This window comes from Notolabrus celidotus, chromosome 1 (assembly GCF_009762535.1).
Source record: "Notolabrus celidotus isolate fNotCel1 chromosome 1, fNotCel1.pri, whole genome shotgun sequence".
Taxonomy (NCBI): Eukaryota; Metazoa; Chordata; class Actinopteri; order Labriformes; family Labridae; genus Notolabrus; species Notolabrus celidotus.
In genome coordinates, this window is record NC_048272.1 from 35,344,384 (window position 1) to 35,416,472 (window position 72,089).

The following is a 72,089-nucleotide window of genomic DNA, read 5'->3' on the forward strand; positions in this document are numbered from 1 at the left end:
GCTTTATAAGTGCTGGTGCATGTGCATTTTCCTTCGTACTCATCTGCAGCATCTCTCCATCAGAGGAATGAGCGAGCAGCACAGAGACGCAGTTCAGAGTCCTGATAGTTAGGGGGTAGATGGCTACTGCTCAGTCTGGCAGGCCTGCATGGATGCTCTGGAGCCTCCGTCCTGATGAGTGCAGAGAGGGAGTCATTATGTTGGAAGCTTCCCTGATACATCTGCCTCTATATAACTCAACTCATTTTTATATATATATTACCTTCCATACATTCAAGCATGCGGCCCAAAGTGCTTCACTAAAGAACAGAGGGACAGAAAACAACAGCAACAAGACTAAAACAAGATAGAGGAATGTGATATGAAATATTTAAAGACTTTTAAATTGACTTTTTAATGGTTCTCTACCTGAAATATGTGTCCTTGGCATGTCTACAAACCCCCCGAGAATGAAAAAAATCCATTCTGCCCGTTTTGATTTCTCCACCTTTCTATAAATGTGTGTGAAACGAGCCGTTTCAGACTTCCGTGTTTTTGTTACAACAATATCCGGTCTGTCCCGGAGTCAGAGCTCGGAGCTTGTTCAGCCCATAGACTGTATAAAATAATACTGAATCCCTCCTCCGTTTTTCATTACCTGCACAAATGTGTGGTAACAAGGAGCTTAGGAGGGAGGCATGCTAGTTGTAGGCTGTCTTAATAAACACAAAGGTCGGTTTTACTCCCCACGTCTGCAGATTTGAAGATCTAGTGGATGATTTTTATTTATCATGGATAAGTGCTAGCGCTAGTTAGCATAGCTACATAGCTACATGTCGTAGCTGTAGCTGTGTACCAAGACACACGTCTACATACTGACAAATAAAACAACAAGAAACACAGAATCTGTGACCAATCCTTCAGAAAAGGTCCCGCTGCCTTTCTGGCAGAGGTCGGTTTTACTCCCCAGGCCTGCAGATTTGAAGATCTAGTGAATTATTTTTATTTGTCATGGATAAGTGCTAGCGCTAGTTAGCATAGCCACATAGCTACATTTTCGTAGCTGTGTACCAAGACACACGTCTACATACTGATAAATAAAACAACAAGAAACACTAAATCTGTGACCAATCCTTCAGAAAGGTCCTGCTACAGGCGCCTCTCCGTCAGGATCAGATTCTGGATCAGATTCAGAGGGTTGAAGTAATGTGATCTCTGAGCAGCCGTGTATATTCAGCCAACATGTAAACATTAGATCAACGTGCTGGACAGCCGAGGCACATCCACTTCCGGAGGGGGCGTGGTCAGAGAGAAAACAGAGTGTTCTGAGGAGGACTGAAGAAGAGGGCTTTGCAGGCATGCCAAAATCTGATTTCAAAGTGTTTTTTTGAGCATAAACTTTAAAGACATGTTTTGGGGACCTCTTAGACCAATATATATTGATGAAAAAAGCGTGATATGTCCCCTTTAAAAATAAAAATAAAATCATTATCAGAAAATAAAAAAATAAAATCAGATAAATACCAGAAAAGATAGATTAAACATAAAATAAAGTTAAATTAAATTGAATTAATTAAAATAAAATAGAATAAAAATTAAATAGAATAAGATAGAATAAAATAAAGCATTAGAATAATACTTAAACAACAGTAATAATGTTAATGTTGCAGTCCACGGCTTAAAAGAACTAGATTAAAAAGGTGAGACTTAAGTCTACTTTTAAAAACACCCAGAGAGCTCACTGCTTTGTTCCACAGTTTTTGTCAAATATTTGAGGAATTTTACAAAATATTTGGTATATTTTAATAACATGCACATTTCCCATTTTAACCTTAAATATGTTTCAATCTAACAAACCTTTACTTTAAAGGGGAAATGCATGTTTTTTTGTTTGTGATAAGACATAAAGAGAGCTGGTTATATTTTGCATTTTCCTTTCACCATTTGTAATAGTTTAGAACAAAGTTGTTTCTAATTTATTAAATGAGGATATTATTAGAAAGGGTTATTTTGACATCTTTAAAAAACAAAAGTAATCTGGAGGAATCTGCATAACGGGACCTCACACATACTTTCATGTAGCACTGATGTCTGAATTTGGACAATTTTTAATAAAGCTCCTTTACTGACTTTTGTACAAACATGTTACCAATTACATTTTTTTCTGGTCTTGAGCTCCTTCCCCAATATGCCGTCTTCACTGTAGAGGAAGAAGAGCACTATCACTAAAGGATGAGCCTTCAGCTTTCAGGCTCCTCTTCTTTAGAATCATCTACCAGTCAGGGTCCAGGAGGCAGACACCCTCTCCACTTTTAAGAGTAGGCTTCAAACTTTCCTTTTTGATAAAGCTTATAGTTAGAGCTGGCTTAGGCCTGGACCAGCTCTTAGTTATGCTTCTATAGGCATAGACTGCCGGGGGAAGGGAGTCCCTGAGCTCCCTTGTCCCGTAGGTTCCTCTGGATCTCTGCTGTAGACGGCCTGCTGCTGTGGACGTGCCAGACTCCAGCTGCTACAGCTACTACTATCCGTCTCTCCACTATCATCTCTCTCTTTCTTCATCTCCCTCCTCCCTCTCTCCAACACAGTCTCAGCTGATGTGTGTCTAACATGAGTCTGGTCCTGCTTGAGGTTTCTGTCTGTAAGATGGGACTGTATCTTATCCTGTCTTGATGTTGGGTTTTTGTTAATAATTGAACATAGAGTACGGTCTAGACCTGCTCTGTTTGGAAAGAGTCTGAGGAGAACATTTGTTCTGATTTGGCGCTATATAAATAAAGATTGATTGATTGACTTCACTGAAGTCCCAAACGCTGAGAAAATAATATGCCTCTTTGTGCAGTACTGTTTCCATCCAGCAGGTGGTGTCCTAGTCCTGTAAGAGTTTCTCCATTCCTTGCAGTCAACTCAAAACATGTTATGTAAGCACACACTTGCAGATATTATTTGTCACTGATGACTTTTATTTCATGGCCGGTATCATTCAGAGCTTTTGACCCCATTAGATGCACTTGGGTATATTGATAACAACAATACTAAACAAGAGATGCACACCCACGCTCCGACACAGGCTTATCATTAACTGCTGCTGGATTAGAATGTGTTGTTGGACCTGGATGGTGCTTAAATCTGATTGAAGATCAGCATCAAGGCATGATTCGGACCTAAAGATCAGAAAAACAAGCGAAAGAAGGAGATCAGCTGAGAGGGAGAGCAGTATAAAACAGACAAATTATCGTGTGCCTTACTGTCTTTATTATACCCATTACATTCACATCAGTGTATGACACACATTCATTATATCCATGGTTTCACACACACACTGCAGTGTTCACATTTACAACGTTCATTATTTTACAACACATCCTGATATCTGTACTCACATGATGTGTGATGCTTCTGCTTTGTTTCATGTATTGAGTAACTTCTATTATGTTATTCCAGATTTATTGACCAAGCAGCAGCAACGTTTCAACATAACAAAAAAACTGGGGTAATCGTTTCTCTTTTCTTTTTTCTTTCTTTTTTGCTCTCTGTGCAAATTTCTGTCCTAGTTTTCTGGAGATGGAGGCCACTTTGCAGACACAGCGGTATATTCTGATGCAGACATTGTTTTATTTTCCTAGCTGATCGCCACAGAACATAAAGATAAATATGCGTATATTATAATATGTTGTATAATTTCTTTCTTTCTTTCTTTCTTTCTTTCTTTCTTTCTTTCTTTCTTTCTTTCTTGGTGGTTCCAAACTCTACACACTGTAATTTTCTGCCGACCTTGTTTCTATGAAATACGACAGCTGATTTTGCTGCAACCTGCACCGAACATCATCTTTTGAAAACCCTTGATTCAAATGCTTCTTTTTTTCTGGGCTGCATAAACATTACGCAGAAGTGACAATGTGGACAAAGGAGACACCAGAGAGAGTGATGAAGCAGCAGAGGAACTTATAGTGAGTTGAAAATATGTGAATATGTTGATACTATTTCCCTGTAATGCATGCAATGAAAGTATCTAGAAGTGTTACCTGTTTACTGAGATACACTTACAGAAAGAAGACTATATGAAAGTTATGGATAACTGAAGCTGTGGGAGGAGGTTACACTACCTTAGTCTAAAACTGCAGCTAATCTTAAACTGATAGCCAACAGACAAATGGGATTTAGAAAAAGAAAAAAACTAAACTCAATATTAATCGCAGACTCTCCATCTGGAAAGTTAATTTATATATGTAATAATCAAAGGTCTGCATTAGTATGGCAGACAGACCTAGACAGACAGACTGCACCCATCATATTAAGTGGCAAAGTTATGTAACAGTGAGAACATCTGTGTATGATGCTGCACTACTGAAAGCAACTATAGACTGTGGTTTGAAAACAAAAACACTCACAAGCACAAAGAGGAAAAAATACTGCTAATATAAAAAAGAAAAAGAAAATCCATATAGTTTTATGCAAAGAATGATAATCAGTGATGGAATAGCTGAAAACACAGGGCATTATTATTTGTTACATCTAGATTTTAATTGAATAAGTAAATGAGACGGAGAAAGTAGTTCATTCAATAAATCTGACTTTATTTGTAGAGCACTTTTCATACAATGATAGTTCTGCACGTAAAATAATAATAGGATTAAAAGAAATAAAACACATTTTTAATACAAAAAAGAAGACCTCCGATCCCAATCCAAACCCATCCCACAACAACAAAAATAATAATAAAAAATAATAATAATAAAAAAATAATAAAATAATAATAATAATAATAATAATAATAATAATAATAATAATAATAATAATTATAGTTATAATTATAATTATAATAATATACAAATAAAGTATACAATTTTAAAAAGGAGTTGCTGAAGAACTGAGGAAATATTGTCATTATGTATTAATGAGGAAACACTGGAGGAAAAATAAGATGTTAAAACTAAACGCAGGAAATTAAACTCACCAAAATAAAAATAAAGTAATAAGATAATAAAACACTCAAATATTAAACCAGTAAAATACACTAAGATGCTACACTAAAAGTAAATACAGCAACAGTAAAACAAAATAAGATATTAAAATGCTGACATCTGTAAAAATCACTGGAATAAAATTATAATATCTTATGAATAACTAAATAAATAATGACAGAATCAACAATGAATTAAAAAATAAATAGAGATTTAAAAAAAAACAGCTGAGTAAATAATATATATGTAAATACAGCATATGACTTAAAAATTGCCTAAGATTTGATCTAGATAGTAAACAAATAATAGTAAGATGGAATTAGACTCAGTTAAGTTAGACTAATTCATTGTAATTCCATCATTGTAATGATGGAAATAATGGAGTGAGACTGAAATGAAATGTGATCCAACATGTGGAAGAGAACAGATAGAGCCGTGTGGCAAAAAAAAGGTTTAGAGTAGTTCTGTATGTTTAATTTTTCACCCTCGGGAGAGATTCACGACCATTAGACAATTTTGAAGGTTTTCTCATGCTGTTTGGGAAAAGTCGCTTGGAAACAAATCCACGCAGGCCTTTCCACGGCTCAGTTTCTGAACAATCATATGAAACATGAGGGAAAACCACATATAGTATAGCCACATCTATCAGCATATCTTCCACAGAAGCAGAGGAAGCACAGGTGCTGTAATGATCACTGCATAACATTCAGGTTTTTCAGTCCAAGGATTTTGCTCATACAGGCTCACTGACATAATTTACAACCTTCATTTGTCTCCTCTAATGCTGCAAAGACACAAATCCCTTTATTCATCTGGTCAGAGACGAGTCTTTGACCTATGACATATCCAGTGTTTGCTGTTTTAGATCAGTGGATTACATCACACTGTATATTGCATTACTATTTACAAAAACCAGACTGTAACTCACAGCTGCGTTGAGTAATCCATGACTTTTATTCACCTCAGTTGGTGGCCAACAGGAGTTGCAGCAATCGTTAAAAGTCTGTGTAAGAGCTTAAAGAGGCCAGATTTTTACGCAACAGTCAGAGTTTGACATTACAGATCACTAGTTTGGAGCGTGTTTCATTAATCATAACTCAGTTTTACACTGAAGCAGCGTTTTAGTCAGGTGCATGGTCTATTTTTGCACACGCACCTGTGAGCTGCTATGAAGTGAGAGTACAGTTGATTGGGTGTTTGAGGGATACTTCAGAAGTGCAGAGCAATTTGTTACACGTCATTAACTCACCACACTCGGCTTCACTCAACAATAATGAGCACATGGCCGCACTCTGAGGATTGTTTTTAGGACAAGGTCTCAGTTTACATCTGTTAGCAGCATCATACAGGCTGACATCATTGTAACACTACACAACACACACGTTGTTCGCATCAATCACAGAGAGACAGTGAAAGCTGTTCATTAGGACAAAAACCTCATATTTAGAGCTTGTGACTTTACAGGTGAAGTTTTTTTTTAGATAAAGATGTAAGTTAAAATGGTTCAGAGTGGAATGAGAAATTAAACATTCAATCCTTTCAGCATGTCATATATGTGTGTTTATCCTCTATACCAGGGGTTCCCAAACTTTTCAGCCTGCGACCCCCAAAATATAGATGTCCCCACTGTCCCTCAAAGTGATCTAATGTGGCTTCATTTAGATAGTCTGCAGAGAATTTGCCTACCTATATGAGCGTGTGGCTGTGTTTCCTGTGCGGTTATGAATAAACCTACAGCTACTGATGCTTTTGATAATTAACTGTTCTCTAACCCTAAACTTAGGAGTCATCTGGCAAAAAGAAAGGCAGAAAACTCATTACATTTTCTATTTTCAAGGTTTTATTTCAAGTCTAGCTACTATTTTGTCGATATTTTTTACTATAATGGGTAAAATGTACTGTTTTTAGATAACTTCGAAAAAAAAAAAAAAATTCTGGATGACATCTCACGACCTCCCTTTTGTGTCTTGCAACCCCCAGGGGGTCCTGAACCACACTTTGGGAAACCCTACTCTTTACATAACGAAGCTCTTACTCATACATGTTTGACTCATTATATTGTGTTATAGAAGATATAGAATTCAAACATTCACTGTGATATAACCATTGGCTTGCAGACTCTTTAGAAAGCCAAACAATTTTTTATTTTACAACCACCATCTTGAATTGTTGGAGCCAGAAGTGACCCTAATTGGAGGATAACTCTTGAGATAAGTGCGTGATTAGAAGATATTAATTTATTAGCTAATACACAAGCTCGCCTGGTTAACTAGCTGCATGCATAATTCATGATAATTGTATTTTTTTTTAATGCTAATGAGCAAAACACACCTGAGGCAGAGTGTGATGTAAAAACAGAGGAGGCAAGGCAAGGCAGATTTATTGGTATAGCGCGTTTCATGCAACTCAATGTGCTTTACATTAAAACATTAAAAGCCTTGTAAACATTCAGACAAGCATAAAAGAACACAATTAAAATGACAAATATAATAAAAGGATAATTAGAAATATATTAATAGTAAATTTAAAATTTGCATTTGAAGTAAGTTAAAATAAGCTAAGATAGGAAGGCAGTGACAAATAAAAAGGTCTTAGTCTTTGATTTAAAAGAGGTGAGAGTTGGAGCGGACCTGCAGCTTTCAGGGAGTTTGTTCCAGATATGTGGTGCATAATGACTAAACGCTGCTTCACCATGTTTCCTCCTGACTATAGGGACTGAAAGCAGACCAGTACCTGCTTTATGGAGGTAGTTGTTATATTTTCTTAACACTAGAAAGGCTATGAGGTCATTTTGACTGTTCTCACATTTATGTTGTGTAACTTTGTTAAACTAAAGATTACAGTGCTAACAGTTCCTGACTTTCCTAAAGTTGTCTCTTTACATATTTAGAATGTCATTTATACAACTTTCACAAAAGGCAACAATTATATGTCTATTTTTACCTACTTCGGTCACAGGCGGTCATAATGACTGCCATGATTAGATCAATACATTTTCACGCTCGGCATATGCCTCTTGGGTCTTGGAAACTATCATTCTAGTGTACAAACCAATTTGAAAGGCTTTGAATTAAATCTGAGAAAAATTGACAACTCTATTTTGGTAATTATTGCAAAGAGAAGCTCAAAGAGAGAGATGACTGCTGAAGAAGCCTGACAGTTGTTCCAGGACTTTGACAGCGCAGACCGGCAATCTATCTGAATAAGAAGTGGATAAAGTGACTCACAGAGGAAAGTTTCATATAAATGTATGCATATTTTTTCCGAAATATACAATATATCCTTCAACATTAAACACATCATTCTCTATACTGGGTATTTATCATAACAGTTAATACAATTTGGAATCTGGCAGTCAAAATGACCTCTCGTGGCCTTTCTTGTAGAAACACAACTCTGGCCCCTCTAGTGTTAAAGCCCCTGTAAGGAGTTTTTAAATAGTTATGAAACAGACTGCTTGAACAGTTATGATAATACAGACAAAGACAAACAAGACCATTAGCAACAAGAATGACAATTCCTTTACTGTAGTGCTTTGAGTGGAAAAAAATCAGGGCTGGAATTGCCCTTATTGACTTGTTGGCGTGTGCTAAGTGCAGCCAGTATCAGTAAATTAATGTTTTAAGATCTACATTTCTACAGTTAGTCAAAGATACAAGAAGATAATGATGATTTTCACCAAAAACATTCATTGAAATGCGGATGATAATCAGATTTGCATAATCTCCGGACAATTTTAATCCCATTCATTCTTTTTTTCAGTGCCTTGATGAAATGGACCTGTGGCTGAAAAATAACGTTTTACAACTAAACAAAGACAAAACAGAAATTCTCATTTTTGGCCCAAAGACTCAAAGACAAACAGTTGCAACACATCTCAGTTCTCCTTCTTTAGCCAGCTCAAATGAGCAAGCAATCTGGGTTTCATCATGGACAGTGATCTCAACTTCAAATGCCATATCAATTCAATCACACGTTCAATCTGTCTTATTATTTAAAAATATTAAAAAACTCAGGGGCTTTCTTTTGCAATCAGACACTGAAAAACTAATGCATGCATTCATATCAAGTATGCTAGACTACTGTGATGGTCTTTTCTGCGCAAGTTCTCACAGGAACAAAAACATTTGAGCACATCACACCTGTCCTTAGATCCCTTCACTGGCTCCAAGTCCAAGCTAGGATTGATTTTATAACTATTTTACTTGTGTACAGAGCTGTAAATGGCTTAGCAGCTCCTTTATATATACAAAACATGTTAATCACTTACAACCCAGCAAGAACTCTCAGGTCCACAGGCAGACTCTAAAGCAGGTGAGGTTGCTTTCAGTATTTATGCCCAAGGAGATAGAGGAGAAATGTTATATGCATGAATGCATGCAAAATATATGTATGCTTTGTATTTTGTTAACTTGATTTTCTTTGTAATTTTTACGTGTTGTAATTGTGAAGCACATTGTGTTGCCATGTGTATGAAATGTGCTGTACAAATAAAGTTTGACTTGACTTGAAATATTACTTCAGTGTCAAGGCCAAGTTTGCTGTTGTCTTCCCTTTACTCATCGTTATCCCACGATAGAGACTTTTGAGTTTGTGTTAGTTTGAAAATAATTTCACAAAAACTGACAAGTGAGTGTCAGCTGGGCATGGTTCAAGTATTTTATAATAATAATAATCTTTATTTATGAAGCACTTTTCTAAAGTTACGAAGTGCTTCACCAAGAACAAGAAATATATAATATAGAAATGAAAATGTGGAAACAAAAAGAAAAGGAACTTTAAAATACTAGAATGCATAACAAGTCATCAAGACTAAAACAACATATTTACACAGTTATAAAAGCCTTTTTATAAAAGAATGTTTCAAAAGCGATTTAAAATTAGAGACAGATGTAGCACATCGAATTTCAGCAGGTAGGTCCTTCCAGAGTTTAGGAGCCAGGACTGAAAAAGTCTGGAAGCTTTTAGACTTATACCGGGCTCTGGGAACAACCAACAAGCCCATATCAGCTGATCTGAGAGGGCAGCAGGCTTATACCGAGTGAGAAGGTCAATGACGTACTGAGGAGCCTGATCGTGTAGAAATACGAAAGTTAGTAATAAAATAATAATAATAATTTAAGGTGCTATTATGAATTGCCAAGAGAAACTGTAATCTGGAGAGGATGCTGTGAGGTGTAGGTATCTGAAGAAACTGCCTTTTTACTTTTTCTAAAGAAAACCTTCAAAGTGAGAGATATATTTGACAGATAAAAAAAAGCAGGATGAGATTTTTCATCACAAAACCCTTCCCACACATGTGCAAGACAAGATCAGCAAAGAGATATGAGGTGTCACTTTGTCCACAGGGAGGTGCCAAAAGTGACACAAAAAGAGTTCCTCACAGAAGCTTTAATAAAAGCAAAAGGATAAAGAAACCATGGAGTTAAAGGGCTAGTTCAGATTGTATGTATTAGGATTTTATGAGGTTTATAGATAGCTAAAGTTTATTTTTTGATAGATACAGGTCATCTTGTGCTTTACACTGATGTGGGCCGGGTTTGAACCAATGCACACTGAGAGCCATAAAAGGAGTCCCACATCAAATGTTTCACTATGAGTTTGATTAATAGACAATGTTTGAATGTTTGAAACACTTTACCTTTATATATGACAGCCCTTTCCTTGAGCTCTGTGCTCCACCCACACACATGTCCTCTGTGTCCCAATGCTGTGAAGGCAAAGAGTGTGAGTCATGTCAAATCAGCGGTTATAATGAAGGCGAAGTACACAAGTTCAACCGTTTAGTTTCATACTTGAAATAAAAAAGGAGGACAGAGGTTGACTTCAGTGAAATATGACTCAAATGTTGACACATCTTCTGATGAAATCTGATATACAACATCTAGCCAGAATAATTCATTTAGAAATCTCCTCCATCAGCACTGTGAACTGCTCAGACTTGTAGCATCCTGCGATGGAGGAAAAACAGATTTCCACATCCACCATGCGATCATTTGAGCCTGTACACATCCCTGAGGAGATGGGGACAGAGATGTAGAAGTGGGACAAAGGGCATGGGACTAATCCTCAATGCAGCATCACTCTCATCCCTCCAGACCGAGCCTGTAATCTGTGGGCCGGGTTGAGCCACCCTGCGGGGACAGTCTCTGGCTTTTGGCTCCAGCTGTTTGATGGCTGGATTAAGAGGTCAAGTGGGATCAAACGTGCTGCTCTGTCTGTGGTACAACACGGTAAGCCTAATAATGATGCAGTTACAGTAATGCATTCTGTAAAGGTCTCCTGCAGAGCCCGGTCAAGCCCTACACTATATACTTCAGTAGAGATAATGTGGGTTAAAAGAGAGAGGACAGGAGGTTACAGTGAGGGAGTCGGGCCTCTATCTATCTATCTATCTATCTATCTATCTATCTATCTATCTATCTATCTATCTATCTATCTATCTATCTATCTATCTATCTATCTATCTATCTATCTATCCATCTATCTTTCAGAGCTACAGCTCTGACTGAAGGACAAAACATTATGTGTTATTAATATTTCACTTTCACTAGTTGTTTTATATACTCTCCATGTGTAAAAATACTAACAGTCAGTAACACATCTGTTTTTACAGTGAGTAGTTACTTAACCTTTGTATCAGTCATCAGGCTCCCTTTCTCATATGCAGGAAAAGAAGAACAAAGACCCGATGGACCAGATGGACTTTCAACGTAATCAGGAACATAATCATAACAAGGCAGAGAGAAGCAGTACACAGTCTGTTTTTAGCTCTCCCTCTGGGTCTAAAATTTGGCAAAGCTGGTTAAAAAAATAAAGTGTGCCACCTTGTAGCTCACACAGATCCATCTAATTGCAGCTCCAACTCCTAGAATAACAAACAGTCTCTGTCCCTCTGTGATCGTGTGTCTCTCAGCAAGTTAAAGAACAACTTCATGCTTTTGAAATGCTTCCTGTCATGGTCAACTGCTTTGCCCACATTGTTCCTGAGAGAGTGAGTTCCTCTGAGTGTAAGGAAGTGTTGATGAGGCTGTGAGGCCCATTTCTTACAGCCTCAGAGTGCCTCTGACCCTGACTTAGCTCTGATAGCAGCTGTAACTGACCTGATGTTCTGTGTAGAGCATGCCGTCATGGTGGCTGTAAGAGGTACAGAGGAGACATGGAGGATTAAATCTGAGGAAGAGATTTAAAGTTAATTTTTTACCCTGGACCGTCAGCTCCCCTGAGAAAATATTTTCACACACGGTCCAGTTAGCTGGAGCGTTTCATTCTCCTCTTTAACAGAGCGTGTTCAGTTGTTGTGGATTAATGATTGATTTATTTTATAGAACTACCATAGTCAATAGTAATCAACAGAATCATAAATAACACTGAACAAAACAACCCTCTAGATACATGACCATCGGGAAAGCTGGATCCATGCTGCAAAAATCTACTGATGCATAGAGAAGAAAAATGAATTGATTCATGCCATGTGACTTCTGAGAAAGCTTTGTAGAGTCTGATGAATGTCCAGTCATGAGTTTTTCTGTCATGAATACATAATAATAATATTGTACTGTATCATCTAGAACAGGGGTTCCTAAAGTGTGGGTCAAGACCCCCTTGGGGGTCGCGAGACACAAATGGGGGGTCGTGAGATGTCTTCCAGAATGTGTTTTTTTAAAGTGATCTACAAATATTACACATTACCCATTATAGTGAAAAATATCGACAAAATAGTTGCTAAACTTGAAATAAAACCTTGAAAATAGAAAATGTAATGAGTTTTCTGCCTTTCTTTGTTGCCAGATGACTCCTAAGTTTAGGGTTAGTGAACAGTTAATTATCAAAAGCATCAGTAGCAGTAGGTCAATTCATAATGGCACAGAAAACACAGCCGCATGCTCATATAGGTAGGCTAATTTTCTGCATACTACCTAAATGAAGCCACATTAAATCACTTTGATGGACATTGGGGGTCGCAAGTCTTTGGCATCTATATTTTGGGGGTCGTGGGCTGAAAGGTTTAGGAACCCCTGATCTAGAACATGGGATTAGCAGCATCAGGCAGAGCTGGCTTATTTATTACAAAAATCTATTTATCAGTCTGTTTATAAAATGATTCATAGAAGAGTATAACATATGAATCTGTTTAAATGCACAGAGCTTTCAGTAATTAAAAATATGTAAAACCAACAACACACCTCTGACTCAGAAAACATGTCAAGTGTTTTCCTCCTCCTCCACTCTGAATCCGAACGACCCACTTCTGTGCCGTCCTCTGTGATTATTTTTCATGATAACACGTTACAACTCTGCCTGCTTCCTTCCCTCAGGCTTCCCACATGTTTTTCCACGCAGCACAGCCTCTGAGTGACAGGACGGACGACCCGCCTCCATCCCACCGCAGAACAGCCAATGAGGCTGCAGAGCGGGGACGAGCCTTCAGAGGCAGCCTCTTATTTCCCACTACAGTAACCCTGTAACACACACACTGGCAGTCATGTGACAGTCATATAGTACAACTCAGGCAGAGCTCAGTCAGTCCAGTGTGAACGCTGCTGTTGCTGCATGGCGAGCCCCAAGGGCAAAACCTGCGCTGGCAAAAAACTGCCCCATCGGATTTAACGGATAAAACACAAACCTCCTCGCGTCCTTTGCTCTGGGATTGTAATTGCTGTGACTGGAGGTAAGATTGGAGGTTAATTTGATGTATTGGTGTGTTTGGGGCTGCAGGGCGCGCGTGTTTCCTCGATGCCATATGCTGCAGCAGACTGGACGAAAACATGTTTACGTTGAGAGCGGAGACGCGCGTGTACTCATGCGTTATGCAGCGCGGTGAGGACTGGCAGAAAAACACAGCACACTGTCCGATATTATAGAATATGATGTGATTATAAAATGTTCATTACATTTATGTATAATGCTGATGTTTAAAAGCGGGGGCCAAATGAATGAGTTTGGTCTCGTGATTGCTGCAGCATGTGTGACGGGATTTTTAAGTTCTCTGAGCCATGCTGCCCGCAAACCCCCATAGTTATGAACGATTTATGAGCATTATTGATCATTTTACAAACACAATTATGCATATTTATAGTTATTTCACACTGTCTACTGCTCTACTGCCTACCGAAGTGTGAGAATCAAAGAGATGATGTTTTTCTCTTCATGATTACGCAAAATAAATAAAACTGCTCTTAAAGGCATGCTGAGCAAATCATTGCGGTGCATCGGCCTGCATGTTGTAAATACAAAAGTGGTGACTCATATTCAAATTCTTCGTCCTCCCAACTTCAGAAGCTTTGCTCTGACTGATTTATTGCGTTTTAATTGTCCTGTAAACAAGCAGCAGGGCAGGTGATTTACGCATGCAGCGCAGGAGCGCTCGCTGCTCCAGGCTGCCCCATGCGGTGCCTTCTGATAATAATGTTGACAGTTTTATTTTTTCCTCGCTCTGCACGGGTTTACTCCCGGTCACTCCAACCATGCAGGGGCTCCTGGAAAGGGAGGGCGGATACGGGGTTAATGACGCTCCCTGTTCCAGGAAAATAACCTATTTATGAAGTATATAGTGGTACATTATGAAAACAAAGGTGATAAAGTGGAACCTGAGCCCTGTACTACATGAAAAGAAAACCATCGTGGGTCACAATAAAAGGCAGCCATAAAATGTGATACAGATATTTAAAGATATAGTACAAACCTGTAGTAGATTAATTAGGCAATAGATAATACCATGTTTTTAAAACAATAGTTGGAAAACCTTGACCTAACCATAACTGCAGAAGAACGATAGAGGATGTATTTGTTTAATGACAAAGAGCAAACAAAAGTTATTATGTAATACTGGTGATTCAGAGTGCAAAAGAAAAAATACAATTGGGAATGTTTTTAATCTGCTCTCTTGAAGAAAAGAAAGACTTCTAAATATTTAATCGATAATACGTTTCTGCTGCTGCACCACATGCACAGTGTTGTCTGTACATATTCTTTAATTGTGATAAAGTGATAACACACAATAAGACATTTTCCAGAGGGTAAGAGCAGTGAGAATGAAAAGATGTATGACAGTTATTTTATGATTAATGTGAAAGAGGGTGAGGAACAGGACGAGAGGGGTTGGCATAATTCTGTGGTGTTCAGCACAAAAAAGTAACACTGACAAAATATTCTCGATTAAGGTCTTAAATTTAAGAACATTAAGCTGCGTCTTTTTGACATTTTAAGCAGATACATGACATCTTTGTCCAACTATTTAAAAGGTCAAAACAGAACTGAAAGATGGGGAGACTTTTTTTAGCAGATGTATTATGTTTTTAAATAAATATGCAATTTTCAGAACATTTTAGAGGGAATAACCTTGTTGTTGGCTGCATGGGCCATGAATATACACTCTGAAGTACATTAGCTTTACTGTTTAAGTATGATCCATTTCTTCCTGTGCTATGTCACAAAATATACTTATCCCTGTGCTGTGTCACTTGGATTGCGACATGACAGCTGCATGCAACTATCAACTTTCAAAACAAGGCTGTGGTATTGATGAATTTGCACAAACCTCTGTGTTGGATATCAAAAATGCTGAGTGAAGAATAAGAGAGTATGGCATCCTAGACGTCTTTTAATAGACATTTAATCTCATTCACTTTCTGTCCTTTTGAATGTGACTTGAATATTTGGGATTAAGATTAAGAAAACTCTCTCTGTCTGTGTTTATTTCTCTTTAGACAAACGGTGTCCTGGCTGGAGACCTTGGATTGTAAGAGTGTTTTCCTGACGCTCATTTTTTCCACCCTGAGAGAACACAGCAGGTGTTACTCTATCTTAACCACATGGGAAGTTTGGCCCCATTGACCTTGGTTTGTTTGGCCTAACTTTCCCAGCAGCACAAGGAAAAGTTCTCTAACAAATCATTCTAAACACAGACTGCGAGTCCAACAAGAGACAGCAGTTTGGCACTCTCCAGGGATGGTGGATAACTCCCCGGTTAGTGAGGAGATCTTTCTTCCTTACGGTGGCTCTCCACAGGCCTATCTATTGTCAGACATGGTGACCGATCTGGGCTCCTACCAGGTGATGCCATCACCTTTCTCCGAGGACGATCTGAGCGAGTCATCAAGCCCTCGTTCCTGTTCCAGCCCGGACTCCCAGGTGCTCAGCTCCAGCTATGAAAGCAACTCTAGTGTTGAGAGCCAGGACAGCATCCTGGATCACCTGTTGTCCCAGGCTTCATTAGGAGGTGCCAACAATCTGCCCGCAGGATCTGGGGCACCTATTCAGCTATCCACTTTCCTTTGGGACTCACGGAGAGACGAGCCTCCAAAACGTGAGCCCATAAAGGTGGAAAATTTTGACTTCCTCACCTGGTCCAATGTGGAGCCAGAGGAACAACTTGGAGGGTCTTTCCAGCCCACACTGGAGGAAATTGAAGAATTCTTGGAGGAGAATATGGAGGTGGTAACAATGAAGCAAGAGATCAGAGAAAGTTGCCCAGGTTTAGGAATGGGACTGGAGGAAGCTCTTGGTCTAGAGGTGGGCCTAGAGTGGTGCAGGGAGCCTTCTCCTGAGCCTAAACTGGAGGAAGAGGCCAAGTATTCAGACCAGACTGTCCCCACTGCTGCTGGCTTGGCCACTGCTGACTCCTCTGAGACCAAAACTGTACCAGTTAACCCTGTCAATGAATCCAGCACGGGAGCCAAGAAGGCATCAGGGAACAAATCTTCATCAGCAGAAAGTGGCAGTAGTGAGATACCTGTAGTCCTACAGGTGCAGCCTCTTCAGATCAAGCAGGAGCCCACAGCGGCACCTCTTACTCCAGCAGCCCAGACCCCACAGCCTTCCCCGGCCTCAGACATCAAAATCGCACAGCTACTGGTCAACATCCAGGGTCAGACCTTTGCACTGGTGCCCCACATCGTACCCTCCACCAACCTTAACATTTCCACCAAGTTTGTACGCATTGCTCCCGTCCCGATCGCAGCCAAGCCTCTGGGGCTTGGAGACGGTTCAGCTGGCCAAGGAACAGGTATTCTTGTTGGAGGTCAAAAGTTCCCGAAGAACCCAGTGGCGGATCTTATAAAAATGCACAAATGTAGTTTTCCCGGCTGCACCAAGATGTACACCAAGAGCAGCCACCTGAAGGCCCACCTGAGGAGGCACACGGGGGAGAAGCCATTCGCCTGCAACTGGCAGGGCTGTGGATGGAGGTGGGTACTGATGATTTAAGAACAGAAATGAATGTATTTCTGCAAACATTTAAAAACACAGGACACAAATAGACTTACCATTATTAATCATTCAGCTTTTATCTTTATGTGTGTGTAATCTAATGAAATGTGACTCAAAGACAGACTTACACTGATGGTTCTGTGAGGCCTGTTTAAAGACCATCAGACTCTAGTTTGTCTGCATGATCTTAAAGGGTTTAACCCCCATCTGTCCACATGGCTCGCTTGGATGCAGCAGTAATTATATGTCAGTGGGGCATGTCTGTGTGCTGATCATGGTGTCACATGGGAACCAATGTGGTGCAGATGTTAAGCGACACGTTGTGACCTGTCGCCCTGGGGGTCAGGTATTAGCACAGGCAAAGAGACTTAGAGGGTCTTTAGAGCCAGACACCAACCCGCATCTCTCCCCCCAAACTACAGAGCATGAGAGAAGCAGCTCAATAACATGGATCTGATTATTTGTGATATAATTCATCACTATGGACGTTAGACTTTGCTGTGTAGGGAGTCTGGGGCTCCTGGCGGCAAAGAGATACTTATAGTTATTTTAAGTCTGGTAATAGAAAAGCATAGGAAAAACAATCACAGTGTTTCTTTTCACTAAGCCCTGAAGCTGAGGAGCTCTTAATAGCTGTCGTGCAGCCTCCCAGGTGTTAATTGGAGGCAGTGGTGATATAGATGGATTTGTTTGCACAGTCTCACCCCTTGTCAGGCAGTGAGATATCTTGGCTGTACAAGAATAGTCGGGGTGTCTATTTTGCAGATGCAAAGTAAATCTGGGACGGTGCATGTGGGCTGCAGTCACATGGCCACAACATGGGCACCTCCTGTTGACACCCGACAGCTGTGTGGTTGCTGGGGTAGTGTGAGTGTGTGAGTGTGTGTATAAAGCTAAGTATAAAGCAGCACGATCTAATTCAGAACCTGCTGTGTGTAATGGAGAAAGGCAGTGAGAGAACTCAGATGTCTTCATCAGTGAAGCAATAGTCGTGCACATTAAAGTAAAGAGTCATTAGTGGATTTGGGTGAGTGTGTGTGTGTGTGTGTGTGTGTGTGTGTGTGTGTGTGTGTGTGTGTGTGTGCCAGTTGCTGGGGTTGAGCTGGCTGTTTTCCTGAGCACATCAGGTCAGCCAGTGAGACTCAAACTGATATAAAGACTTCAGCGATTAACTTCCTCAGCCGTGTTTTCTTGAACTCGTGGTTCTAGACATGGTGGGTCTGAAGTAAGCTCTTCAGTAGTCTTGATTACTTTTCCAATATTGTATTCCTGTCAGTCTTTTAGTCCTGATAGCTCAGTATTTAGCCCAGTATTTAGTGCAAGAGTTGAAGTGTGTGAAGTTGATCGGCTCTCCAGGGAATTAGAAGAATCAGAAGAGGTTGTTTGTTTTTTTGAAAAGAAACGTTCCTCATTTAATTGTCAATATGAATAAACCTGGTACATTGTTTATCAGTTTGTACAGATAGAAGGTCTGGTCTATGTACGAATAAACTTCAAATGTAGCTCCTTGCACTTCTCATAGAGCAGGGGTTCCCAAAGTGGTGGTCAGGCCCCCCTGGGGGGTCGCCAGACAGTAATTGGGGGTAACAAGATTTTTCTTTTTTTAAGTAATCTAAAATTTTGTATTTTGCCATTACTGTAAATCTGTTTTTTTAAAAGCAATTCATTTAGAAATAATGCATTTTTTGCCCTTCTTTAATGACTCTTGGTTAGAGTTAGTTTACAGTTAATAAACAAAAGCATCAGTAGCAGCAGTTCATTCATAACAGCACAGGAAACACAGCCACATGTAGCTAGCTAATTTTATGCAGACCAGCTAAACGAAGTATAAAGCTACATTTAATAACATTCAGATACAGTGGGGGTCGTGAGTCTTACAGTGGGGGTCGTGAGTCTTTAGCACCTATATTTTGGGGGTCACGGCCTGATAAGTTTGGGAACCCATGTTTTAGAGGACAGAGAATAACACGCAGAGAATACACATTTGTATCTTTTGCAATCATGCTGAATTTTAGACAGATTCAGCAGCTATGGAGGCTGAGCTGTGATCATGATCGAAGAGACACTCAATATTTGACATCAAGACTTTGTAAATTCTGTGATTTTTAACCTGAGCTGATGTGATTTCTCTACAACAGTTGCAATATTTAACCATTTGCTGCAAAATAAAAAACGGAAAATATTGTTTCCCTGCAAAAAACAACAAATTTGAAATATAAATCTTTAAAGATTCAGGAAGGCTTGTACTTTTTGAGTTTAGGATTACTTCATTGCAGCTGTAAGGAGGATGTTCAGTTTGCCTCCCAGTTACGAGGAGAGATTTATGTTTTTCTGAACCTTTGGGGATCCTTTCCTTCAACTCTTCGTATAAATTCAGGACCAAATTTTCAGGTTTCGTCGTGGTATGTGTCTTTGATGTGCCGAGTTTCTGCACTTTGATTTCTGACTATGTTACACTTGTATTTACATGTGCATAGCAGCAGGTTTGTCAAAAACTGACCCAGCCAGGGAGCTGTTATGTAATGTGGTTTCTACTTGCCACAACTTGCAGAGATTAGTCTTTGAGGAGCCTCCTCTTTCAAACACTTAATCATTCATAAACCGTTTTTTGGTTCAAGTAATAAGTAATCCACAATATCCCTTAAAAACGTTGTGTGGGTACATTGGACTACATTACTAACCTGGCAACCCATCATCAATCATACTGTACTTGTAATAATGTGTGTCCCCTAATATATGAGGGGTTGTGCAGTAGTAACTCAGACTGTGTGTTCCAGCTAACAAAGGGCTCTTGTCTGTTCACAAAAGGCAGGATGTAGTTTGTGTCTGTGAGAACCAATGAGTGTGTAACCCACTGTACAAAAATGGGGCCCTCAAGAGGAGAAAAGTTGTGAAAACGTGAGAGAATCAAGCGGACTGAGTGAGAAGCAGAGTATCTGATATTTCTTCTTTTAGGAAAAGACAGGAGATAAAGTGCTGCTGGTTTTGGTGGCTGAGGGGGGAGACGAGAGAGGGAGATAGAGGAGGAGAAAAGGCCTGTTTCAGTTTTGCACACAATCATTTGAAGGGAGCGACAGTGAGGAAGTAGAGCGAACAAAGACAAAGTGTTGAATAGTTACCATGACTGTGGGCCAGGAACGTCCAGGCTGCCACGCTGCATGAAAGAGAAGAGATGGATCAGTCAAGGTTTCTCATAGACCAGGAGGAACGGGGAGGGAACAGTGAGACGGAAAGACGCGATGAGTGTTTTACTGTACTTCAGATATATAAAAGTTCATGAATGTGCAAAGAGTCTCTTCAAGGTTTATGCATCAACACAAGGTACACATATTTAAGTAGATTGCTGAGCTCTAAATATTGTCGGATCGTGGACCTCAGGAACACTTGTACCAAACACTGCACTCTAGTTCTTCCATGCTTAGTCAAATCTTACCAGGGAAAGCTCATGGCAAGAGGTATTCAGGGACTATATGAAAAAACTAAATGTATTAAAAGACAAAAATGTTTGCAATGACTTGGCAAATGGCAAAAAGGACAGAGCACTGAACAAAACCAATTATTGCTTTAGTGGCACCAAACATCGATATTACTACTGACTCAAATTTGATTCACTGCGTCATTATTTCATGACTCACCAATCCTACAGATACCGTTAGGAGGAATTTGTGTTAATCGGATACTATGATTTACTGTTAAGTGATAATCTTGTTATTTAAAACTTAAAGATTTGTTGTGTTATGATATTTTTGTTATGGGGTAAACCTTTAAGCACTGTCTTGTCTTGTCTCCTTTGTGCCTTGCTGGGCTGTGTGGTGCAATGCAGTATCCACAAGTGACGTAACGTACCGTACCATATCATATCGTATCGTAACGTATCGAATCAAATCGTATTGTATTGTGTCGTATCCAATTGAATCACATTGTATGGTATTGTATCCAATCAAATTGTATATCATATCATATCGTATGGTATCATATCGTATCGTATTGTATCGTATCAAATTGAATCATATTGTATCGTATTGTATCCAATCTAATCGGATCGTATCCAATCAGATTGTATATCGTTTCATATCCAATCGGATTATATCATATGGTGTCATATCGTATCGTAACGTATCGTATCCATTCGTATCGTATCATATCCAATAGTAACGTAACGTAATATAATATAACGGAACGGAACGTAATGTAACTTAACGTAACTTAATGTAACATAACTTAACGTAAGAAACCCTGTGATTCACTATCCTATTCACTATGTCGATCTCCTTTGTTCTCAACTGTTAAACAGATCTCCCCTTCATGCATGAGACAAACAAGCTCAAGTCAGAAACAGCTGTTCTTGCAGTATTACTGAGGCTGTGATTAATACTGCAATGACTGCTTTTCATAATTATGCCTGTTTGCCTTTGAAACTCAGCTCAAATCCTGTGAGTCAACTAAAGATCGTTGTTATGTTCTATTTATATTCTTCATCACTGTATTCACCATGCTGCTCTGTTGAAAAGATGAAGAGCCTTGTATCTGCTCAGAGGGGTGACTCTGCTGCATATTTTGCATCACAGAGTGCGTGATATTGTCAAGCGTAGGCTGTGTAACTAAACTCTTTCAGGCTGACTCACTGGAGGAATGAAGCTGGGGACTCCCTGGGGGGGGTGGATTCTAGGAGTAATGTGCCCCCACACATGAGGGGAATGCTTAAATGGGAGAGATGTAATGTGTCCCCTCTCTCTCAAGGTCAGAAAAAGTGCTCTGCCTGCTGCTTTTTAGTCTTGCGTGTTTCTACAGATGTGCCAACCAAACCCAGCACTCTTTCCTCCTGCAGTCAGTTTGCATTTCAGCCTTTTTCAGTGTTTGTTTAATGTGAAGGATTAAATTCAACAGATGGTTAAACAAAAAAAATACATCTTGAGAAGAAAGGAAATAACAACAAGTCCCTTTTTAAGATAGAAACAGCTCCAACTTGATCAATTTGGGAGTAAAATAATAAATCCTGTCTGTTTCTCTGGTACTTTGTCATTTTGCGTAGCAACAGATCTGAAACAGATGTAGGAATGTCAGACTTCAGAGTGGCAGTGATGCTCTTTTTTTACACAATGATATCTTCCCCACAAACTTTGTCAAAGAACATGAAGAGCAGATTTAGATGCAGAGTTTACCGGCACTGTGCATTTTATGAAGCACTTGGTGAAGACATTAGCTTTCTTATTTCCATGTATGTAATTTCATCCCACATCCATTCTGTGGTGATGACACTGACTGCCTGCTCCAAATTACAGTAAATATATCCTGCACATGCTGCGTATGTGTTCGTTCCCATGGTATCCAATAACCCTACAAGTACTCCAGTTAGAAGGTGTAACGTTAAGGTTTTGTTTATGATTTAAATGAGAGAGGACAGTGGAGAGAGTGTGAGAGAGAGAGAGAGAGAGAGAGAGAGAGAGAGAGAGAGAGAGAGAGAGAGAGAGAGAGAGAGAGAGAGAGAGAGAGAGAGAATGGGGTGTGACGTGCAGCAAAAGGGTTGGAATCCAACCTGGACCTCCTGCTTTGGGGGCCAGAGCCTCTGCACATGGGGTGCACAATTTGACTTCTAAGCCAAACCAGACCCTGTTATAGTGTACTACTTAATCTGCTGTGATCTTTTTTACATGGGAAGGTGTTTTAGGTGATATGATAAGGATTTTTTTTCAGAGGCTGCCTGTGCAAATGCTCTCAGTGTGAGCAGAATCACTGTAGTCCATTCTTTACTCTATCTACATAGTGAGTACAACAGGTTTTCACTGCAGCTTCTTTTGTATTGCTGCTTAATCACAGGGTGCGACTGTACCAATTCATCATCTTGTCAAGTCAGCCGGCAGAGCAACATCTGGGATACAGAGGCCGGTCAGTCTGTTTCACAGAACTGGGCTGCTCGGAAGAAGCCCTGGAGCTGTCATTCTCGTGGCTCCAGCCAAGCAGCATATGCCTCGCATGCTAACCCTGCTGTGATGTTTCGCTTGTCCAAATGACTTGCAGGCAAATAAGTTGTATTTTCAACATGTGAAGCATTCTTGCTCATGACACATAATTACACTGGGAAGCTCAGAGAGAAGGTTTCTGGTCTTGGAAGCTGTGTTTAACTTGGGAATACAGGGAGTTGCAAAATTTAGATTAAAAGTAACAAGATGTACTGATGGGATTTGGCAAGTTTGGCGCTGTGAAACATTCATAGAACATATTTTCTCTAGAAATATTTGTTGCATAGTTCAGTTCCTTCATTAAAGAAGATCAAGAGTTTGTAACTGGTTTCAAGACAAAGGGAATATGATTGTTCCTGCATAAAAACTAACATCTGAGACAGACAGCTGCTTGAAACTATCCCCTAACTTCTCATTACTTCTATGTAAGTCTTATAATGTCTAGTCTTGGCTATGAAATCCTTAATTGAGACTCAAAACTAGACCAATGAGTCCTGAGTACAGGACCTGAACTTAGTATTTTAGGCACTAAACTTAATTTCATCGCCAAGTGAACCCTTTTACTTTTGGAGTTGAAAACGTGCTGTTAATTATATAATTTGGAGGCTTGTGTGAGTGTGAAAGCATTTCATTAAATGTGAATCTGGTTTTTAATCCCTCATTGAATCCATGTGGCCTCAACATTTGTAACACAAGTTGAAATGACTTCTCCATGAAGAAGGCAGAAAGATGACAGCTCCTAGTCTCAGCATAACTTCTGGCCACATTTCATCGTGAGAACTCCAGAAGCAGCTGAGGATAAGACATGCTGGTGATGTGACACACCCACAAAACAGCTTCAGCCTACTTTTCCCTGCGTACTGAACACTGGAGTCACTTCAACTTTAAGTCAAGCTGCAGGTCTTTAGATGCTCATATTGAGTTGAGTTCAATCACTGAAGTCATTTGTTATCATCTGAAGAGATGAGTGACATCTGGTGTAGTCAGAAGTTATTTGAACAACTAATACACAGTATCAGTGAAAAGTCTTCCTCTCAGATCTTTAAAGACCAACTGGAAATTGAGAGAATGAAGGATCCATGCAGATGTGTTTTGTAAAGGTTAACTACAGCCTAAAATGTGGTTTGATTAGACCTGGTGGGATCTGGGTTTGCATTTTAGTCATCATATCACTTCTTTTGGTTTTACCCACTGACGAATTACCTGCATTCAACAAAGCTTACTGGATTCTTTGTTGTCTACAACAGAACAGAAACCAGAACACTTCAGACTCCAGAGATCTTCAATCAATCTTTATTTATAAAGCACCAAATCACAACAAATGTAATCCGCACTCTTTCCAAACAGAGCAGGTCTAGACCGTACTCTATGTTCTATTATTAAGAAAGACCCAACATCAAGACAGGATAAGATCCAGTCCCATCTTACAGACAGGACTCAGTCTGATCTCATCTTAATCCACCATGAGCAGAGCACTTTGCAGCATTTAGCAAGTTACAGTGGCAAGGACAAACTTCCTTTAACAGGCAGAAACCTCCAGCAGGACCAGACTCATGTTAGACACACATCTGCTGAGACCATGTTGGAGAGAGGGATAGAGGGGATAAAGGAGATTGTCCCTTGCCTTTAGTTTTTGCATCAATCTGATGTGATACCATTTGTGTGTCCACTCTCCTTCTTCTACATCTCAATGTAAAACATTTCTTATTCTTCTTCCTCTCCAGGTTTTCCCGGTCAGACGAGCTCTCTCGACACCGGCGGTCCCACTCAGGCGTTAAGCCCTATCAGTGTCCAGTGTGTGAAAAGAAGTTCGCCCGCAGCGACCACCTATCAAAACACATCAAAGTCCACCGTTTTCCACGAAGTAGCCGGACAGTACGCTCGGCAAACTGACTCCATGCTGCTGGGATCACTGGGATCTCTGGGACTGCTGAGCTCACTCTCATACAGACATAACCCTGGAGCATGCTGTGAGGGTGAGGACGAGGATACGTGTGTGTATCACGCCTACTTGGAGTCAATCTGAATCATTACTCAGAGGCACACATCCCTCTGTGTCAGCAGTCTTTGATTATTCTAATTTATTGTACAAAAGTAAACCAACAGAGTTACCATCCTGTAATCAGCATAAGGTTGTTGTTGCTGTTGGTGCTTCGGTACTCCTGTTTGTTCTCTTCTTATCGCCTTCGTCAGCAGAAGATAAGATAAGCTTATTTTCATTCAGTCTAGATCACAAGATAGCTTTCGTAATAGCCTTGCATTTTAATTCTACCTGGATCAAAACAACTGCCTTTTATCTTCCTGAAAGCTGCCAATGTCTTGGACATTCCTCATGTTATGGGATGTGTAGGAAGCCCTGAATGGAGGTCCCGGAGGAGGATCCTCGTAAGCTGCTACCAGAGTTGTAGTTACTCTTCCAGGGGTCCACAGAGGTGTCTGCTGTGAGGTTCCTCTGATAGCTTTGTTCTAGTTTCTGCTGCACAGTCCAGTTCAAGTTGATGACTCAACTTGGTGTTGATGCACAAGAAGGGACCTGTTTGAAAACGTGGTAATGGACTACTGATTGCAAAACAAAGAAGGGGAAATTTTGACAAAGATACCGGGACACTTTTGAGCCTCTGTGTAAACCTGCTGTGACTCGAGGAGGAGAGTAAGAGACAACACAAGAAATGCAAAAGTGAATCATGACTGAAGGGTTAAGCGCACAGTGATTGTTCAATCAGCCTTCTGATCAGTGTTAAATGAGCTTTGTTCATTGTTTGATTAAGCTAAGTCATGTGTACCTACATGCTCCTCTTCTACTTATTTGACTTCTCTGGCCTTACTGTACCACACAATCCTTACTGCAGAGCAAACGGTTTGGTAAATCAAGCCGTTCAGTGGTAAATATTTTCACGAGGTGTTGAGTGACTGTTGTAAGGTGTCATAATATGCCTCCTTCTGTCAGTGAATGGCCATGGAGCTGAATGTCTCAGTCTGCTATTATTATCAGATCTATCATTTTGCTGACGACTTGACACAAAATCTGCCTCAACAGTGCTTCATGTTACTGGCTGACACTTTTAGTCACACCTCCGCTGGCCGTTATGTTGAGGTGACATCAACTGACACGCTACACACCATGGTGCTGAACTACCAGGAGGAGGATCTTCTGAGAAATGTTGTCACAGCATCTCTCCTAAGGACACGGCACACTTGGTGATGCCGTGAAGTGTACAACACCCGGCTGTGAATGTGCTGGGGTGTGACCATGCCGTCCATACGTAATTCATGTGTGTAAAGTGAAAACAAGCAGGGGGTACACAACATTGTACATCATTCCTTTCATTCAATTTTTGAATTTTTAATGCTTGTGTGAACACAGGTGTTTTATCGCATCCTATGAATGTATGTAAATATGCAGGAGAGTGCATCGCTGCATCCAGGACTCGCACAGAGACGATCCTGAGACCATATCTTAAAACAAATCAGTGGTTGTGAAGATTTTTAGTGTAAACCCTATATGTGTACATAACATTTCAGTACATATGAATATATTATATATTTTTTCTTTGTCCTATCCAAGATGCATTTACAAATAAAACTGAAAAGAAACAAATGAGTCTGCGCTGTGTTTGTATGCTTCACATCCATGTATTTACTTCGTTCGGGACATTAAAGGTGCAAAACTTGTTAAAGCGTGTAAAATTTAGCCGCACTTATTTTCAACTGCAGGGATTCAAAGTGTGTGATAGCATTGACTGAGGCAGCTTTTTTAAGTCCACATACACATGAGAAGATCAACAAAGAGATAGTAATACCTTTCTGGCTACAGGGGAAGCCACAATCAGCACAAACCAAAAGATTAGCTTTCGGAGTAGGAAGTTCTCAAATACACATGTGATAACGAACAGTTATAGTTGCAATCACTTACTTTTACCAACTCTGAGCCAGCTGATTCACCTTTACTTGTTCCAGGAGTGAAGCAATACATTACAGGATAGAACAACACAATATTTAGACAGGTAAAAAAGTTAAAGCATGCATGCTTTAACAGTCATTATAAGATTAGATAAGATAAACCTTTTTTCGTGTCACAACAGGGACATTTGCAGTGTTGCAGCAGCAAAGTGGATAGTGCAAATAAAGAGCATATAAAACAGTAATTATCAAGACATTTTTACCAATTAAAATAAAGTAAATTAGCATATCTTAAGAAAAGTACAGAACTTAATAAGTAAATGTACAATATATTTACAAAACTAGAGATACAGTAAAAATATCAAGGACTTGTAACATAGTTTAAAAAACAACATACGGGCGCAGATTCAGCCTAATGGTTAAGTTGCGCGCCCATGTAGTGGGTGGCCCGGGTTCTAAACCAGCCTGCAGCCTCTTTCCTGCATGTCAGTCCCCCATTATCTCTCATTTTCCAACACTATCCACTGTCCTCTCGTCTATAAATAAAGCTGTAAAACCCCCCCAAAAATATAACTCTAAGTCAACGTACAGAACATAGAAGGTAGGTAGAAAGTGTGCGGAGAAAGAATATTTAATTAAAAGATAAGCTGAGAGGGAGAGACAGTAAGACAAAGATCAAGAACACTTTAATTAAAGGGGCAATGTGAACAAAAAAATTGCAATGAATATCCTATTCTTTTACTTGTTATTAAGCATTACATTTTATCACTGTCCATCAACAGACTGAGTCCTGGTGACGTCCCCCATAAGTGTCTGAAGCTAAGTTTTGGAAATGCTGACTCAACATAATTTTTGGTCGACCTAGCATGAGGCGAAGAGGCAGAGTTACGGCAGCCTTTAGCCTCCTCTAACTTTTTCAGCAGCTCTGCATTGTGCTTCATTTTTTAAACACTGGAGGCTAAGGCTTGGTTCTGTGGTTCTGTACTATAGACTGTAGTATTAACAAATAGAGGCATTAAAGAAAGAGTGCCACCCTTCACTTTCTGTTTACACCTGCCCAAGGATCAAGAGACTGTAGTGTGTGTGTGTGTGTGTGTGTGTGTGTGTGTGTGTGTCTGTGTGTGTGTGTGTGTGTGTGTGTGTGTGTGTGTGTGTGTGTGTGTGTGTGTGTGTGTGTGTGTGTGTGTTGTGGGGTCAGGGAGGGTTCTTTTGTCCAGAAACGGGTCTAAAATGGTCCGAATGAAGTTTAAAGACAGTTTTTGTGTACCTTTCAACCCCACCACGTGAATGAACATGAAACCCAAACTGTAATGTAGACACTCAGAGAGAAAGCCACAGAGAACGTGACCTCTGTGTTCTGGATGGTAGCTACAGGTCTGCACAGCAGTGAGAGCTGCAGATGTATTTGCTTTGCTTGTTGACATTACAGGTTACGTACTTGATGGTCCGTTCTGTTCTGACAGTTTATCAAATGAGTCTGAAGCTCTGAATCTGATCTTGTAATGATCTACAGCAAAACACACGTTTGAGGTACAGCTGGTGTTTTTGTTGAGGTAGCTGTTATCTCCTTACTCAGAGACCACAATCACACCAGTGAGAGTAATTAAATCAGCCTGCTGAAGTTTGAGCGCTGCACTAGTGCAGGGCAGCTGTGGCCTCGGCTGAGCAGAGGTAGAGACCAGAACTCTTGTAGCTTACAAAGACCATGTGCATCACAAATAACAACAATGACCACCAGCTGCTGAAGACCCAAGGTTTAACCTTCCTGCCTCCAAAACCTTCTCCTGAAGTCAGGCCTCTGGTCCGGTGTAAATATGATGTCCCAGGTATAACCAAAGATAACATCCTAGCATCCCTTTTGATTTGTAACAGTGTACAGGATTTTCATTGCACTGCTGAACCCCCGCCGATGCCAAAATGAGGACCAGACTTGGATACTAAATCTAAAGCTGGAAATGAAAGAAGTTGCTGACTCACCATCCATAAGGAGAGTGTTTGAGTGTTGCAGTCGATGAAAGTGATGATAAATCTGGTTTAGAGATCTGGCTTTAAGAGAATACATTGTTAGTGGTGAACATTATATCGGGGGGTAAGTATTCATGTGTCTCTGTGCATGCATGACTTTAGGGAGAGGGGTTATGGAGAGAACAGAGAGCAGGAAGGTGGGGGAAGTGACAGCTAATTCTTCCCATATGACCCCACCAACTGTGGAAGCATTTACCTTGACAACTGCTCACAGACATAAACATACTGTACAGGAGGCTGCACCTGGTTTTGCTCAGGAGCTACTTTTCAGAATAAGAGCACATAGAGAGTTGTTGTTAAGCAACATCTTTCCACATGCACATGACGCACAGGAGGCGCTGTAATTACTCTAGTTTGTAAGCTACGAAGGGTTAACTGAAGAGCATGCTTGTTTGCATTGGATTCATACATTCACAACAACAGGCTTCTGCTGTTAACTGAGTTACTGAAGAGAGGAACATTTACATAATACAGGCATAGTTATGTTGCCTGGGTGTCAAAATAAAATGAATGAGCCAGCATTAATCTTTCTTTGTCCTTAAAAAACATGCAGCTCTAAGTCAAAGTTAATCTCCATGTCCCCTGAATAGTTCAGATCTAGAGGGTAAGGCTGGGGTTGTTCATTATTTGTGAATGTATCAATTTCATTTGACACTCTGGTTGAAAATAAAGAGTTCAAAGTATAAGAAGTAAGTACTCATGATTATACTATTCCATTTTACCAAGTCTGTTCTGTTAAATGCTTCTAATACAGACTTGGTAAAATGGAATAGTGTAATCATGAGTATGTTGAAAGTAGTGCATAACCACCTACATATAAAAACATGTCTTTGTTAACTTATAATGAGCCTTTTATATCTACACTACCAGTCAGAAGTGTGGAAACACCTTCTCATTCAAGGGTTTGTATTTATTCTAATTATTTGAAACATTGTAGATTAATACTGAAGACATCAAAACTATGAAAGAACGTATATGGAATTATTTAATGAACAAAAAAGTGTTAAACAAATCAGAATATGTTTTATATTTTAGATTCTGTAAAGTAGACCCCTTTTTCCTTCGTGACAGCTTTGCACACTCTTGGTATTCTCTCAGTCTGCTTCATGAAGTGGTCTCCTGGAATGGTTTCTAATTAACATGAGCCTTGTCAAGAGTTCATTTGTAGAATGACTTGCCTTCTTAATGTGTTTGAGACCATCAGTTGTGTTGTTCAGAGGTAGGGTTAGTACACAATGGATAGCCCTATTTGACTACTGTTGTAATCCAGATTATGGCAAAACCAGATTATTTCATAGTTTTGATGTCTTCAGTATTAATCTACAATGTTGAAAATTATCTAAATAAATAAAATACATTGAATGAGAATGTGTGTCCAAACTTTTGACTGGTAGTGTACATAATGAGCAGGTCCCTATCTGCAGAGGCCGCCATCTTGCACCACCATTTTTCTACCGTGGCACAGAAAGGCGAACATGCCATGGCCTCATTTTTGCACACTGTGCCTTTAAGTTGCACAAACATCCCACTCATTGACCTGCTACTCTGACATAACACACATTACAATTATTTACCATCAATACAGGATATGAAGTCCTTCAAATCTGTCCAAGTTTATAACAAAGCCTCAGCCCAAAAACAAAAAAAAATATTGTAGTTTTTACCATGTCACTCAGCACTTTGTGGGGACTGTTTTTAAAAGCATGAAATACAAATATGTTGCTATATTATATATGGAATTACAAGACATAAGATATAAACTAATAAAGGAACATTAAACTCGGTACAACAGTGCTTTTGGAGAATAAAAAATAAGTCAACAAACCTGAATAATGGGGGTTTCATTTAAGCTCAAGGCAGACATACATAGATACACTTTGCAGGGATTCACAGCTGCTTTTCAAAATAAAGGTTTGTTAATTGATAGGGTTCTTTTTTTTGGACAATGTGTTTATTTTTGTACCTGATACCATAATAAGTAAGACGTGAACAATATTATATCAGATGCAACTTCAAGTCATCATACATGGAGAAACTTGCAAAAGCTGTTTAAGCTCCGAACAGAGAGTCTGTCTCGGGGCCACCTGCAGAAAAGTAGAGCCCCACACAGGAGACTGTATACAGTACGTAAACATGCAGTATCTTATCTGTGTTCCCACTGGCTCTGTGATGTTCAGACAGGCTCAAGGTTACATGCAGCCCTGACCGTCGGTGCTTTATGTCTGAAGTGTGAATTTATAGAGTGAGGACCGAGCAGAATGTCCGAGCTGATTCATTGGCATGGGCCTGTGGTTGTCAAGAGCTGTGCAGAACCTCTGTGGTCTGTGATTTGCTGCAGACAAGGTGGTAGAAACAGTGTTGGGTGATGAGAGTCCCACCCTCTATAAGTCCGAGAGAAGGGTTAGTCTTGTTTGTGTGACTGAAACTGTGCGTGCACGCTTGTTTTTACTTGTATGTGTATTGATACGCCTGCCAAGTGATCTGAATTACCTCAGTTTGCATGGATGCACTGGTCTTCCACAGGGAAACACATTTCCTGTTAGGAAGGAAACAGCGAGACAATGGGCTGCTCACACTCCTCCCTCATTTTCTTTGAACACATCACATCACACACACATCGGCATTTTACATCCACCCTTCGTGAGAGCTGCAGCTTCCTCGCTGACGAAACACCACAATTTGTGCAGTGACAGCTACAGAAAGTGGGAAGTTTAGTCAGGTTGCAGGTCTATAACTGTTGAGCAAATGCTTAACACAAGCAACGAGAGATCGATTGTGTCAGCTCTCATATCTGTGCAAGATAACGGTCATTATCTCCCCGACTCCGAAGACCAGCCTCTGAGGGAAACTGACAATTTGCCAAAGTGTCAACAGGAGGAGGGGAAATGTGCTGGACTCCATTTTAATGGATTGATTTGACCTGATCTGTTTGAACAGGTTATTTCTAGCGTTGCTTTGCTTTTGGGTTTCGACTAGGGATGTAAATTTCAAGTATTTTCTGTGATCCATCTTTGGAAATGTTAACGATCAAATTATTGATTAATCAGAAAAAAAACGTAAACGTTTTCCATCAAAAACAATGCCAAATGCGTTTTTTCCCCTGAATCAAATTTTCCCTCACACAATGTATATAACTGACAGTATTGAATAGCTACGGCTCGTATTGAGGGTGTTCAAAATGTTAAACGTGCTGAATATCAGATTGTAGAACAGGCTCATAATCGCAGATAAAGTCATAAAAGTGAAGGCTCAGACTTCAACATGTGGATTTACTGCAACAAGGGAACTGAACAGAAACATTTTAGACTCACAGTGTCCAGTTTTCTGTCTACTCCTTGTTATTGAGAAAAATAAGCATGTGAACGTGGTCAGGTGTCAGCCAGGAGCGCAACCGGGTCATAATCAGTCTAGAGGCAGAGGAAAAAAAGCGCTTGTGGAGACCTGTCACTCAGCCACAGCCCCCAGTGAGTGTCTCTGCTGTGCACAGCACCTTCAGTCAGCTGATTCACATCCAAACATGCTTTAAACTTAAAACACCTCCCTGATAGCTGAACAGAATATGAGACCACATGATGTTTGATCCACGTGACAGGAAATCAAAACAAAAGAATGTGTTTGAGTAAGTTCTTAACAATCAATTAATCGGTACTCGATTAATTGTTGACATCCCTATTTTCGACCAATCAGAATCAATCATTGCCCCTCATTCTGCAAGGACATAGAGCAGCATTTTGCTTGGTAGCAATCCTACTCCACGCAGCCCTGCAAGCATGAGGCTGTGAAGAGTTGGGGATCGCTGGTATTTTGAAGGGAGTGATGATGCGATATCTTCCCTCCATGACTTGGTTAAATACAACATCAGTTCTTGGCCTGCCAACAAATTTCAGAAGAAACCACGCCCATTTCCACATGATGATCGCTTCAACATCTCTAGGACACGTAAAGGAAAGGAAAAAGTGCTTACATTGGCTCTGCAATAAAGATTTTTCAAGACACTGAACAAATTGTTCCTGACGTTCAGGCCAGAATCCTCCTGTGTGCGTAGATGAGCGTCAGAGTTTGTTTTATACTAAAATTGGATGTACTTTTTTTCTGATTGCTAACTCCTGAAAAACTTTGAACCCACACATATAAAATTCCCAAGTGAGGTCATATGTAACCTTACTGAACAGAAGCAGGTTTGTAGAGACCTCTTGGGAAAGGTAAAGTAAAAACCTGTTTATATGAGCGCTTTAATGTCGAATACCAAAGAAAAGAACACGCCAGTTTTTTCCTGCATGCACACACATGTTCCCCCCTGGAGTGTACTCTGCTTCAAATCTTCATGTATGGTATGTTCACTCTGTCAGGGAAAAGTTTGATGTCATTGTCTGGAAAATTGTGCTTTATGTAATAATGTTCTCATCTGCATCTTGTCTCTGCGTTATTTCTTTTGTTGTTGTTTCTGTAAAGATCTGGCCGCTCCAAAGCGCAGTCATCAGGGTGTCCTCTTTATGAAGCCAAGAGCCAAGAACACATCTGTGGGCCATTAAGTTTATGACTATGTGGTCTTATATATGTGTGTGTATGAGAATGTTAAAGACTTCCTGCTAACTACAGGTAAGACAAATTCAAAACAAAGCTCACCATGTGCTCCATTCTTCTTCTCACCAGCTCTACTCCTGTTTTTAAAAACATCAATCAGAACAGAGCAGCAACACTTCAGAGAAAATCATCTTTGATTCGTGTATATCAGATGGAGAAGAAGCAGCAGAACACAGTCTTTCTCACCACCAGAGATCTTCAAGAGTCTATGGTAAACATTTTAATCCCTGAACCACAATGAAATGTTGATTCCATAAAGAAGTACTCATTTAAATAAGATTCAGCTCTCACTTTGTGTCTGTTACCGTACTGTTCTACTTTTGGACTGAATTCTCTGAAAGGTTTGTTTTATTCCTAAAAGTTATCTCGTGTTAACAACTTTTGTCAGCTCTCCTTGTTTTTTTCAACATCCTTTTTTATTGCCTTAACCTTCTTTCTCCATCCCCAGACTACTCCTACACAGATATGCAACCTCTGTAGCAACTGTCTGTCCACTGAGACGTCGGCAGTGTCTATTTTCACTCTCATTCTGTGTCTCATTGTGCTCTGAGGCTCCCAGTGGAGGCCATAGTCTCTCCTCCTGAAACCGCAAAGGAAGAGAAGATTTCAACAGCAAACCGCTGTAAATAGGACCTTACTCAGACTAGCTGGGACCAGAGGGAAGCTGCAAAGCTGCACTGTTGCCAGGAGGTTTTTATGCTGGATACACATACAAGCTGAGCCAAAACCATATAAATTCATGTGATGAGTTTTTCTTGCACATAAAACAAGTTATTATTGTATTATGTTAATAAATACAGGCAAGGGTATACAAATATATCAACCTCAGATGCTTTTGATGGTAAAAACATTATCATACGTATTATGCATCACTGGAGCTTCTTGTACTTGAAGGCCACGTCACTGACTGCAGGGGTGAGAAAGAAAAGGTTTCAAATGTAGAATCTGACCGCTAGATGTTACTTTAGATAACTGTGAATACATCTGTAGCTGTTAGCATGTCACTGTAGATTTACACCTTGCAAGTCTACAATAGAGATTTTGGTGTCGTTGTAAGGCACTGGTTTGAACCAAGCGGCAACCTCCGGTCTCAAAATATGAAGCCAATGCCGAAGTGTTAAAAACTGCAGGTCATGGGGCGTCCACTTGAGGCTGGCTGCAGAAACACCAGAAACCACATACACACCAATTCAAAGAAGACGATCTTTACAGCAGAAATAAACATGTTTACAGCCTGGTACAAAAACGGCTTCAGTCAGAACAGCTAATTTCTCTAACAGCACACACTGTACAGCGTGAATTTTTTCTAACACGACAGTTCAGAATATATTATGGTGGAGTTTTGCTCATTTAAGGACATGACTGACAGACGAGAACACTGTAGCTGTTATTGAGTAGGCTCAAAGCCCGACTCTTGACCTCACACTAGCTCCGCAGAAGTTATCTTGAGTTCAACGTTTCTAATACAGCACCCAATGACGATTAGCTTGAAAACAGTGCTTTAGAAACAGATGGGTGACGTCACAGATGCTACGTCCATTAATTATACGACTATGGTTTGAACACAAGTTGTAAGCTGAAAAAATGGCTTATAAGGCTGCAGTCTTTCCAAAGTAAGATGATTGTTTATTTCTCAAAAAAGTGTTTAAACAACAAAATAAAACTCAATTAATTAACCAAAATCAAATAAACCCAACAGGAAAATCCCAGCCTCACAGCAGGCTGTTACCAGAAACAATCTCCCCCAGTTAATGTCAGTCTGCTCATTCCCTTATTGGAGTAAACAATCAGAAAAGGGGAAAACACAAATGAATTATACCACTGAAACCACAAATTAATTATCCCACTGAAACGTTACTCAAACAAAAAATAATGGAAATACTTCAAAGTGGGAAATCAAAACTTTAATACAAATTCAAAATACAAACAATAATCCTAATTTATCTGTGGGATTTACCCCTTTTTGTGGAGACACTAATCAAGTGACCAGTCAGGCCCAGGTGACCTCACTGGGCTTCATTATTCTGCTGTGGGGGAATGTGGTTCAATTGAAAAGACATGGGGGAAAGCCTTACACAGTTACCACGAGTGACAGAAGCATTTGATCCAAAGCGCAAATTTAATTAAGTATTAGCCCACAGAGCCACGCTCAGGAGTATTAACTCCAAGGCCAAACTGTGTGGGAAGGAAACATTATATAACTGGTTACTATGCAATCTTTGCAAACTCAAAAAGTATTTCTATGTGCAAATATAAATCTTGTTCAAGCAGCTGAAACCTGAAACAAGAAAGTATGCAGCAGATGTTTGCATTAGTCAAAAAAAGCACATGTAACAAAACTCTGCTCATTTATTGAAACAGTGAAAGAAAGAACTCAGTGCTGCTGCTTACTCCTCCAGCAGGCCTGACCGTTAGTAAAATATCTTATCATTTGTGGGCAGCCAAGGTGAGCAGGTCAGACTAACCAGGCTGATCACACTGACTCTTATGTAATGAAGCATCAAATAGAGGAGCTCAGAAGGACAGGGCAATTGCACAACATTGGGACACTGAATTTAGCTTGCTGTGAAATTTGCAGTGTGACATGCAGTGTCAGCTGTCTGTGTGGGGATTTCTCAAGGGTGAAAGTGGTGTTTGCATGAGTCAGAGACTTTTGATATCCCTGCTGGCTGGACTGTATTGACCTCTATTCAACCCCCTAAGCACTTTAAAGCACCACTGTGGCTCTGGTCACTTAATACATTTGGTGCTCTCATTAACAGAGGAGTGTTGTATAAATGATGTGTACTCAAATGAAGAATGCAACTGTCATCTCTCACAGAATATTATCCTGCACACTCCCTGCATGCTCTTAACAATTATTTCATTAGTTAGTTGATGTGTAATATGCAAATGTGTCCCAAGGAAGAGGATAATGCTCTGGGACATTTTTGATTCTCAGTCTTTACATCAAAAACATTGTTTAAAGGCCTCAAAAGAGAGCTGCATGACATATATTTGGATTTGAGTATATATCATATACCTTTGTGAACAGGTGACAAATGCAAATATTACCTTGGCTATGTCAAATCGTTTTGGATGTGTCTGGACTCTTGAATGTGTATGGGGGAAAGCAAGAGTTCATCCAAACAAACTGGAAAGCTGCAACTATGAAAGATTTACTTTGTTTGCCAGTAGTTTTAGTTTTTCTTCTTAAGATATTTATTGATTCTTTTGCAGCCTGTGGCCTTTAATGGATGCTGACAGTACACCACACACACACACACACACACACACACACACACACACACACACGCACACACACACACACACACACACACACACACACACACACACACACACACACACACAAGTAAGCAAAGGGATAGTGAGAGCATGCTTTAAAGAAATATTATTAAAGATTTAGCACAGAGGGTCCTATCTTACACTGAGGGCAAAGCTTGATGGTGTGCAGCACAAGTGTCATTGTTATTTTCCACCTGTGGCAGTCCTTGATTTTACACCCAGTGTTTAAATAGCAAATGCACCTGCACCATCCAGATGGTGCAGGGCTTAACTAGCGATATGTGGTGAAACCACTGACTGTATAATTAACAGACGTAGTATCCGGGACGTCACCCATCTGTTTCTGAAGCCCTCTTTTGAAGCCGATCGGCGGTGGCAGGGAGCCATATTGGAAATGCAGAACTTAACCTAACTACAGTTAAGTTAGTGTGACATAAAGAGGAGGGCTTTGAGCCTCCTCGCTACGAGCGACAGTGTTCCCGCCTGTCAATCAAGTCAGCTGTGCCTCTCATAATTGAAAACTTGTAATCCTAACATCTTCGAAATTGCCGCATTATGAAAAAATTCACCCTGTACAGTGTGTGCCGATCGAGAAAGTAGCTATCCAGACTACACTCGTTTTTTGAAGCAGACTGTAAACATGTTTATTTCTGCTGTAAAGATCGGCTGTTTTGAATGGGTGTGTATGTGGTTTCTGGTACTTCTGAAGCCAGCCTCAAGAGGACGCTCCAGGAACTGCAGCTTCAACACTTCCGCATTGGCTTCAATTTTTGCAGCCAGAGGTTGTGGCTTGGGCAGAACACGGCCTGATAGATTGGGCATGCATTTGAAGAAATCATATTCCAGATTGTAAGTAGAACTGTAAGAGACAGAGAGAACAGTCAACCAGTCTAAAGACAGCTGAGCTGGCCAGAAAGCAGGGAACTGGTGCCAGACCAGCTCACTCTCTGCTCCACTCCATTGACCTCTTACAACAACTCGGGTCAACCAGTCTGAAACAGACGGGACAGATAACAGAGAGTGTTTCAAATGAATTCATGTCTACCACAGTATGTTCAGACACTCTTTTTAAAATTTGCATCAAAAAAATTGGATTTGAATGAAACCAGGTTTGAGTTTCAGGTAGGTTTTTCCTGCACAGTCTTTTCAGTCTGTGATGATCTTGTCTGACAAATTCTCACAGCATTCATGATGAGATCACAGAGTGAGATGTTGGAGGCAGCAGTCTTAAAGACCTGGCAACCCTCAGGCTGTAATATAGATTTCCAGCCTGCTCTGGCACATGCAAGTGAATGACTTGCATAAGCAGCAGTGAGTTTAACTTAACATCTTATTATGTGTTGTGGTTAGGTTCCCATGTAAAAACTATAATAATACATTCAATAGTTTGAAGTTATGTAAGTGGATAGTGTTTCTTTAGGTGGGGAGGTGGTGAGAGAATGTGTCCATGTGTTAACAGCAGCTTCTATGAAATCTTACAATCAGCCTGAGGAGAAAGGAAAGAGGAGGACTGTACTCTGTGTTTCATTTATAATAAGCATGTTATATAAAATCAGGCAGACTGTTCAGTTTTTAAAATTTGTATTCAACTCTCCTTCTGTGCCTTGAGTCATACATCTGTCATCCTGCTATATTACATATTTCTTTTACTGATGAAAAGACGTCAGTATGAAATAAAAATGTGTGTCTTTTTTACAGTGTGTCTGTGTGTGTGTGTGTTTGGGGAGTTTCCAGGGGGGTGTAAAGCAGCAATTTTAACATAAGTAGCTTCCAAACAGAACCATATGTTTCTGATAGGAAGGCCTCTGCTTTAAATGACTCCACATAAGAACAGCACATCAGGTTTTTTTTGTGTCCAATTACATTAAAGAGAGAATACAACCAAGGCCAAAGTAATGTACAGACTTCCACATGGGGAATGGACATCAGTGGTACGACATGTTCTCTGCGGAGAATACAGTCTGTAATATTCCTTGGAAACACTTCCACTCGTGCCAAACAGCCACAAGTTATGCAATAACATTTTGAAATAACAAACAGAGTTTAAAGGGTTTTTTTTAAAAGAAAGACTGTTTGTCAATCGGTGATGATGATAAAAGCAGAGGGACATGACACATGATCAGAAACAATTAAAGAGTCCGTCTTCTGGCTGAGGGAGTGGTTATTATTGAGCCAAAAGTCACTGTAATGAAGGATGGAGATCTTTAAAAGCAGATACTGTATCTTCATCTATTTTCACTGAAAGCCTGACATCAGATCATAAAATACACTACCAGTCAAAAGTTTGGAAACACCTTCTCATTCAAGGGTTTTTATTTATTTTAATTATTTGAAACATTGTAGATTAATACTTAAGACATCAAAACTATGAAATAACATATATGGAATTATTTAATGAACAAAAAAGTGTTAAACAAAGCAGAATATGTTTTATATTTTTGAAAAGTAGCCCCCTTTTCCTTCATGACAGCTTTGCACACTCTTGGTATTCTCTCAGTCTGCTTCATGAAGTGGTCTCCTGGAATGGTTTCTAATTAACATGAGCCTTGTCAAGAGTTCATTTGTAGAATGACTTGCCTTCTTAATGTGTTTGAGACCATCAGTTGTGTTGTTCAGAGGTAGGGTTAGTACACAATGGATAGCCCTATTTGACTACTGTTGTAATCCAGATTATGGTAAAACCAGATTATGTCATAGTTTTGATGTCTTCAGTATTTATCTACAATGTTGAAAATAATTTAAATAAATAAAAATCAATGAATGAGGTGTTCTAAAACCAAACACCAAGCCTGGGTTTATTTTTCTATCTTCTGATGTGTGTTTACTTGCACAGTGTGTAGGAATGGAGCAGTGATCGCCTCAGACCACAATCATTTTAGTACCAGGCTGTGAACATGTTTATTTCTGCTGTACCAATGGGCTCTTTACAATGGGTGTTAATGCAGATAACACTTCTGCATTGGCTTTGATTTTCAAGTCTGGAGGTTGACGTTGGCAGCTCTGCACAGATAAAGAGAATTGTCCCTCTCTTCTTGAAGATTGAATACATTCATGTTCTGTTTCCGTGTCTTACAGTGAAGGGGGTTATTTCTAATTTGTGGAGATGTCAACAAAGTGGGTTTGACAAAAACAGCCTCATGGGGCACCGATGGTTTACTGGGTGTGCCCCATGTTCAGAGGCTGCAGCCCTTCCCCCTCTCTTTGCTCCCACCATCTCCTGTCTCACTTCAACTGTCATATCAAATAAAGGAAAAATGACCAAAAATATAACTTAAAAAAAACAGCCAACATCACTGACTGCAGAAAAATGTCTCTTGTTTTGGTCTTTGTGAGTTTATTTCATCCATAATGGTACAATCAAACTGACTGACTCATATTCTTTATGATTTGTCTTTTATGGACAGGACACGGAAATGGACCTCTTCATTTGATTACGTTCATTCAAAATGTCATAATGTTTCAGTTTTATACACAACACTTTACTGGCCCAATGCAAAGTGTCCAATATTACTCAAATTAAAACTAATACTAAAACTACTAAAAAATTAACTAAAAACAAGCATTTTCAAAAATTAAATCCAAGTCAAGCGAATACAAAGGCATTCAAATCGAACCAAATCTCAAGTTAAAACCAAACAAAACAAAAAAAAACTGAAACTTATTACAACCTTGAGTTATTAGTTAGTCACTCTGAACCGCAATGATGATGCTTTAATCGTACTTCTACCTACACAGGACTTCCACCAGATCCATGTCCAGTCCATCTCCAATCCAATGCTGTCCGCAAAACGTAACTCAGAGCAGGACCACCGGACAGCTGGAGTCATGTGACCGAGGTTTTCCTGCTATATTTACTGACGTTTTTTTGTTGTAGTAAACGTACTTATATTAAGCCTCCATATACTATACCAACCAAGGACTAGCCTACCCTGTCCTCTTTTTCAAAGCAGTGTACTTTTGGATGTTAACATCTGACGTCCACCAAATCTGTTTCAACTCTGTCTTCGATCCGCCGTGGTCCAGCTCGGTGTTCTCTCATTTGTCAACACCCACCTGTTGCTTTTCCAGAGCGCAGCACGGAGCACAACTGCTGAACAGCTGGAGTCATGTGACCGAAGTTTTCCTGCTGTAATTGCTGAATCAAGGATTCTCCTCCTCCTCTCCTCATCCATGTTGTCTTTCTGGTCCTCTGAAAACCTCTGACCTGTTGACTCCAGGCCTGGCTCCGCTCATCATGACGGTTGTTGTAGTTAAGTGAAATACGATCTGGTGATAACACAGAGGGTTTTACTCTGAAAATGAACCCGATGTTTTCATTTTGTTTTGGTGCTTGACTTCCTGTCCCGCTCCTTGTGCTCCGTTGAGATTGATGCGTCTTGCTCCGGCATCCAGCAAAAATAGAAGTCTTGCGTATCTGATCCGGGGGGCTCCAACCAGCCGGAATGCAACGGAATGGATCCAGTTGAAGTTAACACATTGACTAGAATAGAAACCTGTCAGATCCAGTGGCATGACAAATCGGAGACGGCCCGGACACTGATCTGGTGGAATTTGGTCGCTAAGCCTTTCCTTTCCAGAATAGAGATGGTGCCCTGATACCTCTGAGATCACATTTGCAATATTGTCTTTGAACAAATAGACTTGACTCTGTTGTGAAGCTGAAAGAAAAAAACTTAAGAAGTGTGCAACAACCTGAAAAAAGTAAAGAAATATAAATGTATAGTAGATGTACAAAGTGTCGTTCCATCATTGACTTCACTCACATGTCACAACACTCTAATTCTTGAACCTCATGCCACTGACCCGCTCACAGCTGATGACGACAGAGGCCCTGCGCTCTGGTCAATATTTGTGCAGGCACAGCGTTCCAGAAGGTCCTCTCAGGACCCGGGTCCGACTCTTTATTGATAAGACAACTCAAATCAAACACTGGTGAACAGCTGATGACGACAGCAGACATGATAACAGCCTGTCACTCAGTTCTTCTTTAGAAAAATGGCAGCTGAAGACTTTCTGATTGACCAGTCGATACATGATGTGACAGTCTCAAGTTTGAACTTTCCATGATTACCACACCAGCTTTGTAACACTATAAAAGAAGTATGAAATACTTAATAAGAAAGATGAGATCTCCCTATACCTAAACATGACAGTAGCATAAACTAATTCAGCTGTGTTCATTAATAAAATGCTTTTTATTCATGCAGAACTGACTCATTGACATTGTACATGTAAACATACAAAAAGTGATGCATTATTAAAGTACACATGAGCCTATGAGGAGGTCTTACCTGAGGTGAAAACAGGTTAAAAGGTGTTAACATCTGCAAAAAAGAATTCCAGATGTTCAGAAACTGCTCCAGCTGTCGTTCTTAGAAGTCAGGCGATGATGTAGAAAGAATAATAGAGTCTACTCTGGGGGGCAGGCATGGGCAATGGACGGGTCAAACAAAGCCCGAATCTAAGTTATAGACCATGATGTGTTTCCTCAATGTGAGCAGTTTGAGTAGTTTTTGTTCCTGAGCCTAACCAATAAGACCATTTCACATCAGCTACGTGACAGAAAGAGGAAGAAAAATCATTTCTGAGGGGTTAACAAATGCTGCCTTAAATACCTCTTTTTGACCAACGCGAACCGGGTTGCATTTCTGGGCTGGTGCTCGCGCTGTTTTGGAACTGGATCAACTCACGAACTAACACAACACCCATTTGTTTTTCCGCCCGCTCGAGCCCGTGAAGGAGGCATGTCATGACGTCAGATTTACTTGACCGCTTTTCCCAGCAGCGCTAGTGCAAGCTTTCCCTCACAACAACAACAATGGCGGACAACAGCAGCTTGTCTCCTTGGCCGAACACTGCTTTGCCTTGGACTCCATTAGTCTCTTTTATTTTTTAGCTGCAGGACAATGGCGGAAACACGTTTGGTTTGTGTTTTTGATCACGGCAACCCTGCCCCTCGCCCCTGACGTATGCAGTTTGCCGTTCTAGACCAGCAAAGATTTGGAGCCGCTGGAACCAGTTTTCCCGGCCGGGATCCAGTTCACTCACAGTCAAAACACGAAAAACCAGTTCTAAATTGAGCACCGGCTCTGAACTGGCCCTGAAACTGCCTTGGTCGAAAAGGGGTGAAAGAGGCCTTTGAAGACGTCTCTGGCAAAAAATGTGACTGATGAGGAGGAGGTAACAAGATTTAGTGTATCAAATAAATTGATTAGATACGGTGTGTTAACTTAAGATATCAGAGATGGGCAAGACCACGGTATCCTCCACAACATTACTCAATTATACCAACCAGTGTGTGAGTACTGCGGTCCCACATTCACATCATTAAGTCTGTGACTTAATTTGTAAGTGAAAACATGTGATCACTTTTGTGGTTATTTATAGCACCAGTTGTTTCTGTTGTTCAATTAAATATTCGCAAATAATTCATTTTTATTTCTGACTTTTGTGAGTTTTCTAAACTAAACGCTGTAATGAAAGAAATATGAATACACAGTGGAGGGCCGCCTTTTTTTTTTTTTTTTTTTAAAGTTATATTTTTGGCCTTTTTGCCTCTATTATATAGGACAGGTGGAGAGAGACAGGAAATGTGGGGAGTAGAGAGTGGGGGAAGACATGCAGGAAATGGTCGACCGGCCGGGAATCGAACCGGCGACCTCTGCGACGAGGACTGTAGCCTCTATATGTGGGGCGCTCAGACCGCTAAGCCACCAGCGCCCTGCCTTTTTATTGTTTAATGCAACATCTTGTTTCTAGGAAGCCTGTAATGTCATCTTAATCTCAGCTTTAAAGCTCTCACAGACTCACACACTTATGCACTCAGGCACATCACACCTGATGCGTTTCAAACACCATGAGGCTTTCAGGTGGAGTTTGAGATTGGCCTACAGGAATCTTCTTCCTGACGATGTTATGAATCAAAGTTTTATTACATTTTCCTCCTCCAAAGGATTTTACTAACACTGCTGCAGAGAGTTCATGTTTCCTTTGGTTGTTGTTTTCAGGAAGTCTTAAGTGGAATAGTAAAATAAATGTGTGGTACTGAACAGCATGCTCACCCACATCACACCACTACTCTCAGTCACATGCTGACTGATCTCAGTGTTCTGGCCTCCCTGCTGCTCACACCTGGCTGCATGCCTGAGCTTCTCTGATTCCCTCTACCAAAGGTTGGTAATAACAAACATGAAACCACCTCTGATCCCTGTTTTTCATTTCATATGCCGAATCAGCTCGGGGCCCTCTACAGAAATATTGCTCCAAAGAGTTGCATCTTCTGTCACTAATGCAGTTAAACCTAGCTTTCATGCTATCAAGCTAAGGTCAGTGATAGGAGAGGAAGCTGATAACACATCGTGCATTTTTACATGAGATTACAGTGACTGAGGTTCCAGTCACCTCTTTATGTGCATAAAGCAGACTGAGATAAATAACCTGCTCGACAATCTATGATGGGATTTCAATAAGACATGTGAAAAGGGGTGAAATGGTTCTGATGGAAAGAGGCAAGTGCATGCACATATTTTGCTGCAAATGGAGTTCAATGGAGTTGGCTTAAAATCACTATCTCTGCTGAATAAATCTTAGATTGTTAAAATATCTCAGACTCAGCCTTAGATTGTGATTTTAAATAAAAAGAAGGATTCATTTTTTCTTTATTTTGCTCTTAAGTTGTTGGAAAGTTTCACACAAAAAGCCTGAACGTTGGTGCTAGTTAACATGTCAGTGATTGACAAAGTCAACATGATTATACACAGGGTGTCCATGAGTATCTATTTCAAATTAATTCCAGCCAGGGTTGATGTTTTTTACGGAAGCCCTGAAAGGACATGATTAAATACATTATATTTCCTCTTTTTTCTCGAGATAACAAGTTTAATTCACTTGTTTCCTCAAGTTAACAAGCTTTGTTTTCTCGAGATAACGAGAAAAATAGGACAAGAAAACTGACAAAATAAAATGTATGTATTCATGTTCTTTTAAATGGTATCAATTAACTTCAGGTAATAGGAAAGGCCTGTTATCATTTTCTTTAACTGTTTTATTTTTTGTTTTTTTCATGAACATGTTTTTGAAAATGTTGCATCAGTAAAGAATAAAAATACATTTTGGAACTAGGCATTTATCTAACAGGTTTGAGATCAAAAACACAAAAAAATAGTTTTGTTCTCTGAATAAAACGAGATAATGATCCCGTTATCACGAGAAAAATAAGTTGAGATCTCAAGATAACACGCTTTGTTTTCTCAAGATAACGAGAGAATACGATGAATTTAATCATGTCTGTCATGAGTCTATGTTTAGTTCAGTTTTTCCTTGTGTTTCATGCCTTGGTTTCTCCTGTTTTTTCTGTAGTAGTTATCCTTTGTGTCCCTTGTGTTTTGTGATCCATGTCTCTTTTTATACTTTCTTGTGTTTCTTAGTCTTGTCTTGTGTTCTCTGTTTTGTAGTTCTGATCCCTGTGTCTCCAGTTTAGTTACTTTCTGTTCTTGTGTGTTTCCCTCCTTGTTGATTACCCTGATTAGTTTCACCTGTGTTCATACCTGTGTTAATCACTCTGTGTATTTAGTTCCTCTGTTTCCCCTGTCCTGTGTTGGATCATTGGCTGTTTCCGAAATCGCCTACTATACTAGCAGTACGTACTGATATGTCCAAAATTCAGTATGTAGTAAGTAGTATGTGAACAAGAGCAAAATCTGCAGTATGCCAAAACTCCCCGGATGTCTACTGATTCGGGAAAATATCTCAGTGTGCATCGGACCAGTCTGCCTCGCGTACTGTTTCCCATAATGCACAGTGCTCGTTCTGCTTTTTCTTTTTCCTCATTTTTTGACGGGATGAAATCTGTTTTTGGGTGCTGTGAAAGTTATCAAATTACATATAAACCACTTCCTTACTTTTTAAATCATAAATGGATGCTAAATAAGCATTTTATTTATCGGCTTCGCCGTTGTTTACTTCCGCTTTCCGAAACCGGAAATCCAGCGAAGTCTGGCTCAGCATGCTGCATGACAGATCGGACAGAGCAGTCATACTACATACTAAATTCAAACACAGCATGTAGTAGGAAATACCTACTGTCTACTACATTAGTAAGTAGTATGTAGCAGGCGGTTTTGGAAACAGCCACTGTTTGTCTTCCCTGTGTCCGTCTCTCCTGTGTTCTGTGTCCCTGTGTTTCCTTTTGGATTTAGTTTGTTGGTACCTTTTGTTTATTAAAACCTTTTTATTTTAAAATCTGCACCTAGGTCCTGCTGAAGTTTTTCCCTCATCGTGACAATGTCCTTTTAGGGCTTCCATAGATTTTAGTTTGGACCTGTTAGGACAATTATTTTTAGAGTGATAGTTTAATGAAAGATACATAAAGCTTGTGTTACTTGGTCGGATGCAGAGCCCAGCAGGCTCATACCAGACAGCATACTCAGTCGGGCGTTTTCCTCACAGTCCAGTACTGTGGGCAGCAGCCTGATGTGGATGTTTGGAAAATATCTATATCAAAGTATGTGGGATATTTCTGCAGTCAGGGTGTGTTATTCAGACTGACAGTTTAGAACAGCTTGTCTTAGCTCCGGGTTTTATCCTCCCTTAGTTTGATTTGTTTGGTGAGATAACAGCATCATTTAAAGGAGACATCATATTTGGCTTGTGATAAATATACGGTTTATTAGGAGTGAAAATGTAACTCAAAATAAATACACCAGCCCCCAAAAGGTTGATATGTGTTGATACCTGAGAATAGCAGTGCCTCAGACCTGCAGTCTGAAATTAAGCTGTTCTCCAGGTTTCATCTCGAAACAGGAGATAAGTGCTGCAATTTCCCCCTAAAGTCACATGTACATTTACATCACTGCTATACTCCCAAAACCTCAATCAGGCTTTTATAAACCTGGTCTCTCTCCATTAGTCTCTGGATGTTCTTTGTATATCTCTATATCTATAATAACAGCTTCCATCCAGGGAAACCATCCATCAGGAAGCATGCATATATGAATACAGCAGCAAGCCCTGAATGAGCTATCAGTAAACATGTTACATAATGTTCCATCAACAGGCCCATGTATCTGAAGCGGTGGATAAATGCTGGTGTCAACAGGTGAGGAATTAAGAGCTGACAGCAGCACAGCAGATGGTTGGCTTTATGTCTGAACACAGGAGACATATTTTCTGATGCATGACGTGTTTGTTAGTTGATATCACTTATTTAGACAAGCAGTTATTCATGTAGGCACAGCAGAAAAAAAGACTCACATTTATTGGTCAGGATGGAAATTGTAAAAGTTTTGGTTTTATTCAGTCACTTTTAATTATTTGTCAAAATAAAAGTTTCATACAACACAGAAATGATAAATCTGCAGTAATCAATGTTAAAAATATGAAATTATTTCATGCAATATGAAAGATGTTTTGTGGACTATAAGGTAAACACATAGAGATCCTGGTGCCCTGCAGACCAGCTGTTAGTCGGCGCACTAGTTTAGGTCTGATTCAGGCCTTTTGAAATAAAGTACATCCTGGATCCTGTCCACAAAATACTTAGTTTCATGACTAGACCTGCACAATCCTCATGCACTCACTGTTGCACATGCATTCTTAATATGTACTGTTTTACTATTATCTTTGTCATTGCATTCTGAAGGAATCGTAAATCCTCTCCTCTTTACCCATTCACAAATTCACACTCACACATCAGTGGAAACTGAGACGCAGGAAGCAACAAAGGGTTCATGTCTCTGCCAAGGACACTGGAGCCTGGGATCAAACCAGCAACCCAGAGAGTGTTAAACCTCTCGAGCCACGGCTCAGCTCTGAAAGATGCTAATGACAGCAAAAACGTCCAGTGTGCTAAAACATCAGAGGGTGAACGGCCTTGATCACACACTCAGGATTTGTAAAGCTGTTTCACGACAGAGTGAAATGGACAATATATGTAAACCACAGCAGTCTTGTATTATATGTTTTAGTACCATGGACCATGTGTATGTGTAAACTTTAGGCAAGGCAAGGCAAGGCAACTTTATTTGTATAACACATTTCATACACGAGGGCAACTCAATGTGCTTTACATTAAAACATTACAAGCATTGGAAACATTCAGACAAGCATAAAAGAACACAATTAAAATGACATATATAATAAAACATAGAAAAGAAAAGGAAAATAAGAAATATATTAAGAATAAAATTTAAATTAGCATTTAAAACAAGTTAAAAAAAAGCTAAAATAGGAAGGCAGTGGCAAAACGTACTTATATTAAGCCTCCATGTACTATACCAACCAAGGACTAGCCTACCCTGTCCTCTTTTTCAAAGCAGTGTACTTTTGGATGCTAACATCTGACGTCCACCAGATCTGTGTCCGGTCTGTCTTCAATCCGCCGTGGTCCAGCTCGGTGTTCTCTCATTTGTCAACACCCACCTGTTGCTTTTCCAGAGCGCAGCACGACTGCCGAACAGCTGGAGTCATGTGACAGAAGTTTTCCCGCAGTAATTACTGAATCAAGGATTCTCCTCCTCTCCTCATCCATGTTGTCTTTCTGGTCCTCTGAAAACCTCTGACCTGTTGACTCCAGGCCTGGCTCCGCTCATCATGACGGTTTGTTGTTAAGTGAAATACGATCTGGTGATACCACAGAGTGTTTTATTCTGAAAATGAACCGGATGTTTTCATTTTGTTTTGGTGCCTGACTTCCTGTCCCGCTCCATCTGCTCTGTTGAGATTGATGCGTCATGATCCTGCATCCGGCAAAATTTGAAGTCTTGCGTATCTGATCTGGAGGGCTCCGACCTGTTGAAACACAATGAAGCGAATCCAGTGGAAGTTAACACATTGACTAGAATAGAGACCGGTCACATATCAGTGACAGACCGGACATGGATCTTGTGGAATCCGTCCGTAACTTATCTTTCTGGATTTCTACTTTCTGATGTCCAAACCGTATCTTCTCTATACATCCATCTTTCCTATGACCTGGTATGTGTTGGAGCCACTTGGATGACATTATGAACTACATTAACCATGAATAAGACAACCCTGTACTCTCGATGTAAATAGACTTGGTGCCTTGTCAAAATGTGGACCTTGACCAGAGGAACATGGACTCTTGTTTTGAATGTTATGGATCCTTATGAAAGAACTTTTCCACACAGGAGGCGGCTGGATGTGAAACAGAAGTGGGGCTTCTCTTTAAAAGAAGCACTGTGTTCTTTTGGGAAAGGCCAAGTGTGTGTGTGTGTGTGGATGTGTGTGTGTAAATTTTTCCCATGTAGCTCCCTCGAGTCTTTGATTCCAAGAACCAGGAACCAAGAACCAGGCTTGTTTTAATCACACACAGCTTGGATCCAGGTTACTGAGCGGTCCACTGTTGCACCGTCTCTCTCTCTCTCTCTCTCTCTCTCTCTCTCTCTCTCTCTCTCTCTCTCTCTCTCTCTCTCTCTCTCTCTCTCTCTCTATAACATCCTTCTCTCTTTTTGTTACATATCTGGAGGTGTGTGATCCAGTGCAAATTGTTAACAAATATACAAATCACTTCAGATCAGTTCAAGGATACGTAGAGTACAGCATGCCCCACAATAACCTGATCTTTTATACACTTTCTGCATACTGATGAGTCATCTGATCCTCACAGATTGACTCAGAGGGAAGAAATATAAGATCATAATAACTCCTTTGATCATAAAGTGAAAAGAACATTATTTCATTAGAGCTTGATTGACATGTTACAGTCTGCCCATGTAGCGTTGAGCACACTGACCTTTAATCCGGTCTGATCAGAGATGAGGAAGTTAAAAGCATCAGAACGTCAGCAGCACCGGCAGCGCTTGGATCTTGTTTCCACTCTTGTCTAGGGACCAGGATATCACGGTGCGTTTACTTGCTGTTGACTGAGCTATACAATTTCACTGCGGTGCGTTCTGACACTGTATAGGCTCGAGGGCTATCATATTCACTGCGCCTACATGGAAATAGAGACAAATGGAAAAATCATCTGCTGCTTTCAGAACAATCTCTTCTCTCCGGGAGAACAGTCCCACAACAAACAGAGAGTGTCAGACGGGGAGCAGCTGCTGCTGCTGCTGCTGCTGCTCTTTATCGAGTGTTTTAAGGAGTTCTTTCACAGCAGCTCTTTATTTCTGATCTCCCTACAGTGCTTGTTGACATGGAACCAGAGCTTTGATTTGACTCAAACAGGACCTTGCTTTATTTCCCAGAGTGCCCTATTTTTCCTCTAACCCAGTTAGTGTATTGCTCATCAGTGCTGGAAACCAAGACAGCCAAGCCCACTGTAGCAAAGGACTATATACACTCTGAGAAAAAATATATTTTGGAGTCCAGGGCCTCTTTGCTGGGACTGTAAACCATGAAACCATTAAAGGGCACCATGTTATTAAATCATGCAAAATTTTATTCCCAGGCTTACAAGCTTTCAACAAAGATAAATGTCTTTGCTGAAACAAGTACATGCTTTACAAAATGATACGCTCTCTATATATTTAGCTCATCTACTCACTATTTAATTCCTTTTCAGCACTCGATTCCTGGAAGTTGAGACAAAGTAGAACAGCAAAGTTAAAATCTGTTTTAGGAGTAATGCAGAGGTGAGGATTTATTCAAGACTCAAGACTCAGTCTGATCTCATCATAATCCACCATGATCAGAGCACTTTTCAGCATTTAGCAAGTTACAGTGGCAAGGACAAACTTCCTTTAACAGGCAGAAACCTCCAGCAGGACCAGACTCATGTTAGACACACATCTGCTGAGACCGTGTTGGAGAGAGGGACAGAGGGAGGTGATGAGAGAGAGAGATGACAGCGGTGAGATGGATAGTAGTACACTGTTAAAACGATAAAGCTTTGAAAACTCAAAATGTCAAGGCAACTGTCAAGGCATACTAAGAAGTGAAAGTTTTGCCAACTTATTATTGTTTGTTCAGAAAATGTCCCTTTGTTACTGACCGTTACTGCACTGTTTTTCCACTTGCAAGGTAGCTAGCTAATGTTCAAGGTGGCTAACTATTGGTAATGACCATTCCTTATTAAACTAACTAAACAAATTAAAGTTACATTAACCGGTAATCAACTCACCATCAATTGATCATCTGTAAAGCTAGAGTTTCAATATAATACTTAAACAAAATACTCACCTTAGGGCGATCAAATCCACACAGGACAGGAGAGATGGCGCCACATGTGGGGAATTGAAAGTGTGGAAGACCCCTGTAGATTTGAGTTGGAGACCCCGTTCTGTGCCTGAAGCATACTCAAATAATTTAGCCGAGCCTCAAACCCATCATTTCAAGTTTTGCCAACCTAACTTATGAAATGAGACCAACTTTACACAACTAACTTAATACAGGTAGTTGAGATTATTACTTTGATGTGGTTTGCAGCAAAATGGAGCATTTTGTTTACTTAACCAAAAAATCATTTTCAGGCCAACAATTTTAAGTTTTCTTTTTTACAGTGTGGTTGTAGCAGCTGTTGTCAGGCACGACCAAAGCAGCAGGCTCTCTATGGCACCGGCTCAGAGGAACCTACGAGACAAGGATGCTCAGGGACTCCAGAAAGGACTATGGTTAGTAACTTTAATGGGACTGAGGCATTCCATTTTAAAGTGAACCTGTAATTGTTCTGGTTTGGTTCCAGTTTGTCATTTCATTTCACCTTTGACAAGCGTCTCATCTCTACATTATGGCTGTAACCCCTGTGGTATTTCACTGTCTCCGCAGCACATTAGATCCAACTAATAAAACAGGCTATAAATAAATATCTGCTTGCTTGCTTTAATGTTGTTGTTATTGACTCAGCTGTTGTCACTCCCGCTGCTGCTAAATATGAATGTCATAACCAACAGAGGGTATGTTGTGTTGTAGTCCTTTGGTTGTCAACTTTGATCATTTCCAAAGCATGTCGTCCATGATTGTGTGAAAACAGACAAATCCAACAAATTACAAGAAGTTAACACGTGACCATTTCAGCAGGAGGCATCCCCCTGCAACGTTTTAATGTAAGCTGCTACAAACTTTTTAAGTAACTGTCTCTCTGACAATGATGTAAAGGACATTGATTGGAGCTGTTTCTACAGCTGTGACAAACTGACATTTTTCTTGTTCTTCGGTGTAGTAGTCCCTGTGATAATTAGGGATTTTGTCCTCTAGTGACTTGTAGATGGCATTGTGTCCTTCCTTTCCAGGCAATAAATATATGATGGTTTAGCGTTCCTCCACTGGATCCGCTCCATTGCATTCCGGCTGCATCTCTGATCCGGCAGGTTGGGGAGCTGTGGATCAGATACACAAGACTTCTATTTTAGCCGGATGCCGGAGTATGACGCATCAATCTCAACAGAGCAGATGGAGCGGGACAGGAAGTCAGGCACCAAAACAAAATGAAAACATCCGGTTCATTTTCAGAATAAAAAACTCTGTGTTATCACCAGATCGTATTTCACTTAACTACAACAACAAACCGTCATGATGAGCGGAGCCAGGCCTGGAGTCAACAGGTCAGAGGTTTTCGGAGGACCATAAAGACAACATGGATGAGGAGAGGAGGAGGAGAATCCTTGATTCAGTAATTACTGTTGGAAAACCTCTGTCACATGACTCCAGCTGTTCGGTGGTCCTGCTCTGTGCTACGATTTGAAAATGCAACCGGAGGGTGTTTACAGATGAGAGAGCACGGAGCCATACAACAGCGAATTGAAGATGGACAAGATACTGATCTGGTGGAAGTCCGATGTAAGTCATCACTGGTGTAATGGCAGCTGCAAAAAAATAGCGCCACACACAAATTGCTGCATTGGTCTACAGAGAGGGCTCAAAGACAGGACAGATTCAATCATGTGTGCTAGTTTACCTTTGAGTGGAAGCTGGTAGGCACACAAAGTAAAATTTGGTATCCCTACCATTGGTGCCTTCAAAAGTACAACTACTCAAAATAAACAAAACACACAGAACACAGAACATGCCTCACATGACAGGATTTAAAAAACAAGTCTCATTTGAGGGTTATATAAGAAGTAGGGATCCCTTCATGTGATTATTTACTGAACATCTCTGGGTGACTAAATGCTCAAAGGCGGATGGTATCTCTCAGACATTCTACTTATACATGCAACAGGAGTGCCTCAACTAATCAGTAAAAGACTGCTGCAAGAATAAGGATAAATCCCTCACTGCCTGAACAACGACAAGCACTTATGTTTGATTGAACACTACTCTGCTGCCTGATGCAGCACACATAAAGTATCATTTTGGGTTTGGGACGCAGTTAAAACTCTGATTGAATGTTTAATATTTTAATCTGTTTAACACTTTAAGATTTTTAATACTCCAAATCACCCGGTCAACACATCCAAGGATTACCAACAAGGCTTAACCCATCTGGATTTGCCAGGCTAAGTGTGAACCGTTAAGGGCTTTTGTCTTGGGGCCCACATGGGCACCTCAGAGGAATACACATGGGTTAGAAATGAGAATACCATGAAGATATTGATCACCAGTGCTGGATTGGCTCCAAGTGGGCTTCACCCTATTCATTTTGGCTCTGTTTGGCACTCATCAAGGACCGTTCATCAACCCATTTGGGGCTTACTGCAGGACCTCAATGGAAACTGAGGACATTAGCTGGGCCCCATTTGGAAACCTCATTTGGCCCCTCGTGGGTGTGCTGGCTGGATTCTTTCCAACATGAGAGAACGTGTTTTTCCCATCAGATTACTTATGCAGTGATAAATACTGGATGGTGACATGTTGATTTGAATAAGGCGGAATAGGTAAATATTTGTTTTGTTAACTACTTTCAAAGTTTTCCATAGTTGACGTAATTGTATCTCTTCTATGTTGGTAAAAAAAACAACAACATTATGTCCAAGTTCTGTTACATCTGCAAATAAAGGCCACAAACTGTACCTCTGTTTTTCCAGGGTGTAAAAATGGATGCCAAATTCCCAGGCGCAGTGGACCAGGAACATTTGGCATGGGGCTTATTGTGTCAGGGTTGGTGTTTGAAGTATGAACAGTGACACAGTGAGTGGGAGCGAAGCAGGAATCAGACAATGGACCTTTATGCTTGGGACAGTTTTTCTCTGGTTGTGGCGCAGTCCAGTGTACAAAGCTACAGCCCCATTCTGTCCTATCAGCATGGCAGAAAGCGCCTTAATGAGGTCTCATGGGAGGTGTAGTGTTTTATTAATGTAATGGCATGTCAGGAGCAGGGATATGCTTTGTCAGCCAAGGTTGGCTCCCTGTGTGTTCTGAGGTAGTCCTACTTTGCACTTCTGATGTAAGTGAGCCAGGGGGACAGGAGGGGAGCAGGACTCAAGAAATTGGGATGAGCTGTCAGGGGATGCAGACAGGTTTGACAGTATGTGTCTTCATGCACTGTGTGCCTAATGTTGACAATACCCAGACTGTCATTTATGTATTTCATTAAACGAAAAGTCAGGGTCTCATAAAAAGGATTAGAAGTCATCATCTTTATAGAAAACATGTCTATAGTCAGTTATTATTGGAGGCACAGTGAGGAGTTTTCCCATATTCCCCTTCACACAGTCATAAAGATGTGGCTCTTGCTGAAGCTTGCATTTGCTGTGGAAACGAATGAATGAATACAGATCTTCTTTTTGACACTACTTTTCTTTTTTGAAGACAACGACTTGAGGTGATGTATTGATAAATTGTTACTTATAATTTTAACCGTTATGTTACAGCAATGAAACTTTGTAAACTCTGATTTGTTACCATTAGTTAGCTTACAAATTGTAACCAGACGTACTCGTTACCCCTCACAGCCCCAGTGTCACGATGTTTACTCTATAATGTAAATATGCACACGGCACACGGTTTCACTCTTTAGGACCCTTAGAGCAGTGAAACATTCACACACCGGCATAAACAATAAATTCTGTTCATAGCTATTTAGTTATTTTAGCTAGCAAAGCCCTGGTTGTAGTTTCTCCGTCTAAAACAATACTTCACCAGAGATCATAAATCTGTTTGATATTCCTGCTCCAGTATCAGCCATAAGGACAAACATTATGTACAGAAAGAAACTATCTAAAGAAGAGAAAACACGACTAAACCTGCTTGCTAACTTTCTTCTCACTGACAAACTTTACCAAGAGGTCTTTAAACAGAGATACTTAGGGTGAGTGTAAAATATCGACCAAGCTTTTTACATGGAACCAGACCTGAACACAGGTAACTTACTATAGCTCAGGGTTAAGGAATCTTGTCTCTGATAATCTCTTTTTGTTGGTCATGAAGAGAAATCAGTGAGACTATTTCAAGTCAGTTAAAAAACTCTTTACAGTGTTTTTAAGATTTCAATATGAAACAAAGGCTGATGCATAAGCTCAAATCTTCATACCTCACTGATCATGACTATTTTAAATTAGAAGTATTCTCCAACAGCGTAGAGAGGTAGCTGACAGAGCTGGGTGCAGGTCTGTTAATCAGTTAATCGTTAATTATCAATGTTACTGAATTTAGTTTCTTTTATTGTTGTAATTTTGGTGTAACTTAACTTCACTGCAGGAGTGCAGCACTGTGGCAGCAGACATTATCTATGCTGAGGTGGGGCACATCTGTCGGTCGCGAACGATTCAGCTCTAATAGCCGACATATTGTGAGCCATAATGGTACCATGAAGAGGTTTTCTCTGTCTGAGGATCCTAATTCATGGCTGTATATTCAGGCTTATTTATTTGTATGCTGTTTTGCTTTAAGGTCTATTTGATGTCAGTACTACATGCCTCTAATTGTGCAGAATACTTTGGGTAGAAACTCCACTATGATGTTGTATATATGCATGCATCCACTCATTGCCTTCACTCTCTGGACACCATTTTTCATGGAGCTCTAAGGTTCATTACAGGTTTTAAATCTCTAACCCATCACTGCTCCGTGTATGCTCGAGTTGGCTGGACTGCATTGTCTACCCGTAGACTACATCACTGGCATATCCTTGTTTATAAGGCGATTCTTAACTTGCTTCCCCTGTATTTATGTGATTTTATTCATTTAAAAAATACTGGGAGCTACAGTCTCTACTCTGTGACCCAGTCACAAAACTTGCTTTTGCTTTCAGTCCCCAGAGTGCGTCTTGAAATGGGTAAAAAGAGTTTTAGATACGCTGCTCCTGCAGACTGGAACCTGTTGCAGGAGAGCCTGGGGTTGAGTGAGCTTGTCTCTTTAAATGTGTTTAAAAGCAGACTGAAGGCTCTTGAGGAAGATGCTTCAGTTTGTATATGCTTTGACTGATGACTTCTGTTCTGAATCCCATGATGTGTTGTAATGTTTTAGAATTCTGTGTTGTTTGTAACTTTTCTGGAATGTGCTGCTCCTGATCTTGGCCAGGACACACTTGAAAAAGAGATTTTTAATCTAAATGTGGGTTTCTCCTGGTTAGATAAAATAAAAATAAAGAATAAAACTAAAGCAAAAAAGTAAAAGTGTTTTTGTCAAATATTGTGAAAAATATCTGTTTGGACTAAATATAAGCCACATTCACCTGACAAGTCCAGAAACATTTCTTATTTTAAGATTCTACAAGCAAAACTAAGACCTGAACTGCTTGTAGTGAGTAAAAATAATCTGCCTATGGGATACGCAACATTTACTTTGGGACATTATTCTGAGTTTTATTCACAAATCCAGGCTTGACTTTTATAAATGTTCAAATTAAATCTTCTTCTTTGCCCAAGTTTACAATCATTCCACAATGTTTTAATAAAATCTCATTTATTCTTCTTCTTTAATAGACTTTTAGGACAATCACAGCATCCAATTTTTCAGAGTCACAACCATTTGTAATGATGATTTTTATATTTTATATCATTACTGGTGTTTCTTTAATCACTAGATATTAATAGAACCATCACAGGGCGTGTTATGTCATCTCAGTCCTCTATCCTTTGTAATTACTTTTCATGGGGCATTCAAGGTGTAAGTGGAAACGCGTCTTCCATGATAATGTGATAATAGAGTTCACAGTGAGGACAGATGTAATCATCAGTGACCTTACATTACACCGTGAGAGGAGCCCGGCAGCAGAACTTGTAGGGAAGCTATTGTCCTGCGTTCCAGTTTTTCCAACAGGACTTTTGGGAGAACAGTGCTGTCGTAGAGTTAGCTCTGTTTAAGCAGAGTTTATTATTTTACAGTCATAACACACCGGTTCTGCTCAGGAGGAGGAGAGACGGGCAGTGGAACAAGAGTTTAAGGATGTACACTTCCCCATTTTAAGGTGTTGGTCATTTAAGTGAGATGAATCAAGTGGAAAACTATTTCACAAGAGTATATACAATACATTTCAGGTTTCGGCTTTCTGCAGGGTGCCAGGATGGGATTTCTTAGACACTGTGCCTCAGATGAAAAATGACATTACTTGACAAGGTTTAGTAAAGACCATTATTCTGTTGTAAGATTGGATTCTCCAACAACTGTGTGACTATTATGTGACTGTTGCCTGTGGTTTACTTCCTCGGTCTACCTTATCTATCCCCAGGTCTTAAATTAGGGAAGGGCTAGATTACGCTACACAATACCTCTGTGTGAAGATAAACCGATTCCTCAGATGTCATGCAAATGAGAAACCTGGTTTCCTTAAACGAGTAAATAGACACCAGAAGTTCAGGAACGGTTACAACGCTCCTCCTTTCTGAACTCTACTGTGTTTTTTTAACAAGGTATTTCTTTCTCTTCAATGAATCATCAGATAAATCAGAATGAATAGTCACAGTTTGTGTCAGTATCGCAGTATCAGATTGCTTGGATAGCTAGCTAACTTGCAAACAGAGACATGTATACTATCAGTTCAGTAAAACAAAAGGCTGCATATGTTTCAACGGTGAAGTAGATGTGAGAGTGACAAACACCTGTTTTCCTTCTAATAACCGTCAGAACAAGACTCTTCTCAGTACCTTTATTTTAATATTTGCTTAGCTGAGCTAAAACTTTCCTAATAAGTTCAAGGTTCTAGGTAAAAATTGTCTGATTTAAAAGCAAAGAAAGAATAAAGCAGATGATGCTTTATCATGTTGCTATTTGTGACTGACAAGTTGGTTGCCTGTCGACTCGGACAGAAGTGTAACAGTCATAGTAAGAAAATGGATTCAGCAGCTGCCCGGGGAACTGGCACACTGGGATCCTATCCCCTACCCCATCTTAATTACTTAACCTCTCCCTGTCCCACTAAAGTTACTAAACATAGACCTTTCTGGAGTCCCTGAGCTCCTTTGTCTCGTAGGTTCCTCTGGATCTCTGCTGCTGTGGACGTGCCAGACTCCAGCTGCTACAACTACTACTATCTGTCTCACCTCTATCATCTCTCTCTCTCTTCATCTCCCTCTATCCCTCTCTCCAACACGGTCTCAGCAGATGTGTGTCTAACATGAGTCTGGTCCTGCTGGAGGTTTCTGCCTGTTGAAGGAAGTTTGTCCTTGCCACAGTAACTTGCTATATGCTGCAAAGTGCTCTGCTCATGGTGGATTAAGATGAGATCAGACTGAGTCCTGTCTGTAAGATGGGACTGGATCTTATCCTGTCTTGATGTTGGGTCTTTGTTAATAATAGAACATAGAGTACGGTCTAGACCTGCTCTGTTTGGAAAGAGTCTTCAGATAACATTTGTTGTGATTTGGCGCTATGCAACTATAGATAGATAGATAGATAGATAGATAGATAGATAGATAGATAGATAGATAGATAGATAGATAGATAGATAGATAGATAGATAGGTAGGTAGGTAGATAGATAGATAGATAGATAGATAGATAGATAGATAGATAGATAGATAGATAGATAGATAGATAGATAGATAGATAGATAGATAGATAGATAGATAGATAGATAGATAGATAGATTGATTGATTGATTGATTGATTGATTGATTGATTGAGGGTGATCCCCACATTGGAAATGCTGACAGCAACAAACTTCTGGTTAACTTAGAAATGGATAAAGAGGTGGAGTTGAGGCCATAGAGCCCTGCTGCCAAGACACAGCCACCTGCCAATCAAATCAAATCAGCCATGCCCCTTATTATGCCTCATTACTGCATCTGTGTGGTCTGAAAGCTTGAGTTGGAGGAAGGAGACAACTTCAGAGGGATTATTCTGTTAAATACACAACTATTTTTAAAGAATAACACTTTTACACAGTTATTGTTGAACAGAAAGCTGATGAATACTGCCTAAAAAGGTCTTTCAAATTTGGACTTGTTGATTTAACTTGTCTCACGTTTAATCTCAGCACTGTTTCAAGAGATCCAAGAGCTTCGTTCAAATTTAAATTACTGGTTTGAGCTTCTGAGGAACTGTCAAAGATATCATTACGATGATGACTTAACTTATGCTAACAATAAGCTGGTTAACACATCTTTTGTGCAACACAGGATTATAAAGGAATACACAAAATACCATTTCCTCTGTTTGTATGAGTAACTAAATCATCTGAAACATACGGGACAAAGTGAAGGACGTGTTGTATATAGATGAACGTGTCTCCGGGCTCCTGTTGCTAGTGACGTCTTTTACAGGGCTGCAAAGGTCCCTTCACCCCTGCTGCTCTAGAAGTCCCATGCTGTCCACTCCTGGTCATGCTTGGTTTGGTCAAAACAGAGCCCCAAATAGAAACCAGACTCCGACACACACACACCCATACACGCACATGCGAGCTCATGGAAATCTGGGCCATGTTTACAATGGTTTCCGCATATCTGATGGAGCTTTGAGAAAATTGAATGTAAATGTATAGGCAGTGCATTGTTTTCTAATATGGAAAGAGATGCTCACATACATGCAAACATGAGCACACAAACACACACATCCATGAGTGTAATCATATGCACGTGTGCATATGATTACACTGTGACACTTACATACATAATGACACAAACATGGCAGGCCTCAGAGTGTGTGTGTGTGTGTGTGTGTGTGTGTGTGTGTGTTGATCTGCACATTCTTGAATTGAGCACACACACACGCACACACACACACACACTGACACAAAATAAACACAAAGGAGTAGAATGGGAGACAATTGGGGCATGAAATCACCTGATCTGAAAAGTTTTACAGTACTTCTTAACATTTCAGAAGCAGGTCAATGTGACGATAACCTCCATACTCTGTTCCCCTCTATTGATGCCTCTGTATTCACTCTTTTTTTCAAGTCTTTTTTATTATCATCCTGCTTTTTCATATTCAAAGCTGAATCTAATCGAGTACTTATGGTTAAAGCAGTGTGCTCTATTTTTTGGAACGCAGGGTCATCTTTATTCCTATTGGTTTCAGCTAACTGACTTTGCAGGCACATGTTTCAGTATTTTGTCCATCACATGTTTCTGCCTTGAAAGATATTTTTAAAATTTTTTAGCCATCATTGCAATTAAAATGTAGTTGCATGCTGCGGCAGACTTCCCTTCACTGAGTGCCATCCAGGCTCCTGTCTCTGTGCAGTGTATTGACTTTGAGACCAAACAGGAAGAACTTAAAGAGTAACTCCTCCATCACTCTTTTTCCAGAAGCAATGTCCTAGTTTCTCAGAAAATCCACAGACCTGTCTGTCATCAGTTTTTATTGGAAGCTGAGTCAAGAAATAGTTCAGTCAAAAACTGTTGACAGATATGTTTCAGGTCTGAGCTTCAGGTCAGCTCGGTTTGTTTTTGAAGGTTTTCTTTCATCAGTTTTGAAGACGTTCACCGTCATCCAGCCACATCCACTGTTTTCAATAAGTCAGCAAACTTTATTGACAGTTCATAATAAACAAAGTATTTCTTATGTAGGGTTTGAAGTAGTCATGGGGTTCCTATTTTACTCCATGTAGCTCTAACAATGAGCCAGTTCTCTGCCAGTAAAGCCTTGCACATTGAAGGAAATTGATCTTGCTGTTGTTTCCGTCATGGTGACTTTTGTATTAACGGACAAATATTGCAAAGTTTAAATCTGAATAAATATCTTGTGAATGAAAATTTCCCCCTTTTCAGTTCTCAATAAATATGAAACCAGACTTTGAAATGTGTATTTCAAAACATTAGAAGGTTGATCTAATGTAATTTAATAATAATAATAATAATAATAATAATAATAATAATAATAATAATAATAATAATAATAATAATAATAATAATTGATAGGACTTACTGTATATAGCGCCTTTCTAGGGACTCAAAGTTGCTTGACATGAAGTGCGAAAAAAAAAAAAAAAAAATAGATAAAATCTAAAAACAGAGATGGGGAGGGAGTCACATGTAGACTTTTTGAAGAGGTAGGTCTTGAGTTGATTTTTAAATGAGTGAAGAAAGTCAGAGTTGAGGATGATTGGAGGGAGAGGGATCCAAAGTGTTGGGGCAGTGGCAAAGGCTCTGTCCCCCAAGTTGCAGTGCTTGGTCTTGGTGATGGGGGACAGGAGATTGGGATCTGAGGATCTGAGGATCTGAGGCGGTGAGATGGGGAGTAACGAAGTTACTGAGGGATTTGTAGGAGATGATCTTGAAGTGGATTCGGTGCTGTATGGGGAGCCAGTGGAGGTGCTGAAGGATGTGTGTGATGTGAGCTCTGAAGCGCAAATGGGTGAGTAACAGGTCAGCTGAGTTCTGGACATATTGGAGTTTTTGGAGGTCAGTGGAGGGAGGGCCGTAAAGGATGCTGTTGCAATAGTCGTGTCTGGGGGTTATAAAGGCGTGTATGAGTGATTCGGCAGCAGAAGAGGAGAGAGGATCCTAGGCGTGCAAGTTATGGAGGTGGAAGAAGGATGTTGGTTTGAAGGAGAGAGTGGGGTTATCAATGCTTAATGAGAAGTCCTGGGTGGAGGGGAGGAGGGATTTTTTGCCGATGAGTATTATTCCAGATTTATTGCAGCTGAGTTTGAGTTAGTTGTTGCTCATCTTGGCTTAATGTAAAGAGAATTGTTATACCAGATCTTGATTTGCAGCCCCAAGTCTGCTCACAACAACAACAACAACAACAACAACAACAACAACAACAACAACAACAACAACAACAACAACAACAACAACAACAACAAAAAGGGGGATCTCATTGAGTGATTGTTCAGCATTCAGGTCAAAATGTTATAAATAGTTTGTATTAGATCAATAATGTTCTAAGACTGAAGCTAACCAGCTATTAGAATGTTAAACAACCTTAAAATGGGGACATCCAAAATCCCATTCGGTAACAGGAGCTAACTCGGCCTTATTAATGTCTATTTAAAGTCATAAACTGGTTGCTTTGATGATACGTGACAGTCACATATATATTCTAAGGTCAGGATTATCCACAACACTGTATGTTAGTATGTTAGCTGTTGAGTTGTCTACATATTTATTTGAATTTCTAACATTGAATTTGTGCTTTAAGTAGTGGTGTGCATGCATCTGTGTTTATGATGAGGACAATCTGTTTGCACTCTTACACCGTGCTATAAACACTTTCATCTCCTCTCTTCTTTCAAATGGCAAACGCATAAACAACTTTGGTGAGTGAAAGCTTATCTCTTCCATCACTGTGAATTAGAAAGTGTGTAAGACTTGATGTTGGTCGTTGATCCACATTCTGGCACTGCTGCTTCGGAGCTTTGTTTGTTATTATGATGATCCTGCAGCTGGCATGTCCAAATGTCCTTTGACAAAGTGCACAGAATAACACACAAACAGAAATGCACTCCCTCAGCTGACTTCATTTACCGTCATCAGGGATTGGACTCTCATTTAAGAAGCAGGCAATAAGTGTTGCACTGTATTGTGGTTTAAGACCCCTTTAACCAAGGCATAGTTGCAACACTAACAATCTTGATACCCATTGGCTATCGTCTCTGACTAAATAACCACAGGAAGCGACGGCTCAGTTTTGAGGGGAATGGACTTTGACCTTTTCTATAAACTTACAGTTTTATGAGCAGCTATAGTGGCAACAAGCAAGAGTTGGAATTGAGAGAAGACATCCAAGAGCAGATTATTAGCAGCACTTGCATCCATTCATCCCATCAGTTATCAGCTACTTATCTGGTGCCAGGTTGTAGGGGTGGTAGGCTAAGCAAGTCAACCTAGGCATCCTTCTCCCTAGCAACATTTTCCAGTGCCTCCTGGGGGATCCTGAGGCATTCCCAGGCCAGGTGGGATATATCAAGAGGGGTCCAGCTGCAGACCCCCACAGACAGGCCCCTACCTCTGCAGACCTCCCCAGTGAAGCACCTCCATAGTCAGGTCCAGAAGTTATGTAATTTGTTGTAGTGATTACGCCTTGAGAAAACGGTAGGTGTCTATTCTTAAGTATCAAAAACAGTGAAAAAATAAGTCTTTATGTTCCAAACTTACATTTTTTTTCCACTTTTGGTTATTTTTTACTGTAATCAAACAACACCAGAACAATATATTTTTCATTTTAAAACAGTTCAACGGATGTTAGCGTTAGCTATGCTACATGAACCTTAGCATTAGCTGCGTATGCTTCTAAGAGGACAACCTTTTCTGTACGATTTTGAGCTTGGTTAAAAAAGTTTTGTACAGAGGTTTTGCTGATCAGGTTATTTGTGGTCTAAAAAGGTTCAAAGTTTGTTATACATATTAATACTTTTACCATCGTTCTAACTGTAAGGATACAATTATAACTAAATGTTTTATAAATGTTTTCACATTTAAGCATCACTATAAAACTTTGCGGTGCTGTATGATTGAATCTTGTTTAATCAGAGCTTTGTTTTTCTTCAGGTTTATTTCACACAGTTCATTTTCCATTCTTACTTTATAATTTAGCAGCAAGTGTAAATGAGATATGATGTTGAGCGATCTAAATAAACGACTTAAATGTTAAACCGGAAGTGAACACCCAGTTTTATTTTCAAATATCTTGCATACTTTGCAAGTAATTGCTCTACTTTGATCTCTCTCCGGATGTCAAAGCTCCTGACCCTATCTTCAAGGATGAACCCAGAAACTCTTCAGGGGAAATTCCCTTCTGTGCTTGTATCCATGATCTCTCACTACCCATAGCTCATGACGACAGGAGAGCAGGGCATGACATTTCCTTTTGTGCTCCCATGCTACTGTTGCTCATGGATTTCCAAAGTTGCTGGCCACTCAGTATTTTTCACCAGCCACAATTTTGTTGTTGGGAAAGAAAATGTATACATGATAAAAGTTGACGACGGTAAGCCTACTGGCATGTCTTCATGGTGTTGGCTTTGAAATTGCATTTTCCAATGAGGACACAAGGCCAAAGGCTTCATGAATGGACCAATGAGCAAACAAGTACTTGTGGAAATTGTAATGCCTCATTAAAGCTAGTTTTAGATACTCTGATATCCCAGAACTGTCTCTCCAGTACCATCAGCGGCACATAGACCCATGATGCAGAACGTGAGAGAAGACATGAGAACAGGCTAAAGATAGGATACAGATGGCAGCTCCTTGTGAGCGCACCAGACTTCACGGCTATAACATCACAGAGGTTGCTCAGGGAGGTCAGCTCCACATCACATTCTCCGTGTCAGCCCAAGCTGCGTCCTACATGGGTGGCTGTGTTGTTTATGGCTGGGAACAGGATTTCTCTGAGTGGACAGAGAGGAATAGAAAGAGAGAGCAGTGGCATGTGTTTGACATGCGTGTATGTGTTTGCTATGTACTGCATGTGCCAGTTCATGAATCATATGCTGGTGTTTAGTATTTGTGTGCTTTTGTGTATTTTCTTTGGTTATTACAAAGTAGAACACAGACAGCCCTGAAATTAGCCAAGGTGAGATTCCTCTCCGGTGGTGTGATGCCTGACAGCTGATCCACCTGTCACATAATAAAAGGGACAGATGATTTATGTCCATCCACACAAACCCAGAGGCATTTATAGGACCGTAAAACAGCTACAGGAAGATTTGGGTGGTGGCAACACGTGCCTCGTTTTTAAGACCAAACATATTTGTTGTTATCTTATTAAACTCCTCTCTGACTTGATTCTCTGTGGGGTAAAATTTAGGTTCAGTACGTGTTGGATGAAGATCTGAAGAGGAAGAGGTTGGTTAAGGAAGAAGAAATCAAGCAACAGTGACAGTTGACTGTCTGGGCTGTTTCTGTCCAGTTCGGTGCTTAGTTTCATGAGCACTCTTACGATGGAAACAAAGCACTCTTATTAAAGTCTGATTTAAAAAGTGTTATTCCTTTTTACTCTTTTGTTTCATACAGTCTTCAGTCAGTGTGCCATTATCTGATGGTAGTTTCTTGAGGTTGTTATAAAAAACAAGCTTTCGAGTCTTGTATTTGAAATGTTTTTGTTTCTCTCCTCTCCTTTATTTATTGATCCAAATCTTATTCCTATGATCGGTCGGTTGGTACGCAACTTTGGTACAGACTGAAATATTTCAATAACTGTGAGAACCATATATGTCTGTCAAGAAACTCAAGGTGTTCCACTTTATAGGAGGAGATCTGATGACTTACTAACTTTACCTTTAACTCTACATCTTCTGTTTATGTTGAATAGTGATTAAAACTGATTACCACTGGTGGATTTTAACAGTTTTTTTCTATTAAAGGAACGGTTCCTTCTTTTTTTTTTGAAGTAGGGTTGTAAGAGGCACATGTGTACAGTTACGGCCAAATTCCACCAGATCGTCTCTGATCTGTCACAGCAAGGGCTCTGATATGTTTCTATTCTAGTCGATGTGTTAACTTCCACTGGATCCGCTCCGTTGCGTTCCGGCTGCGTCTCTGATCCGGCAGGATCCGACTTCTATTTTCGCCAGATGCCAGAGCACGACACATCAATCTCAACAGAGCAGATGGAGCGGGACAGGAAGTCAGACGCCAAAACAAAATGAAAACATCCGGTTGATTTTCAGAATAAAACACTCTCTGTTAACACTGGATCGTATTTCACTTAACTACAACAACAAACCGTCATGATGAGCGGAGTCAGGCCCGGAACAGGTCAGAGGTTTTCAGAGGACCATAAAGACAACATGGATGAGGAGAATTCTTGATTCAGTAATTACCACGGGAAAACCTTGGTTACATGACTCCAGCTGTCCGGGGGTCCTGCTTCCTGCTGTGTTCGAAAAACACAACTGGTGTGTGTAGATGGACAATAGAGCATGGAGCCGGACCGCAGCGGATCTGAGACTGACCAGACACCGATCTGGTGGAAGTCCGATGCAAGTGTATTACCCACAGGGGATGACGGTCAGCTTGGCCCCCTTGTTGAGAATGCAGACATAGAAGTGGAGCAGAAGCTAGGATATGAACCACTGCAAACAGGGTCAACACCACCATGTATTTGATCTAGTTTTATAAAACTCTGACCCAAACACTAATAATACTCTCCAAGTACCTCATACAACCACACTCTAAAAACATGAGCCAGCTCTGTCTTTTCTTCAAGCTGTCTCTGTGTCCCTGATGCTGGGATGAACAGTGCCGTGACGACTGCATCATTAAGTAAAGAATTACTTAAACTCCTTCACCATTTGAGCTTAATTAGTCAAACTTTAGTTTGTGATTTTTCCTCGTGTTTCATGCCTTGTTTCCTTCTTGTCGGCTGTCTGTATGAAACTGAGGGGTAGCCATGATATGATGCAGAATATTTAAAAAACAAACAAAACACAAAAACTTACTTAACAAATGTCTAATATATGCAATCCAAAAAGTCCAAAATAAAACATAGGGGACTCAAGGAAACACTGGAAAAAACAACACACAGAGAACACAAGGAAGACATGCCATGGTCCAACCAAGCAGCAACCTCCGGCCGCCGGAATTGAAGCCAATGCGGAAGAGTCAAGAACTGCAGTTTCTTGAATGTTCGCTTAAGGCTGGCTCCGGAAGAACAGGAAACCATAGACACACAAGTTCAAGCAGCTGATCTTTACAGCAGATATAAACATGTTTACAGCCTGGTTCAAAAAATTAGTGTAGTCTGGATAGCTAATTTCTCAATCGGCACACACTGTATGGGTTGAATTTTTTCATAACGCTGCAATTTCAAAGATTTTAAGATTACAAGTTTTCCATAACGAGAGGTACAGCTGTCTAGCTGTTGGTGAGGATGCTCAAACCCCGCCTCTTCACCTCACACTAGCTCGACAGAAGTTAGGTTGAGTTCATCATTTACATTATGGCTCCCGCTGACGATCGGCTTCAAAACAGCGCTTCAGGAACAGATGGGTGACGTCACGGATGCTACGTCCATTAAAGCTGGGGTTTGTAATCAGATTTAGATACCCTTTTTGTTATACTGGTTAAAATGATCTTTATGTCCCGATGGTAATCAATACATAAAAAAAGAGCAAAAAAAAGCTGCTATCTACAGCCGGAGTAAACCTGGTAAAACACCAACCAATCACCGCCTGTAGGGTCCAATTTATTAAACCAATCAAATCCCGTCCTGCCGTTCTGCCCGCCTCCTGCGTGTACATTTCCCCAGCGTGCACTCCCCATCCCCTGCCTCTGCTTCCCCTGCCTGACTTCCCCTCTCCCTCGACCTCAGGCCTGTTGAGTTGAGTTGCACAATGAGTTGCCCTCGTGTATGAAATGCGCTATACAAATACAGCTGCCTTGCCTTGCCTGTCCCCTGACCCACAATGAGGTGCTTTGCTCAGGACTGTAGTTCGGATCAGAGTCTAAAAAGCTCTCACCACGGGGGCTCCGACAAGCAAAATAATTAATGACATTTAGTAAGTCCTACAGAAAATGTATATGTGTTGTAGCGTCCAACCGGTCACTGTCGGCCGTGACCACAACCAACAAAGCAACAATCAATGTTTGAATGAATGATAAACTTCTCCTCTTGTCTCTCCTCTCTCTGGCTCGCACACGCTATACCTCTCCTGATGCCTTCACTAACTGTCAACACTGTAGGAATTAAGAACATCTACACTGAAAACGTTTAACAAACATTAGAGCTGTTACAGTTTTATATGTGTTATAACTTTTCTCCTGATATCGTGTCACCGGTACAACTGGATAATGTTAGCATGACAGTTGTGAGTACTAACAGCAGCCATGATTGTTTGTGTTTTTAACTTTCACTATGATAATGTTTTGGTGAGGACCAGTTTTGAATCAGTCACCATCATATGGTCGCGGGGGCGTTGTTTTGGAGGACCGCCGAGGGGAGGGGGGAGGGGTTAGACGGAGTCCTGAGGACATGCTACATTCAGATTCATGCTAGTTTTCCGTGACTACCAACCCTAGCGTTAATTATACAGTCTGTGGTTCCAACCCAGGACAGGGGAAACAGAGAAAATAAATACACAGTGTAATCAACACAGGTGTGGACCCAGGACACAGGTGAAAATAATGCAGTTAATTAAAAAAAAGGAGCAAAACACACAAGAACAGGAAATAAAACTAAACTGGAAACACAGGGATCAAGGACTACAAAATAAAACAGGAAACACCATAGCCAAGATGAAGACGCATAAATAAATACAACACAAGGTAATACAATATAAGATGTGGATCACTAAACACAAGACAAAGGATAACTTATACAGAACACAGACAGGGAGGAAACAAGGCATGAAACACAAAGAACAACAAAACTAAAGATCAACTCATGACCATTTGTTCCTCTTCAAATTCAACAACCCCATTTGAGTTACAGAAACGTAAAAGGACTCTCAAATAGAGGACTTACTCATCCAACTCAGCAAGAGAGGTTATGCCAACGACAGAGGCAGCCATGGATCACTGCTTAAATGTCATATCATATATTTAACTACACCTTACAAAGAATTCAGAATCCAATACATGGTAAAAAGAGGTCATTGATTAAGAGTTAGCACAGCACACACAGAAAGTCGTGCTTAACCAGACAGAGATCTGCTTCATTGTTGGTGGCTGTTTCTCTGCAGAGCCCCTCTCTCTGAGCTAATTGGAGGGAAGGGGGGGGGCTTTCATCTCAATCCCCTGTCAACTACACTGTCCCTCACAGCCCACTTAAAATAACTCCAGAGTGGACAGGGCAACACAAAGAGGTTTTCTTTGGAGGCCTTGTCCCATTTGAGTGCAGGACATTGACCGTGTCTGAAACAAAGTGCTAAACACTAAAAGTTGAGGATGTTGCCGAAAAATCAACCACTTGTGTCCTCAGAAGTGTAAGAAATGGTCTTTGCTTGTTGTAAAACATAACCAGACTGCACAGCTCGCTCTGTTTCAGTTTATGCCTGAACATTTTGCTTCCATTCAGTCGGTGTAAAAACATTGAGTGCTTTGGTAAAGAGGGATGTTTTAGCATTCAGAGTCTATGGATTCCTTGAAATTGTCCCGCTGCAATGAATACTGATCAGCCCATAACTGAGACCAGATTTTCAAAATGCAGCAGCTGAGATCAACACCTTCCTGCCTCACAAATGACCCGCTATCTAAATGGTAATGTCCATTCATGCATCCCGTATACAGAGCTGAAGGATGTCGTGTTAAACTCCACGGCCTTTCAGACTGTGTTTCTGCCTCCATCACTTGTTGACATGCTGGAGCGTCTCTATTTCTTTTAGAGCAAACAGGAAAAGGAACTTTACATTTCACAGAGATTCCACTGACAAAACAAATCAATGATTTTCCCTGACAAGAGTTTTCCTCTGCCTGTCTTCAGTTCAGCACCCCGAGGCCTCTGACAATGGCCTCATATATGCTGATTTCCCACAAATTGCCCTGTGCACCAGATCATGGTGATATCTCTTTCTTGCAGTTTGGATAATCATTGCAATGCAACACATGACTGCTAGGTTGCTTACAAATGCATGGAAATATATGCACATTCCTAAGTCCAGGGTATGATTGCTCTGTAATGACTGCTTGAGATGCATCCTCTGTTGAAGCACTGATTCCAATGTAATTCTCTGCAGACTTGAGGTATTTTTATGTTGTACTTTCTTATCAGTTGCATATATGTTCATCAGTATTTTAGAATAACAGCAGACATCTTTGTCATTGCTTTGTGTTATTATTTGTCTTCTTACATCCAGCCCTGAACTGAACCCTGGCTCTGTTATGGCAGTTTCCAGTGACACTGAAGTGTGATGAAGCAGCGTTTAGACAGTAAAAACAGCTGTTAGCCACTATGACTACAAGTCACCAGCCAGTTCTTATACTCAATTTATAAAATATCAGAGCTTTTCCTAATCTCTCTGAGGATCACATAGATGCACAAAGTACACTTTGGCATCTATATGAGATTCAGCAGATTAATCTCTTACCAAAAAGACACTATGGGGCAACACCGTCTTCGATCCACTGCGGTCCTGCTCGGTGCACGGAGCAGGACTACCAGGCAGCTGGAGTCATGTGACCAAGGTTTTCCTGCCTTAATTGGGTGAACAGGTGAACGGCCTTGTTCATACACTCAGAATTTGTAAAGTTAACTAGATACATGTAAACCACAGCAGTTTGTACTACATTTTTTTAGTACCATGGACCAACCAAGGACTAGCCTACTAGTCCTTGGTTGGTATAGGTTGGTATCTCTGACACGCTGCAGTCCGGCTCTGTGCTCTCTCTCATCAGTCAACACCCACAGCTGTTTTCCTGCTCTAATTACTGAATCAGGGATTCTCCTCCTCCTCTCCTCCTCCATGTTGTCTTTCTGGTCCTCTGAAAACCTCTGACCTGTTGACTCCAGGCCTGGCTCCACTCATCATGACGGTTTGTTGTTGAAGTTAAGTGAAATACGATCTGGTGATAAAACATGGTGTTTTATTCTGAAAATTAACCGGATGTTTTCATTTCGTTTTGGTGCCTGACTTCCTGTCCCGCTCCATCTGCTCTGTTGAGATTGATGCGTCGTGCTCTGGCATCCGGCAAAAATAGAATATGCGTATCTGATCCAGAGAGCATGGACCTGCTGGATCTGAAATGCAGCTGAAACACAACGGAGCGGATCCAGTGGAAGTTAACACATTGACTATAATATAAACCTGTCAGATTATGGTGCTGTGACGGATCAGAGAGGGACCAGACACAGATCTGGTGGAATTTTGCTGTAATAGCAATAGCAATTTTATTTACAAAGCAAATTTCATTACACGTCAATGTGCTATATGTTTTGAGGTTGTTGTTTTTTTAAGTAGAGACAGTAGTGATAAGACCAGTATACTCAGTTTGGGGTGTTGGATGCATCAAACTATGAATGATGGTGACCATGCAGACCGTTACCTCAAGTGAACATATATTTTATTTTAACCCATCCTATAATGTTCCCTCAGGACTTTACCATGTTTTTATTTGACCAAAAAGTTCAATGGTAAAACATGTCAAACAGACCTTTTGGCTGAAAGAAGAAAACAGCTGTTATTTTTAAGTTATCAAAGACTCTGGATAGATCATCAGAGTATAAGAGCTTCGATAAGAACGTGTTTGAACAACACGATGAGATGCTACAGAGTACAGAAATAGAAACGCTGCTGGCTACATAAGTTATTGGCTACTTGTTAAGCTCCGTAGATGAGTTGGGATCTGTCCAGCACGGTGATAATCCCCTCAAAGCTCTCTATGTAGGGGACCCCACATTACACTGTCATCTGATCTGCTGTTTATTATATAGGTTCATTGTAGCCTGTTTTGGCTAAAAAGACTAGGGAGTTTGGTTTTCTCGCAATAAAGTATTAAGTTCTTTTTATTTTGTTTCAGGTCTGTGTGAGGAAGGCTGGTTTTTCAACCTCTAAAGAAAAGGGTGATATTTATACAATAAAATAGTATAACTTAGACTTTATCAAAAGTCATGTTTATATGGAAAATATTTCTTCACTCAGATTGAAGATAATGGTCAAAGTGTTTACATGTTACGTGGTGTTTACATGCATTTACAAATACCTTCAACCAAGCCTTACTCTGTTTGAGAGCAAGGAGGAGGAGATGTGCTCATGAAAGCTTTTGTGGTACTGCAACCTGCTCCAAGATGCCCCAGTCTATCCCGACTTCACACAGTTTGTCGTGGACTTTTATGAACAAGTCTGTGTTGCGTCAGTCCTGCAGTCTGAGCGCTGCATTGTGTTAACTCTTTTGAGTGTTTCTACTAAAAACAAACTCTCTGCCATCGTCCATTTTGACTTTGAACCACTCCAACCCAGTGGAGAAGAGCCATACGTCACCACATACACTACCAGCCAAAAGTTTGGAAACACCTTGTCATTCAAGGGTTTGTATTTATTTGAATTATTTGAAACACTGTAGATTAATACTGAAGACATCAAA

At 40.3% G+C, this 72,089-nt stretch overlaps 1 protein-coding gene and 2 long non-coding RNA genes across 3 annotated transcripts; 1 reads left to right on the forward strand and 2 right to left on the reverse strand.

The window, feature by feature from the left end:
• Positions 1–2,955: 2,955 nt before the first annotated feature.
• On the reverse strand, positions 2,956–13,250 carry LOC117818394. Its single transcript, XR_004632353.1, has 4 exons — positions 13,127–13,250; positions 12,044–12,113; positions 10,582–10,650; positions 2,956–3,140 (listed from the first exon to the last, which is right to left on the reverse strand). It is a non-coding gene; the product is annotated as an uncharacterized LOC117818394 (long non-coding RNA).
• A 48-nt stretch (positions 13,251–13,298) lies between these two features.
• On the forward strand, positions 13,299–26,708 carry klf15 (Kruppel-like factor 15). The gene is made up of 3 exons (XM_034686882.1): positions 13,299–13,611; positions 15,650–17,128; positions 24,835–26,708. Exons 2-3 carry the CDS (start codon positions 15,891–15,893, stop codon positions 25,001–25,003), a joined length of 1,407 nt encoding a protein of 468 aa, XP_034542773.1. The 5' UTR covers positions 13,299–13,611; positions 15,650–15,890; the 3' UTR covers positions 25,004–26,708.
• A 21,903-nt stretch (positions 26,709–48,611) lies between these two features.
• On the reverse strand, positions 48,612–51,087 carry LOC117827774. The gene is made up of 4 exons (XR_004634277.1): positions 51,050–51,087; positions 50,415–50,442; positions 49,659–49,859; positions 48,612–48,691 (listed from the first exon to the last, which is right to left on the reverse strand). It is a non-coding gene; the product is annotated as an uncharacterized LOC117827774 (long non-coding RNA).
• Positions 51,088–72,089: the final 21,002 nt, after the last annotated feature.

What these genes read in the sequence shown, in the direction of transcription:
- klf15 (XM_034686882.1), top strand. Translation starts at nt 15,891, where the DNA reads ATGGTGGATAACTCCCCGGTTAGTGAGGAGATCTTTCTTCCTTACGGT. An exon ending in TGGCAGGGCTGTGGATGGAG is followed by an intron (nt 17,129 to 24,834) that starts GTGGGTACTGAT and finishes CTTCCTCTCCAG; the next exon opens with GTTTTCCCGGTCAGACGAGC.